General features: G+C 37.5%; 1 protein-coding gene and 1 non-coding gene across 2 annotated transcripts; one reads left to right on the top strand and one right to left on the bottom strand.

Moving 5' to 3' along the window:
• Window positions 1-11,316: 11,316 nt before the first annotated feature.
• LOC148583677 (uncharacterized) lies at window positions 11,317-47,964 on the bottom strand. The gene is made up of 6 exons (XM_088510753.1): window positions 47,499-47,964; window positions 29,977-30,093; window positions 29,378-29,892; window positions 21,899-22,177; window positions 21,492-21,638; window positions 11,317-11,571 (listed from the first exon to the last, which is right to left on the bottom strand). The coding sequence occupies exons 1-6, from the start codon at window positions 47,962-47,964 to the stop codon at window positions 11,317-11,319; spliced, it is 1,779 nt and encodes a 592-aa protein (XP_088366879.1).
• An 8,642-nt stretch (window positions 47,965-56,606) lies between these two features.
• Window positions 56,607-56,713, top strand: LOC132191197 (small nucleolar RNA R71). The gene has a single exon (XR_009441225.1). It is a non-coding gene; the product is annotated as a small nucleolar RNA R71 (small nucleolar RNA).
• The last annotated feature ends 15,199 nt before the right edge of the window (window positions 56,714-71,912 follow it).

The raw sequence follows: 71,912 nt of genomic DNA, 5'->3' as shown, positions 1-71,912 counted from the left end.
ATCATAATGCTGGCAGCCGGTCCAAGCTACCTCCACGGCTCTGGTTTGTGGACTCCATCTTGCACCGCAATGTCTTTCCCTTAGGGCACAAAACTCAGAGGCAGGATCAATTTCTTCAAACACTCTACGCCTTCCATAAAGATGCTTGGTACTCCAATCCCAATATCATCTGGAACCAAATTCACAAATTTTGGAATGGAGTACACATTGGAGGAGTTGAGTCTACTCACTCATGGGGATTGCCTTTCCTATACTTAATCACCTACATTCTCTGGAAGAAAGGCATCAAGGGCACCACAACTGATGAGCCAGTCAGTACTACCCCCATCTTTGGCATTCGCCAATGGAACAAGAACTGCTCCCATATGCCCCAGGCACCTCCAGCACCAGTAACTGGTGGGGAAGAGAGCGAGGCCGAGCCAATGGCAAAAGATGAACCGGCAGCGGAGCCGGCAGCAGCGGAGGCAGAGGTCCCAATCATTTTTCGTGCAGCACAGTACCACTCACTTAGTGAAGAAATGGCGGGCCTTCGGAGAGAGTTTGCTGACCAAAGAAGAGAGGCTCGGGAGGATAAATTCTTGATGGACAAAAGATTAGCTGCTTTAGAAGAATTGATGTAGTCCATTCTCAAACGTTTGCGACCAACATCTGGAGCATCATCTTTTGGGCAGCATTGAACAACGACCACCGTCTGGTTGAAGACGTTAAACTTAGCGCTCATGGGAGTTACCCCATAGTTTATCTTTTTATTTTTATTTTGTTTAGTGTGTTTTAAGTTAATCTTTTTATCTATCTTTAGTTTTGTTTCTTTTTACTTGTTTTTTGTGTTTTCTTATTTTGCAGGGACAAGTGTACTTCAATCCAAGTTTGGGGGTATGCTTTGAGCCATGCTTTCCAAGACTATGTCGTCCATCTCCCTGGTACACTCTTTCCTTAATTTAGACACATTGGGGACAATGTGTCATTTAAGTTTGGGGTTATGGGCACACATGTTGTTTACACACACTTTGTCCCAATTTTATGTTATTTGTTTTGTGTGTTTGTTTGTTTATTTAAAAAAAAAAAAAAATTGTGGCTTGAATTCATCAGTAAGCTTAAAATTTTGAACACATGATCTGATGAGTGAATTTGTTAGTTTGGTTACTTGTTTACGACAGTTGAAGAATCACATGTTTGATCTGATCACATAAGCATATTAGTACATAATTTGTGAGGTATGACATGCGGTCTGATTTGTGTGTTTCTGTATCTTAGATGAAATTGGATGATTTATTAGATGGACACTTTGGCATATATATGTTAAGAAAAAAAAAAAATTGATCATTGATAGGCTTTTCACTGAGTAACTAGATCTCTTGCCTCAAAGCATTGAGTGTTCATGTCAAAATGTGAAAACTTTGGATTTGATCAATGTCAAGGTTAGTTTGGTTTTGTAGCCTTTTTGACTCGAGTTAGTAGGTTCTTAGGGGTGTCTATACACCTAATGCCCTAAAACCATCTGGTTTGGGAGTCATTGACTTAATACTCGCTACATGGGTCAATTAAAAAGCATAAGGGAATCAAACATTGCACAACTTGACCAAAAAAAAAAAAAAAAATAATAATAATAATAATAAATATGCCATGGTTGTTCATTCTACTAGGGATTTCAGTAAATTTTGAGATATGGAGACATTACACATTGGAAAGATTTGGAAGCCTCATAATTTTATGCTAATTCACCTTACACTCTTTTCAAACTTGTGATGTTTTAGCATGTCCTTTGTAGGTAATTACATTTTGAGATTCCAATTCATTGTGAAGATGGAGTTCATCTTTTTAAGCTTGCTAGTGAATGAAAATCATGATCTTGAAGTGATGCTTTAATTTTTGGGATAACATGAACTGTGCATAATGTTTGTGGGTAACATATATGGAAAACCCTCACGAGACTTCACTCGTCCTCTAGGGAATTCCTAGTGGTTTAAAAGGCTTGTTGCATATGCTAAATGCAATTGTACATCCCACGAAAGATGGATTTATCTTTTTGTTATTTGTTCTTCATTTTTGTTTTTAGTTTTGCATTGCTAAAGGACTAGCAATATGTAAGTTTGGGGGTGTGTTAAGTGTTAAAATATTCATATTTTTAGCCCTTAACTTACATGTTTTAATCCTTTAGTTTTAGTTAATTAGGCCATTTTAGTTCTTTTATGTGTTTTCTTTGATTTTGTAGGTCATTGGAAGAAAAAGAAGCAATCTAAGAAGTTTTGGACTTAAAAAGAGCAATTTTGGATTTTGGAAGGCTCTGGTAGAGCGATCGATCGCAGGGGAGCTGCGATTGAGTGCACTACAGGCGAGGATGGAAACTTGCAAGGCAACCACGATCGAGAGCAAGCACAAGGAGGATCGATCGCAGACCTGTGATCGATCGCACACGGGCTACGATTGAGGGCACCCGTGCGTGATGGCCAAGACAGCCGCCAACCTTAATAAGGAAAGAGCAATTTCTAGGGTTTTGTAGCTTAGTGTGAACTAGGGCTCAAACCCTATGATTTTTAGGGTTTCTAGAGTATTCCTAAAGGCCTATAAATTGACCCTTAAGCCCCTAGAATAAACGCACTTTGCAAGGAGAAGAATTGGAGCTCTTCAAGTTCAAGTTTTGGGTTTATTCTTTTCCTTTTTTTATTTTATTTTATGAAGATGTGTAACATCAAACTTATGTGTAACTAATTTATTTAGTAGGGCTAGATTGAAGCCCTAGTTATGTTTAGTTGATATTCAATATTGGTGCCCTTGTAATGATCTTGTTGTGATATCTAAATTGATTAATGCCTGTTTTCATGAATTCCTCATATGTGTGTGCCTGATCAACATGTGCATGTGGTACGGACTAGTTAGTTAAATCAATTTGGATGACCGAGTCCTGGGTTTAACATAAGTAACAAAAGAAATCCACACCGGGTTCTTGGGTTAATCAACATGGGGAACATGGAGTAGACACCCATGTCCTAGGCCTCATGTGTTTGTCGATTTTCACAGTTTTATGCTTTCTTGATAAACAACTTAGTAGACACCCATGCTAAATCCTTTAAGAAAGAAAAGAATTAGAGTAGACACCCATACCTAATTCATTGCTTAGGGAAATCCATAGCTTGAGGAGTAGACACCAATGCCCTTAGGTTGACAAACATTAGATATTCATAACATGATCAAAACATTGGCATATTGATATATTAGCTAAATATAATTTGTTGTAGATATCAAAGCCGTACCTTTTTATCATTATCAACTCAAAATCAATCTTTGTTTTATTTTACTTTTGGAATTAATTTTAAGAAAAATTTAGCAATCCTCGTGGGAATGACCCCGTATTTGCACACTATGCTACTGTGTTAACCTCGTGCACTTGCAAGTTAAACATCCAATTATTTGCCTATTAATTTAGGTAGGTAATTGTGACAACATGAACACATGATCTGATGGCCAAAGTTCTAAGTCTTGTAACTTACTTTTGGCATTTGAGAATTCACTTGTTTCGATTTGAATTGCCATAAGCACATTAGCATATAATTTGTGAGCTATGACATGTGAACCTGATTATGTATGTTTTCAATGTCTTGGGTGAAGGTGGGTGACTTGTTTGGATGGATACATTTTAATGTCTTGGGTGAGGTATGACATGTAAAACAAAAAAATTAATCATTTTAAACTTTTCACTGAGTAACTGGACGTCTTGCCTCATTAATCACTGAGTGTTCACGTCAAAATGAGAGAATTTTGATTTGGTTAATGTCGTGGCTAGTTTGGTTTCGTAACCTTTTTGACTAAAGTTAGTAAGCCAGTAGGGGTGTTCTTACACCTAATGCCCTAAAACCATCTAGTTTGGGAAGCATTGGCCTAACACTCATTACAAGGGTCAATTAGAAAGCTTAAGGGAACTAAGCATTGCATAGATGACAAAAAAGAATAAAGAGAGAATGATCTTAATGTTATGCCATAGTATTTAGTCCGATGGGAATCCCAGTGAACTTTGAGGTATTGAGTCATAGCACAATAGAAATAATTTGAAGCTTCATAATTATGTGTTGGTTCACTTTACACACATATGAAACTATGATGCCTTAGCCTGACATTGTAAGTGGTTAGACTTTGGAATTCCAATTCATTCTGAAGATGGAGTTTATTCTTTTAAGCTTGCTATTGAATGAAAATCATTGTTTTTAGTGATACTTTAATCTTATGGAGGACATGAACTTTGTATAATGTTTGTGGGTAACATTTTTGTTAAACCCTCATAAGATTTCACTCATCGTACTAGGGATGCCTCGGGGTTTGAAAGGCTTGTTGCATACGCTAAATGCAATTGTGTTTCCGACGATAGAGGAGGTAGAGTAGTTGTTGTTTTTTGTTCTTTTCATTTTAACTTTCGTATTCCTAAGAGACTAGCAATATGTAAGTTTTTCAATTTTACTTTTGTTCTTTTCATTCAAGCCCCTTAATTCACATATGTCAAGCTTATAGTTTTGTTATCAGTTGATATTTTGTGTTGTTTTGTGTGTTCTTGCATTTTTAGGATTTTAAAGAAAAGTAAGCATTTTCGGCAAGTTCCACACTTAAAAGCTATTTTCGGGAAAAGCTGGGATCGAGCGCAAGCTAGACTAGGCTCGAGTGCATCAGCGCTTGAACGCACAAGCACCTAAGCTCGAGCCCAGTCAGGCGCTCGAGCACCCAAACCAGTAGGATCGATCGTAGTAATGTGATCGAGCGCAACTTCTGCGATCGGGCGCAGTCGTGCGTTGGCCAGCAGAGAACACAGTTTGACATGGTTTCGCACAGTTTCAAAGTCTAGAATCCAATTCCAACTAAATTTTTGAGTTTTTAGGCTGCACAAGAACGTCTAGGGTTGTTCCAAACCCTATAAATAGACCCTCAATTCATCCAAAGAAGGAAGGGAAGAGAGAGAAGCAAACTCAAGCTTTGGGAGAAGATCTGGAGGCTAGAAGGGTTTATCAGTTTTTCTTTTTATGAGGATGATTCTCATGCAAATTATGTGCAACTAACACTTTAGTTAGCGCTTGATTGAAGCCCTAATCATGTCTTTTTAGGATTTCAATATTGGCGCCATTGCCACAATTATATTTTGGATACTTAACTTGATTATTTCCTATATTATTTAATTCCTCACATGAATGTGCTTGATCATCACATGCTTGTTGTATCGATGTGTTATTTAAGTCAATTTGGATGACCGAGTCCTGGGCTAAATAAAGTGACAGCAGCGCTTGGGCGCTGCGTGTTTAGGCTTAGGCGAGGGTGCGCTCGAGCTTGTCCCTAATGTGCTCGAGCATTGATAAGTGCTAAAATATTCATATTTTCAGCCCTTATCTTACATGTTTTAATCCTTTGGTTGTAGTTAATTAGGCCATTTTAATTCCTTTTTGTGTTTTTGATGTTTTTACAGGCTTTTGGAAGAAAGTGAAGTAAAACTGGGTGATTTAGGCTCAAAAAGAGAAGATGGAAAAATTGGAGCTCCCTGGTACTGCGATCAATCGCAGGGTACCTGCGATCGAGCGCAATACCAGAGAAGATGCTGCACAAGCCAGGCCAAGAGCGATCGAGCGCAGGCCAAAAGAAGGATCGATCGCAGACCTGCGATCGAGTGCACACGGGCTGCGATTGAGCGCACCCGTGCGTAGGAGGCATTCCAAGTGGCGGCTATAATGTCCCTATTTCCATATTAGGGTTTTTTAAACTCCAAATTGTAATAGGATTGAAACCCTATGAAAACCCTAGGTTTACTACTTTTCCAAGGACTTCTAAAGCCTATAAATAGACTCAAGCCTTTAGAATAAGCAGGCTTGAAGAAGGGAGAAGAATAGGAGCTCTCAAGTCAAGTCTCGGGTTTATTCTTTCCTTTCTTTTCTTTTATTTTATGAAGATGTTTAACATCAACTCTAGGTGTAGCTAATTTACTTAGTAGGGCTAGATTGAAGCCCTAGTTTTGTTAAATTAATATTTCAATATTGGCGCCTTGTGATGATCATGTGGTGCTATTTAACTTGATTAATACCTGCTTGCATGAATTCCTCATATGTGTATGCTTGATCAATATGTGCATGTGGTATGAACTTGTTAGTTAGATCAATTTGGATGACCGAGTCCTGGGTTTAACTTAAGTAACAAAAGAATCCACACCGCGAATCTTGGGTTAATCAACATGGGGACCCGGGAGTATACACCCATGCCCTAGGCCCTGTGTGTTTGTCGATTTCCATAGAACATATGCTTTTCTAAAGAATAACTTAGTATATACCATGCTAAATCCTTTAGGAAAGAAAAGAGTTAGAGTATACACCCATGCCTAACCCATTGCTTAGGAAAATCAATAGCTTAAGGAGTATACACCCATGCTCTTAGGTTGGCAAACATTAAATATGCATAACTTGATCAAAGCATTGGCATATTGAAATACTAGTTTAATATAATTAGTGGTGGATATCAAAGCCCTACCCTTTGTTATCATCACTTAAACAATCAATCTTTATTTTGCTTTTGCTTAAGGAATCTATTTTTAAACATAAATTCAGCAATCCTCGTGGGAATGATCCTGTACTTGCACTCTATACTACCATGTTGACCTTGTGCACTTGCAGGTAAAACGTACAATTATTTACCTATTAATTTAGGTAGATTTTTGCACAACAAGTTTTTGGCCCTGCTGCTGGGGATTGCAGCGAATTTTGTTTAAATTTATCTTCCTTTAGTTTTGTTATTTTCAATTTTAAAAAAATCAAAAAAAAGAATTTCTTGTTTCCCTTCACTTTTCTGTTTTCTGTTGCAGGTTGTGGATTGGCATTCTGTGATTGGGATCAATCGTTTGCCAAGTGCGATCGAGCGCACTGCGATCGAACACACCAACCTGCGATCGAGCGCAGTTCCAGAGAGCATCCAGACCAGGTAGTGCTGAAGCTGCCAAGTTCATGCAAGGTCATCGATCTCAAGCCTCAACCGTTTCTCCCCTCGATCCTGAAATTGAGCGGACAATTCGACAACGACCTAGAGACAAAGAAGGAGAAGAAGAAGTTGAAATGGAAGACTTGCAAGAAAATCCAATCGGGCCAAGACCCCTAGAAGCAAATCCACCACGAGTGAGAAGACCAATGAAGCAAGCATACGTGCCAACAAACCTCCAACAACCCTCATGCATAGCATATCAACCAGAGGTGGATGGCAGTTATTATATCTCTCCCCAAATCCTCAATGCATTGACCCACTTTAGAGGCACAGTTACTGAGGATCCCAACTTCCATCTTAAGAAATTCTTTGACTTATGCAAGTTGCAGAATGTTCAAGGCCTAACTCAAGAGAGACTCAGGTTAGTTCTCTTTCCTTTTTCCTTGAAAGATAATGCTAAACTATGGTACAATTCCTTGCTTGCAGAGTCCATTCATACTTGGGAAGAATTGACCACCAAATTTCTGAAGAGGTTTTTCCCAGCCCAGAAGACAAGGCAACTTAAAAGGAACTTCAAATGTTCCAACAACGAGACGGAGATTTGTTCTTTGAAGCATGGGATCACTTCAATTCCTTACTTCTAAAGTGTCCACATCACAACATCCCTCAAGATGAGCAGGTACAAATTTTCTATGAAGGATTAGATGATACTAACAAAGGGATGGTTGATTCAGCTTGCGGAGGAACACTTATGGAAAGGAGTAGTGAGGAAGCTGTGGAAATTTTTGAGACATTAAGTGAGCACTCACAGCAATTTTGTTCAAGAGGAAGGAGAGAAGTCAAGAGCAAGGGCATGTATGAGGTGAATCTCAGTGGAGGATCAACTAATCAGTTGGCTGCAGTAGAAAAGAAATTGGATATGCTTGTCAAGGCCAGGATTGTTCAGAAAATTTCACCTCTACAACAAGACACACAATTCCAGGTATGTGCTATTTGTTCCCATTTAGATCATACCACTGAGAAGTGTCCTTTTGCAGAACAAGAAGAGGTGAACTTTGTGGGACAAAACAATTATCCCCACAAGAACAACCCATACTCCAATACTTACAATCCAGGATGGCGTAACCATCCCAATTTCTCCTGGAGTAATAATCAAGGACAACAGAAAGGGCCCCAACAAGCAAGTCAACCAGCTCAAGAGCCAAAGATGAACCAACTAGAGAATATGATACATAACTTGGTGACTTCACAACAACAATTCATGGCTGATCAAAAACATGTCAATACAAAGACTGAGCAAGCCATACAAAAGCTAGAAGTGCAAATGGGTTAGATGGCAAAGGAGCTAGTGAGAGGAAGTAGGGGGAATTCCCAGCTCAAATAGTACCTAACCCAAGCAATCACCAGCAGCTGAAGGCAGTCATAGTTCAAAGAGGTCCCACTCCTACAAGAGCACTTGAGCCTAATTCTGAAGAGCTCAAGTGCAGCTCTTCACACTAGGAGTCCTACAGTCACCAGTAGGTGCGTTGAGCAGGCAAGAACCTCAAGCGCATCTACTCACAATAGTGGTACTAATGCCACTAAGAGGACGGTAACATTTTCTATCTCATCTTTTCATCTCACTTTCTTTCCTTCACACATGTCTTGATTATCCCTGATGTTTTAACCTTTTACTTTTCTTTTGTTAAAAAAAAAAAAAAAAATTTAAATTCTGACATTTTGGTACTACGATCGATCGCAGGGTCCCTGCGATCGAGTGCAGTTACCGAAAAGGGCCTGATACTTTTTGTTAGTGCAATCGAACGCATCCTAGGTGCGATCGAACGCATTGATAAGCTTTTCACTAAGTAACTGGACCTCTTGCCTCAAAGCATTGAGTGTTCACGTCAAAAGGTGGAAAATTTTGATTTGATTAATGTCATGGTTAGTTTGGTTTTGTAGCCGTTTTGACTCGAGTTAGTAAGTCCTAGGGGTGTCTCTACACCTAATGCCCTAAAACCATTTGGTTTGGGAGTCATTGACTTAACACTCGTTACATGGGTCAATTAGAAAGCTTAAGGGAACCAAACATTGCACAACCTGACTAAAAAAAAATAAAAAAAAAAGAGAGAAGAGGAAAGAAGATGAAAAAGAAATATGCCATTGTTGTTCATTCTAATTGGTATTTCAGTGAACTTTGAGAGATGGAGACATTGCACATTGGAATGATTTGGAAGCCTCATAATTTTGTGCTAATGCACTTTACACTGTTTTCAAACTTATGATGTTTTAGCATGTCCTTTGTAAGTAATTGCACTTTGAAATTTCAATTCATTATAAGGATAGAGTTTATCTTTTTAAGCTTGCTAATGAATGAAAATCATGATCTTGAAGTGATACTTTAATTTTTGGGATAACATGAACTGGGCATGATGTTTGTGTGTAACATTCCTGGAAAACCCTCACAAGACTTCACTCATTCTCTAGGGAATTCTTAGGGGTTTAAAAGGCTTGTTGCATATGCTAAATGCAATCATACATCCCACGAAAGATGGATTTATCTTTTTGTTTTGTTTGTTTTTAGTTTTGTATTGCTAAGGGACTAGCACTATATAAGTTTGGGGGTGTGTTAAGTGTTAAAATATTCATATTTTAGCCCTTAAACTTATATCTGTAAATTCCTTAAGAATGTTAATTTATGCTATTTTAGTTCCTTTATGTGTTTTCCATGATTTTATAGGCTTTTGGATGAAAATGAAGTAAATCTGGAAGATTTTAGCTCAAAGAGAGAAATTGGAAAAAGTTGGAGCCCTTGACAGTGCGATCGATCGCAGGGAACCTGCGATCGAGCACGCTACCAGAGAAGACAAGCAGTGAATCGGCCATGTGTGATTGAGCGCACAACAGAAGAGGCTCGATCGTAGAAGTGAGCTCGAGCGCACACGGGTTGCGATCGATCGCACCCGTGCACAGGAAACACATCAAGAGTGCGGCCAGACTGCTAGTATTTCCATATTAGGGTTTTCCAACTCCCACTTGTAATAGGAGTAAAACCCTACGAATTTCCTAAGTTTGCTAGTGTAACAAGTACTTCTAAAGCCTATAAATAGACCTCTTAGGCTCTAGGAATAGGTGTGGAGAAAAGAGGCACAAGCTTTGGAAAGGAACTGAAGGCTAAATCATGAGGACTTCGGGTTTTCTTCTCTTCCACCTTTTATCTTTATTATGCAGTTTATATTTTATTTAGAGCTACATTGAAGCCCTAGTCATGTCTTTTTAAGATTACAATATTGGCGCCTTTGCTACAATTATATTTTGGTATATTTAACTTGATTAATTCCTGTTATCTTGTATTTCTCATATGTGTGTGCCTGATCAACATATGCATGTGGTATGGACTAGTTAGTTAAATCAATTTGGATGACCAAGTCTTGAGTTTAACAAGAGTAACAAAAGATATCCACGCCAGATTCTTGGGTTAATCAACATGGGGAACCGGGAGTATACACCCATGCCCTAGGCCTCATGTGTTCGTTGATTTCCATAGATTTATGCTTTCTAAAAGAACAAGTTAGTATACACTAATGCTAAATCCTTTAAGAAAGAAAAGAGTTAGAGTATACAACCATGGCTAACTCGTTGCTTAGGGAGATTAATAGCTTAAGGAGTATACACCCATGCCCTTAGGTTGGCAAACATTAATTATACCGGTATAATTGGCGCATTGGTATATTGTTATCTTAATTAGTATGATTAGTGGTGGATATCAAAACCCTAATTCTTTTTAATTTTAGTTTATCTTTTATTTTATTTCTTTATTTTAATTCAATAGTGACAATTGAGTTTTATCTGTTAATTAAATAAGAAATTACTTCTAAACATAATTTACCTGGAATGATCTCGTATTTGCTTGCTATACTATCGTTTGATCTTGTGCACTTGTGAGTTAAAACGTACAAAATATTATCTATTACTTTAGGTAGTATTTAGCACAACAGCTACAAGTTCATCTACTTCCACAGGCTCTTCCTCAAGCTCTTCTGCCTCGGCTACTGGTGCCTGAGGTACCCTTGGCATGTGTGAACAACTTTGATTCCATTGTCTTATGCCAAACCGTAGGGTCTTGGTGACGGGTCCATCTACTGAGGTGCCCTTCATGCCCTTTTTCCGAAGTATGTGAGTGAGTAAATATGGAAAGGCTAACCCCCATGAGTTGGTATTCTCAGCTCCCCCTAAATGCACCCTACTTCAGAACATTTGAATCTGGCTCCAGATGATCGTAGGAATGGAACACCAAAAGGCTTTTTGAAAGGCGTAAAGTGTTTGGAGGAATAGATCTCGCCTTTGAGATTTGTGTCCCAAGGGGAATACATTGCGATGCAAAATAGAGTCCACAAGCCAGAGTCATGGTGGCATCTTGGCTCTGCTGCCAACATTGTTATACTTGTCCGCAAATTTCCCCTCACACATGTCCGCGATGATTTCTGCAACGTAGAACCTACGAGCTTGTGCCTCAAACAATGCTTCTTTTGGAGAGTGCTCATCATTGCATTTTAGAGCAGTGGCAATGTCAGCTGAAGTCACCTCAATATCCTTGCCTTGCAATTTTAAGGACTTGACACCCGGCCCGTTGCAGTCGAAAGAGAGATGCTCACAGAACTAAGTGATCAATTTCTTGAAGGCAGTGGAGGTGACAGGCTTGAACAGTCTCTTCAAACCACGTCATTTGAATTCTTCAACCACCTAGCTAGTAGATTCAAGGTGTTGGAAGTCTTCTCGAATTGCAAATGTCATCTCAAAAAGAAGCTCCCTCTACTCAAAAGTGCATTGGGAGGAGGTGGCTTGAGTTTCAGTGAACCGAGAGGACGAAGCTCAAGCTTTAGGCATTGTGCAGCTTGGCTCCAGAATTTCGTCGAACACTTGATGTGCAGTATCACAAGCTAGAATTGGAAAACCATTGCAAAAATGGCCCAACCCCCTGCAAATTTAGATAAAACCAACCACAGACGCAATTCGTGAGTGGAGAAACAGCCACAAATTGCTTTACCAACAAAAATTTGGGGAAAAGTGGGAGTGGGTAAGAATGGGTTAGAATGGAGATGGGTGATGGGGTAATGGGTTGTGAGTGATGTGTGATAGAGAGTGGCATCCAGAGGGTGAACGACGACATGGAGGTTCAGCGGTGGCAAGAAAAGGCCGGTGGAGGTGAGCTTGTAGTGTGCAGTGAGTGAAAAGGGGGCTAGGGAGAGTTCTCGGCATAGGGGAAAACATGAGAGGGGAATGGGGGAGATGTGACCTAAAAATAGGTCACGTGACTCTCTGCCCAATTGCGCTCGATCGCACTCCATTGTGCGATCGATCGCTCTCGTTTAGAGTGTGTGTGTATGTAGGTGATGCGGCGCGCGCACAGGGGTGCACGGTGGGAATGCGCTCGAGCGCACATCTAAGTGCGCTCATTCGTAGGAACAGAATGACCCTGCATGAAAAGAAAAAATCAGATCCGTAATTAAAATAGTTTATGTGCTGCTGTCCGGATGTGTGATCAATCGCACTGGCTAGTGTGCTCGAGCGCCCATTCCTGGGCACTCGAGCGCACCTTCGTAGACAGCACAGAAGTTGCGGAAACCAAAAAACGGAAAACTAAATTAAAAACAAAAATAAACTAAGGGAAAAAAAGTTCCAAACAAAATCAAACAATTCCCGGCAACGGCGCCAAAAACTTGTTGTGCCGAATACTACCTAAATTAATAGATAATAATCGGTACATTTTAACTAGCAAGTGCACAAGATCAAACGATAGTAAGTGCGGCAACTACAAGATCATTCCCACGAGGATTATTGATTTTGCTTACATCATTACCCTCAAGTTTTTTTTTAAAAATTTCCGTCCAATTTAACGGAAAAATTAAACGAAAGGTTTAAATTGCCAATTTTTGAAATTTCAGGGGGTAGATTGCCAATTTTTGAACTTTGGAGTTAAAATTGAAAATCCTCTGAAACTTCAGGGGGGTAAACTGCATTTTTCCTTAAATTAAATATCAAGATTGTCATGAAATTGATATAATGAAAAGAGATAAATATAAATGAAAGTGTTTGGGGTTTCGACATCCACCACTAATCAGACTAATTAAGATAACAATATGCCAATGCGCCAATCATACCGGTATATTTAATGTTTGTCAAAAAAATCAGACTTCAATCTCATTGTCAAATTAGGAAGCAATCCAAGTACATAATGGAGTAGGATTCGTCCATATTTGTGTTCTTATATTGTGGGATGATTTTGGCATAGCAAACGTCCGAATTAGGAAAATATTAGATTACTGTGATTTGTAGTATTTTGAGTTAGTTTTTCAATGCTGCTAGAATAAATTCAATCCAATACTTGAGAAGTTATGGTCAAAATACTAAGATATGTGCATAATCCAAATTTGAATCCAATCTAATTTTGACTCCAATTAGAGAAATTCTGATTTAATCATTTCCTTGATTTGATTAAACTTAACCATATCATATAGGTCATCTAACTTAATTAATGCTCACTTTGCATCCACAATTCATAGTGCATTTGAGCTAAATATGTTGTCATTCAAACTAATAAAAATAATATTTAAGGATAAATGCAAAATTGGTTCTTGTGGTTAGCCTAAATTACAAATCACTCCTTCTTGTATAAAAAATAATATATAGGTCCTTGTAGTTTGCCTAAATTACAAATCACTCCTTGTAGTATAAAAAATAATTCGATCGCACTGCTGCAAAACAAGACTGCTAGTACGAAAACCAGAAAACAAAAATCTAAATTAAAACAAAATTTAACAATTTAAAGGAAAATAGAAAACAAATTTAAAATTACAACAAAATAAAATTAAAACAAGGCAGAATTAACTAAGGGAAAACAAATTCTAAATAAAATCAAACAATCCTTGGCAACGGCGCCAAAAACTTGTTGTGCCAAATACCCACCTAAATTAATAGGCGAATGTTCGATATGTTTTACTCGCAAATGCACGAGATCAAAATGTGAGTATAGAGTGCAAGTACGAGATCATTCTCACGAGGATTGTTGTTTTTATTTAGAATTGATTTTCCCAAATTAAATTGCTAAATTGTCATAGATTTGCAATGTTGAAAATAGATAAAGATAATGAAAAAGTTAGGGTTTTGATATCCACCACAAATCATACTAATTAAGATAATATTAAGCCAACGTTCCAATCATATGGAATACTTAATGCTTGTCAACCTAAGAGTATGGTATCAACACCTTAAACTATTGATCTCCCTAAGCAATGAATTAGGTATTATATCTACTCTAATTCATGTCTTCCCTAACGGATTTAGCATGGTATCTACCAAGTTCTTTTACAATGAAACATAATTCTATGGAGATCGACAAACAAATGAGTCCTAGGGTGAGGTTCTTTTGTCACTTTATTAAGTCAAAGATTCAGTCATCTAAATTGACTTAATTAACAATTCCATACCATAAAATATGAGGAATTCAATCACATAGACATAATCAATTAAATTAAATCACAATGATTGAAACAACGGTGTTGTGCCAAATACTACCTAAATTAATAGATAATATTTAGTACGTTTTAACACTCAAGTACATAAGATTAAAACAATAGTATAGTGCAGCAAGTACGAGGTCGAACCCACGGAGATTGGGATTTTGTTTTAGAATTAATTAAAAATATCAAATTGTCACAGATTTGATATTAAGAAAAATAAAAAGATATAAAGATAAAGTAAAGGTAAAGGCAGGACTTTAATATCCACCACTAATTATGTTCAATTAATATAACAATATGCCAATGGTCCAATCATATTATGAATACCTAATGTTTGCCAACCTAAGGGCATGGGTGGATACTCCTTAAGCTATTGATTTCCCTAAGCAACGAGTTAGGCATGGGTGTATACTCTAATTCTTTTCTTTCCTAAAGGATTTGGCATGGTATATACTAAGTTGTTCTTTAGAAAAGCATATGTTCTATGGAAATCGACAAACACATGAGGCCTAGGGCATGGGTGTATACTCCCGGTTTCCCATGTTGACTAACCCAAGAACCGCAGTGTGGATTCTTTTGTTACTTATGTTAAACCCATGACTCGGTCATCCAAATTGATTTAACTAACTAGTCCATACCACATGCATATAATGGCTAGTCAAATACATATAAGGAATTCATGAAAACAAGAATTAATCAAGTTAAATATCACAACATGATCACCACAAAGGCACCAATATTGAAATATTAAATAAACATCATTAGGACTTCAATCTAGCCCTCCTTAAGAGTTAGTTACACATAATGAAAATAAAACTAAAAAGAAAAGAGAAAGAAAGAACCGAAAACCGCTCCTAGAAGTAGCCTCCAATCCTCTCCCCAAAGTTGTCTCTTCCAAGGATGTTCCAAGGATGTTTATTCTTAAAGTTTAGAGGTCTATTTATAGGCTTTAGAAGTCCTTGACAAACTAGTAGACCTAGGAATTTTGTAGGGTTTTAGTCCTATTACAATTAGGAGTTGGAAAAACCTAATATGGAAGGAAAGGGAGTCTATTCGTAGCTTCTTGAATTCTCCAGCGCATAGGTGCGATCGATCGCAACCCGTGTGCGATCGATCACAAGTCACCTGCGATCGATCACACTACTAGAAACTCCAACTTTTCCAAAATTCTCTCTTTGAGCCCAAATCTTCAAGATTTACATCATTTTCTTCCAAAGCCTACAAAAGTATGAAAAACACAAAAATGAATTAAAATGACCTAATTAACCAAAACCAAAGGATTAAAACACGCAAGTTAAGAGCTAAAAATATGAATATTTTAGCACTTATCACACCCCCAAACTTACATATTGCTAGTCCCTTAGCAATACAAAACAAAAAACAAAAATGAAAAACAGAGAACAAAAAGATAAATCCATCTTTTGTGGGATGTACGATTGCATTTAGCATATGCAACAAGCCTTTTAAACCCCTAGGAATTCCCTAGAAGACGAGTGAAGTCTCGTGAGGGTTTTCCAAAAATGTTACCCACAAACATCATGCACAGTTCATGTTATTCCAAAAATTTAAGCATCACTTCAAGATCATGATTTTCATTCTTTAGCAAGTTTAAAAAGATGAACTCCATCTTCACAATGAATTGGAATCTCAAAGTTCAATTACTTACAAAGGACATGCTAAAACATCACAAGTTTGAAAATAGGGTAAAGTGAACTAGCACATAAATATGAAGCTTCCAATTGTTTCTAATGTGCAATGTCTCAATATCTCAAAGTTCACTGAAATCCTTATTAGAATGAACAACAATGGCATTTTTTTTTTCCTTGTCAAGTTGTGCAATGTTTGGTTCTCTTAAGCTTTCTAATTGACCCATGTAACGAGTGTTAAGTCAATGACTCCCAAACCAGGTGGTTTTAGGGCATTAGGTGTAGAGACACCCTTAAGGACCTACTAACTCGAGTAAAAAATGCTACAAAACCAAACTAACCTTGACCTTAATCATATCCAAATTTTTCACCTTTTGACGTGAACACTCAATGCTTTGAGGCAAGAGGTCCAGTTACTTAATGAAAAGCCTATCAATGATCATTTATTTATTCCTTTTTTTTTTTTTTTTTTTTCTTTCTTTGTTTTTTTTTGTTTTTTGTTTTTTTGTTTTTTTTTTTTTTCACATATATGTATGTCAAGGTATCCATCTAATAAATCATCTAGTTTCACTTAAGACATAGAAACACACACATTAAAGTTTCATGTCATACCCCACAAATTATGTGCTAATGTGCTTGTGCAAGATCAAATCAAACATGTGAATTCTCAACGGTCCTAAGCAAATAACCAAACTGAAAAACTCAATTATTAGATCATGTGTTCAAAATTTTAAGCTCACCAATGAAATCAAATCATAATTTTTAAGATCAACCAAAATTTTAGGACAAACATGAACATGCATTTTTTTTTTTTCACAAATAAAAATAAAATAAAACTGGGACAAAGTGTGTAAAGTGTCGCCCATACCCCCAAACTTAAATTACACATTGTCCCCAATGTGTGTATAATATGGAAAGAATTTACCCGGAGATGGACGAACTGGTTGAAATAGCATGGCTCATTCCATACCGCCAAACTTGAATGGAAGCATACTTGTCCTTGCAAAATAAGAAAACACACAAACAACTAAAGATAAATAAAAAGATTAACTTAAAACACACTAATCAAAACAAAATAAAAAGATAACTATGGGATGCTGCCCAAGTGCGCTCGATCGCACGCATGGTACACTCGATCGCACTTGCGCAAGGCCGTGCATGTGTGGGTGATGTGTGCTCGATCGCACCTAAGGTGCGTTCGATCGCACTAACAGAATGTACAACAGCCAAAAATCGGTTACTGCGCTCGATCGTACTCAGGGTGCGCTCGATTGCAGTAAGATAATGCAATGCAACCACAAGTGGAGACCTGCGCTCGATCGCACGCAGGTTGCAATCGATCGCAGTAACAGAATGTAAAAACATGACAAAAGACTTGAAACACTAAAACACCAAAGTAAAATAAAACACAAAGGAAAACAAAAACAAAATATAAATAAAACAAAATAAAACAAACAACAAAATAAAAAGGATATGCTATGGGGTGCCTCCCATGAGCGCTAAGTTTAACGTTTTCAGCCAGACTGTGGCACTTTAAACTTGAAGCACCAATCTTTTCTTCTCTTGCACCAAAGGGAATGCATCTTTTCTGTTGCAAGGTGCTTCTAAATGTCTATAGATCGGGGAGGACCACTTTGAGTTTTCTCCAACAGTTTCTCATCTGGGAGGGAATCATGAACTGGATAATACTCAGGGAATTCATCTATCTTGATGTCCTCAATTTGCTCATCACATAGCTCCAACAGACTTCTCGCTTGGGTTCTTAGTAATTCGGGAATAGAAGCTGATGTTAAAGAAGTTTGACTGCTCTCTTCCTTTTTCCGATATAGCTCCTCTAGAACCTCAGTTTGCTCATCTTCTTCTTCTACTTTGTTGTTTTCAGGAGTGGAATCCAATAAGGCCTCAGCTTGCTCACGTATCATGTCAAGGTCCAGATCAAATTCATATTGAGCAAAGTGCTCTTCCATTGGATCCTCCAGACTCGGCTCACTAAACATCTTAGCTTTCTTGAAGAACTTGTCGAGATCCAAGTCAAACTCAAATTGATTGAAACGCTCATTTAATGGATCCTCAAGACTTGGCTCTTTAGAAGTCTCAGCATGCTCAAGTAGCTTGTCCAGGTCTAGGTCACCTTCAAATTCATCAAAGCACTCTCCCATAGGATCCTCAAGACTTGGCTCACAAAAACTCACCTCAACAATTTCTTCATTCCTAGGTGTGGTGCTTGTTTGCTCATGATAGTAAGTGCACTCATCCTCCATGTAGTACTCATTAGGATTGGCCACCAACTGACTTTGACACTCTTCTTCTTCTTCTTCTAATTTTTGCTTGAGGTGGGCCTCCGTCCATTCAATTGATTGCTCTCTTTCCTCCATGTAGCTAAGATGAGCTGCCGTATGTTTTGCCAAGTCAGCACATTGTTTTTCTAAGGCAGCAACTGCTTCTTCTAAGGCAGCCCTTTTTGGAGGAGGTGGTTCTTCTTGATATTGTTGAGGTGGAGAGGAATATGAATAGTCATATATGGGAGATGGTTCCTCTTCATGAGCTATTATCTTGAAAATGGATTGCCTCAGACTGGGACTAAGACATGAATATGATTGACCATAGAACTGTGGAGATGGCTTCTCTTCATGATGTTGTGGTGCTTGAATTCCAGGAGCTTGTATCATATCTTCCAGTCTATTCAGCCTTGACTCTTGCTCCTGATTTGTAGATAAATGCCAAGGACACATTTTAGTAGAACGATCAAAATCAGAACATATGACACATACCTGGAATTGGGTGGCTGGCTGATTGGAAGAGATGTTTTGAGTAGTCATGGTGTTTACAAGCATAAGGAATGCCTCCTGCATGGCTGCCAGCTGGTCTTGTAGTGGTGGATCTGATTGAGAGCAATATGAATGATTTCTAGGAAGTTGAGCTTGCCATGAAAGATTGGACTGTTGGCTCCATGTTGGGTTACAGGAATCAAAATAGTTATCGTTCCCCGGTCTAGAGAACGATGTGTTCTTATGCCCGTTAATTTTGTTAGAAATTTGTCTCATTATAAGACATTCCCTAACATGGTGATAAGGGTCATGGCAATAAGAACATGGTTCATGGGGTGTCGGAATACCGCCCCACATGTGTGAAGGTAAAAATAACAAAAGATTAAAATAAAAAGCGAAAAGAAAAACAAAATTAAAAATAAAACTTCCGAAGATGCAGATTCAACTGACCTTGCATAAGACAAAAGAGAAAAAATTAGATCTACAATTATCGCAGTACTGTGCTGCTCTCTGGATGTGCGATCGATCTCACAGTGAGGTGCGCTCGATCGCCCTGGTTGGGCGATCGATCACACCTCCAAAGGCACATAAACTACGGAAAAGACTATAAAAACAGAAAAATTTAAAACAAAAATAAACTAAGGAAAATAATTCCAAACAAAATCAAACAATCCCTAACAACGGCCCCAAAAACTTGTTGTGCAAAATACTACCTAAATTAATAGATAATATTTAGTACGTTTTAACTCGCAAGTGCACAAGATCAAAACAATAGTATAGTGCAGCAAGTACGAGGTCGAACCCACAGAGATTGTCATTTTGTTTTAGAATTAATTAAAAATATCAAATTGTCACAGATTTGATATTAAGAAAAATAAAAAGATATAAAGATAAAGTAAAGGTAAAGGTAGGGCTTTGATATCCACCACTAATTATACTCAATTAATATAACAATATGCCAATGATCCAATCATATTATGAATACCTAATGTTTGCCAACCTAAGGGCATGTGTGTATACTCCTTAAGCTATTGATTTCCCTAAGCAACGAGTTAGGTATAGGTGTATACGCTAACTCTTTTCTTTCCTAAAGGATTTAGCATGGTATATACTAAGTTGTTCTTTAGAAAAGCATATGTTCTATGGAAATCGACAAACACATGAGGCTTAGGGCATGGGTGTATACTCCCGGTTACCCATGTTGATTAAGCCAAGAACTGCAGTGTGGATTCTTTTGTTACTTATGTTAAACCCAGGACTCGGTCATCCAAATTGATTTAACTAACTAGTCCATACCACATGCATATAATGGCCAGTCACATACAAATGAGGAATTCATGAAAACAGGAATTAATCAAGTTAAATATCACAACATGATCATCACAAAGGCGCCAATATTGAAATATTAAATAAACATAATTAGGACTTCAATCTAGCTCTCCTTAAGAGTTAGTTACACATAATGAAACTAAAACTAAAAAGAAAAGGGAAAGAAAGAACCGAAAACCGCTATTAGAAGTAGCCTCCAATCCTCTCCCCAAAGTTGTCTCTTCCAAGGATGTTCCAAGGATGTTTATTCTTGAAGTTTAGAGGTCTATTTATAGGCTTTAGAAGTCCTTCACAAACTAGTAAACTTAGGAATTTCATAGGGTTTTAATCCTATTACAATTGGGAGTTGGAAAACCCTAAAATGGATGGAAAGGAAGCCTGTCCGTAGCTTCTTGAATTCTCCAGGGCATAGGTGTGATCGATCGCAACCCGTGTGCGATCGATCACAAGTCACCTGCGATCGATCACACTACCAGAAACTCAACTTTTCCAAAATTCTCTTTTTGAGCCCAAATCTTCCAGATTTACTTCATTTTCTTCCAAAAGCCTACAAAAGTATGAAAAACAAAAAAAGGAATTAAAATGACCTAATTAACCAAAACCAAAGGATTAAAACATGCAAGTTAAGGGCTAAAAATATGAATATTTTAGCACTTATCAAACGTCACTAATATTAAATTAAAAAGACATGATTAGGGCTTCAATCTAGCCCTAACAATAAGTTTAGTTGCCCATAATGAAACTAAAACTAAAATAAAAGGGAAAGAAGAAACCAGGGCTCACTTCTTTAAGTTGCCTCCAAATTCTCCTATCTAGAATTGTCTATTTTCTAAGAGGCCTAGAGGTCTATTTAGAGGCTTTTGAAAGACCTAGAAACCCTAGAATAAAATTGGAGAACAAAGCCCTAGTCCAATTAGGGTTTGGAAAACCTAATAAAATCGGAGAACAAAACCCTACTCCAATTAGGGTTTGGAAAACCTAATTTTAAGTGGAAAAGTTCCGCATCTGGGTCGCCCGAATGCGCTCGATCACCGTGCCTTACGCTCGATTGTTCCTCTGTTGCACTAGAGCACATCAGGTATGGTGCGCTCAATCCGAACTGCAACTTTTCCCAAATTTAGTCCTTTATGCTCAAAACTTCTAGAAATGCTTCATTTTCCTTCAACCACCTAAAAACAAACAAAAACACAAAAAAGAAGTAAAACAACATAAAATAGCACAACTAAAAGATTAACACACATAAATTAAGGGGTTAAAATATGTATATTTTAGCACTTATCATGCGCTTTTCAATTTTTGCTCCCTTGGCTAAGTACCGCTCCAATGCCAATCTTCGATGCGTCACAATGCAACTTGAAAGGTAGGTCAAAATCTGGGTGAACTAGTAATGGAGCTGTGGTTAATTTGCTCTTGATCAACTCGAAGGCGGTAGTTGCTGCTTCACTCCATGAGAATTTTCCCGCCTTCATACACTCCGTAATCGGCACCATGATAGTGCTAAAATTATGAATAAAGCGCCGATAAAAAGATACTAAGCCATGAAAACTTTGTACCTTGTGTAGCGTAGTGGGAAGAGGCCAATCTCAAACTGCCACTATCTTGGACTCATCCACTACTAATCCATCTTTGGACACCACATATTCACGGAAAAGAGCTAAATTAGTTATGAAGGAACACTTGGCAGGTGCCGCATAAAATTCTCCTAACGCAACATGTGTAGTACCTCCCGTACGTGTTGAATGTGCGATTCCTGGTTGGGACTATAGATAAGTATATCGTCGAAATAGATGACTACAAACTTCCCGATGAATGGCCGAAATGCTTGACTCATAACTCGCATTAAAGTGCTAGGCGCATTAGACAGCCCAAATAGTATCACCAGCCACTCGTAATGCCCCTCTCGCGTTTTGAAAGTGGTCTTCCATTCATCACCAATCTGCACCCGAATCTGGTGGTACCCACTCTTCAACTCCAGCTTTGTGAAAACCCTTGCCCCACTAAACTGATCCAATAAATCATCCAACCTACGTATAGGAAATCTATACCTCATTGCGATCTTGTGGATGGCTCGGTTGTTGTTGTGCAAATATCTACCTAAATTAATAGGCAAATAATTATACGTTTAACTCACAAGTGCACAAGATTAATATAGTAGTATAGGGTGCAAGTACGAGATCATTCCCACAAGGATTGCTAAATTTTGCTTAAAATAAATTCCGTAAGTAAAACAAAACAAAGATTGATTTTGAGTTGATAATACTAAAAGGTAGGGCATTGATATCCTCCACTAATCATATTTTAATAATATAACAATATGCCAGTGATCCAATCATATTATGAATACTTAATGTTTGCCAGCCGAAGGGTATGAGTGTCTACTCCTTAAGCTACTGATTTCCTTAAGCAGTGAATTAGGCATGGGTGTCTACTCTAATTCTTTTCTTTCTTAAAGGATTTAGTATGGGTGTCTACTAAGTTGTTCTTTAAGAAATCATAAATCTATGAAAATCGGCAAACACATGAGGCCTAAGGCATGAGTGTCTACTCCCAGTTCCCTATGTTGATTAACCCAAGAACCAGGTGTGGATTTCTTTTGTTACTCTTATTAAACCTAGGACTTGATCATCCAAATTGATTTAATTAACTAATTCATACCACATGCATATGTTGATCAGACTAACACATATGAGGAATTCAAGAAAACATGAATTAATCAAGTTAGGCAACATAATATGATTATCATAAAGGCGCAAATATTGAAATATTAAATAAATATAATTAGGGCTTCAATCTAGCCCTACTAAGTAAGTTAGTTACACATGAGTTTGATGTTAAACATCTTCATAAAATAAAATAGAAAGAAAAAGGATAAACCCGAAACTTGAACTTGAAGAGCTCCAATTCTTCTCCTTGGAAATTTTGTGTTTATTCTAAAGGTTTAAGGGTCTATTTATAGCCTTAGGAACACTCTAAAAACCCTAAAAATCGTAGGGTTTGAGCCATAGTTCACACAAGGCTTCAAAACCCTAAAAGAAAACACTTTCTAGAATAGGGCTGGGGCTGACTTGCTCTTCATGCACGGGTGTGCTCGATCGCATCCCATGTGCGCTCGATAGCAGGACTGTGATCAACCTCTGGTGTTGGGTGCTCGATCACAGGTGCGATTGAGGCTGCTGCTTGTGCGCACGGGCGCACGCCGTGTGCTCATCTGGCCATTCCGCTTGTAGTGCACTCGATCGTAGGTCCCCTGCGATTGATCGCACTGCTAGAGCCTCCAGCTTTTCCCAAATTTGCTCTTTAAGCCCGATACTTCCAGAATTGCTTCATTTCTTCCAAAAGCCTGCAAAAACATAGAAAACACATAAAAGAACTAAAATGACATAAACTAACAAAACTAAGGAATTAACAAATATAAGTTAAGGGCTAAAATATGAATATTTTGGCACTTAACAAACCCCCAAACTTACATATTACTAGTCCCTTAGCAATACGAAACTAAAAACTAAATGAAAAAACATAAAACTAAATGATAAATCCATCTTTCGTGGGATGTACGATTGCATTTAGCATATGCAACAAGCCTTTTAAACCCCTAGGAATTCCTTAGAGGACGAGTGAAGTCTCTTGAGGGTTTTCCAAGAATGTTACCCACAAACATCATGCACAAGTTCATGTTATCCAAAATTAAGGTATCACTAAAAATCATGGTTTTCATTCATTGACAAGTTTAAAAAGACAAATTCCATCTTCACAATGAATTGGAATTCTAAAGTTTAATCACTTACAAAAGACATGCTACGGCATGACAAGTTCGAAATAGTGTAAAGGGAACTAGCATATAAATATGAAGCTTCCAATTATTTTCAATGTGCAATGTCTCAATATCTCAAAGTTCACTGAAATTCCTATTAGAATGAACAACAATGGCATATTTTTCTTTTCTTTTTTTTTTTTTCCTTTTTTTTTTTTTTTCTTTTTCTTCTTCTTCAGGTTGTGCAATGTTTGGTTCCCTTAAGCTTTCTAATTGACCCATGTAGCGAGTGTTGAGTCAATGATTCCCAAACCAAACAGTTTATAGGCATTAGGTATAAAACACTCCTAAGGACTTACTAACTCGAGTCAAAAAGGCTACGAAACTAAACTAACCATGACGTTAACCAAATCAAAATTCTTCACATTTTGACGTGAAACTCAATGCTTTGAGGCAAGAGTCAGATTAGGAAAAACATCAAAATGGATGGGACCATTAAACAGAGAAGATTGTATCATACCAAGAATGCTATGCTGGAAATTAACTAATCGAACAGCATGAAGGCATAACAAAACAGAGGCATTAATACCCAATCTAGTTAATGGTTTAATAGCAACTTGGATAGAACCAATATGCAAAAATTTAAAACCTTTAGTGAGGGAATCATTAAGGAATTTTTTATTGAACAATTGGTACCTTTCATTATTATTGGCAATGGCAAATGTTTGTTCGATGGTTTTAACGAAGTAATATATATATATATATATATATATATATATATATATATATATATATATATATTTTATTGTTATTTTTACATATATTTATATATATGCCAAAGTATGCATCTAATAAATCATCTAGTTTTACCCAAGACATAGAAACACACAGATCAGACTTTCATGTCATACCTCGTAAATTATGTGCAAATGTACTTGTGTAAGATTAGATCAAACATGTGAATTCTCAACTACCTAAAGGAAGTAACCAAACTGAAAAATTTTATCATCAGATGATGTGTTCAAAATTTTAAGCTCACCAATGAAATTAAATCACAATTTTTAAGATCAACCAAAATTTTAAAACAACATGAACATGCATATATATATATATATATATAAACAATCAAAAATAAAAACAAAATGAAACTAGGACAAAGTGTGTGTCAAGTGTTCCCACACCCCCAAACTTAATTTACACATTGTCCCCAATGTATCTATAACATGGAAAGAATTTACCCGGGATATGGATGAAACTGTCTGGAATAGCATAGCTCATAGCAAACCCCCAAACTTGAACTGAAGCACACTTGTCCCTGCAAAACAAAACACTCAAACAAATAAAAAGGAAACAAAAAGAACTGAAGATAAACATAAAAATAAACGAAAAACAAATAGAAAAATAACAGGATAAACTATGGGGTGCCTCCCATGAGCGCTAAGTTTAACGTCTTCAACCAGACTGTGGTTCTGCTTCAGTATTATTGTTCTACATATTGAACAGATTGGAGTGCCAGATCTTGTGGTGCCAAATCTTCAATTCTTGGTGCAATGTTCATTTCAATATATGGCTTCACTCTGTGTCCATTCACCTTGAATGACTAGTTTTTCTTTGGGCTATGAACCTTCAAAGCTCCACGGGGGAACACTTGGGTGACTATACAGGGACCAAACCATCTTGACTTAAGCTTACCAGGGAAAAGTCTCAATCTTGAATTATATACCAACATCTTCTGCCCCACATAAAACTCCTTCCTGACCACTTGCTTGTCATGGTTTGCCTTGGTTCTTTCCTTGTAGAGCTTGGCGTTTTCATAAGCATCACGCCTCAATTCCACTAATTCATTTAGTTATAGTTTCCTTTTGTCACCAGCTTGTTTCATGTCAAAGTTGAACTTCTTAATGGCCTAATATGCTCGGTGCTCCAACTCCACTGGTAGATGACATGCTTTCCCAAAGACCAACCGATATGGGGACATACCGATAGGCGTCTTGTATGCAGTCCTATATGCCCATAGTGCATCATTTTAGCGCAGAGACCAATCCTTCATGCTAGGATTCACTGTCCTTTCTAGGATGCTTTTGATCTCTCTGTTGCTTATCTCCACTTGACCACTCGTTTGAGGATGGTATGGAGTGCCAACCTTATGTGTGATCCCATACTTCTTTATCAAAGAAGCAAAGAAATAATTGTTGAAGTGGCTACCTCCATCACTAATTATTGCCCTTGGCATCCCAAACCTAGCAAAGATGCTATCCTGCAAAAACTTCACAACCACTTTGTGATCATTAGTTTTTGAGGGGACAACCTCGACCCATTTAGACACATAATCCACACCCACAAGAATATATAAATAACCACATAAGTTAGGAAATGGACCAATGAAGTCAATACCCCATACATCGAAGAGCTCTACCACTTGAATATTTTGCAATGGCATCTGATTTCTGGATGAGATGTTACCTGTCTTCTGGCATCTATCACAAGAGTTGCAAAACAAAAAGGCATTCTTAAATACATTAGGCCAATAGAAACCAGATTGTAATACCATAAGAACTGTTCTCTTGGCCCCAAAGTGTTCTCCACAAGCAAACTGATGGCAATGCTACAATATGCTCAAGTGCTCCTCCTCTGAGACACACCTTTTAACGATTTGATCAGGGCAGAATTTGAACAAATAAGGGTAATCCCAATGGTAATGTCTAGATGTAGACATCAACCTCTTCCTTTAATGACTAGACATACTTGGAGGAAAAACCTTGGCAGTTATATAATTAATAGTATCTGCATACCATGGAAGTTAGACCTCAACTACAAACAACTGCTCATTTGGAAAAGTCTCATTCAATGGAAGCTCATCTCCTTCTTCTTCATGAAGTAGCCTGGATAGGTGATCTACCACCACATTCTCACTGCCCTTCTTATCTCTAATCTCAAGGTCAAACTCTTGCAGTAATAATTGTTGTTCCAAATATTACTTAAATTAATAGATAATATTTAGTACGTTTTAACTCGCAAGTGCACAAGATCAAAACAATAGTATAGTGCATCAAGTACGAGATTGATCCCCCGAGGATTGTGATTTTTTTTTTTGAATTAATTAAAATATCAAATTGTCACAGATTTGATATTAAGAAAAATAAAAAGATATAAAGATAAAGTAAAGGTAAAGGCAGGGCTTTGATATCCACCACTAATTATATTAAGCTAATATATCAATATGCCAATGTTTTGATCAAGTTATGTCTATCTAATGTTTGTCAACCTAAGGGCATGGGTGTATACTCCTTAAACTATAGATTTCCCTAAACAACGAGTTTGGCGTGGGTGTATACTCTAACTCTCTTCTTTCCTAAAGGATTTAGCTTGGTATATACTAAGTTGTTCTTTAGAAAAGCATATGTTCTATGGAAATCGACAAACACATGAGGCCTAGGGTATGGGTGTATACTCCTGGTTCCCCATGTTGATTCACCCAAGAATCCAGTGTGGATATCTTTTGTTACTTATGTTAAACCCAAGACTCGGTCATCCAAATTGATTTAACTAACTAGTCCATATCACATGCACATGTTGATCAGGCACACACATATAAGAAATTCATGAAACTAGGTATTAATCAAGTTAGATATCATAACAAGATCATCACAAAGGCGCCAATATTGAATATTAACAAAACATAACTAGGGCTTCAATCTAACGCTACTAATTAAATTAGTTACACATAAAGTTGATGTTAAACATCTTCATTGAATAAAAGAAAAGAAATGAAAAGAATAAACCCGAAACTCGAACTTGAAGAGTTCCTATTCTTCTCCTTACAAAAGCATACCGATTCTAGAGGCTTAAGGAACTATTTATAGGCTTTAGATGTCCTTGACAAACTAGTAAACCTAGGAATTTCGTAGGGTTTCAAAACCTATTACAATTGGGAGTTGGAAAACCCTAATATGGAAAGAAAGACACTCTGGCCGCCACTTGATATGTCTCCTACGCACGGGTGCGATCGATCGCAACTCGTGTGCGCTCGATCGCAAGTCTGCGATCGAGCCTCTTTTGTTTTGCGCTTGCACGCTGATTGCCTACTTTGTGCTATGTCTTCTCTGGTATTGCGCTCGATCGCAGGGAACCTGTGATCGATCGCAGTGTCAAGGGCTCCCATTTTTTCCATCTTCTCTCTTTGAGCCCAAGTCTTCCAGACTTTCTTCATTTTCTTCCAAAAGCCTACAAAAGTGTGGAAAACACAAAAATGAATTAAAATGACCTAATTAACTAAAACCAAAGGATTAATACATGTAAGTTAAGGGCTTAAAATATGAATATTTTAGCACTTAACAATAATACCCATCTGATCAATCTAGGCTTTGCATCTTTCTTAGCAAACAACTTTCTCAAAGTAGCATGATCAGTGAATACAATAACCTTAGAACCAATCAGGTATGATCTAAACTTTTCCAAAGCAAATTTGACAGCTAATAATTCTTTCTCAGTAGTAGAATAATTTAGCTGAGCATCATTCCATGTTCTAGAAGCATAATAAATAGCATAAGGTACCTTATTGATTCTTTGACCTAAGACAGCTCCCAAGGCAAAGTCACTGGCATCACACATGAGCTCAAATGGTAGATTCCAATCAAGTGCCATCATTATTGGTGCAGATGTGAGCAGCTTTTTTAGTGTGTTGAATGCAGTCATGCATTCTTCTGTCCATTCAAACTTGGCATCCTTGGCTAGTAATGCACAGAGGTGTCTAGAGATCTTGGAGAAATCCTTAATGAACAATCTATAGAACTCGGCATGTCCAAGAATACTTCTCACCCCCTTTACTGTCATAGGAGGAGGAAGTTTGGAGATGATGTTAATCTTTGCCTTATCTACCTCAATGCCCTTGCTGGAAATAGAATGACCCAACACAATGCCTTGTTGAACCATGAAGTGGCATTTTTCCCAATTGAGCACTAAGTTGCATTTTTCACATCTCTTGAGGACACTCTTCAAATGATCGAGGCATTCATCAAAATTAGAACCAAAAACACTAAAATCATCCATAAATACCTCAATGAATTTCTCCACCATATCTTAGAAAATGCTTATCATGCATCTTTGAAATGTGGCTGGTGCATTACATAATCCAAATGGCATCCTTCTGTAGGCGAATGTGCGAAAAGAACATGTGAAGGTGGTCTTCTCTTGGTCCTCTGGTGCTATTGCAATCTGGTTGTAGCCACTATACCCATCCAAGAAGTAGTAGAATCTTTGGCCAGCTAATCTCTCTAGCATTTGATCAATGAAGGGTAGGGGGAAATGGTCTTTTCTTGTCACCTTGTTCAGCTTTCTATAGTCAATGCATACCCTCCAACTAGTGGTTATTCTTGTAGGTATCAGCTCATCATCTTCATTCTTCACCACTGTGATCCCACTCTTCTTTGGAACTACTTGAACTGGACTTACCCATTTACTATCTGAGATGGGGTAGACAATGCCAACATCCAACAATTTCAATACCTCTGCCTTGACTACCTGCTTCATGTGTGGGTTGAGTCTTCTTTGTGCATCCCTAGTTGGCTTTGCTTCATCTTTAAGGAGGATTTGATGCATGCACTCGGCTAGACTTATTCCCTTGATGTCATCAATGGTCCATCCCAAAGTAGTTCTATGCTCTCTAAGAACTCTCAACAACTTCTCTTCTTCCCCAAAACTCAGATTTGTAGCAACTATGATTGGTAGTGTAAGGTCTTTCCTAAGTAGGCATATGACAAGAGTAGTATTAGTAGGCACAAGAGTCTCAAAGGGAGGGGTGTTCTTACCTGGATGCTTTGAAGAGGCCTTAAGAAGGTGTACAGCTTCAATGATGTCATCAGTAACATCCTTATATTTTGGCTCAATGTCTAGCCTTGTGAAACTATGGGTGAGGGTGGCCTCCAACGAGTCAATGTGATGGGCCTGAAAAATTTTCTCAACAATGCCTTGGACCACACGGACATTAAAGCATTGTAAATCATCTTAAGGTAATTTTAATGCATCAAATATTTTGAACTCTATCTTCTCACCATTCACCATCATACTCACAATACCCTTCTTCACACATATTTTAGTATCAGTAGTTCTCATAAAGGGTCTTCCTAAGATGATAGGCAATGGCAATGGCATAGGTGATTCTTCCATATCTAATACAATGAAATCAGTAGGTAAAATAAATTCACCTACCTTTACCAAGACATCCTGAAGTATACCTCTTGGTCTTTTGATGCTTCTGTCTGCCAGTTGCACAGTGATCGATGTTGGTTGAAGCTTCCTCAAACCCAGCTTCTCATACACAGTGTAGGGCAGCAAGTTAACCCCTGCTCCTAGATCCAGTAGTGCCTTTCCAAAAAGATGGTCTTCTATCCTGCAAGGAATGGTAAAACTACCTGGATCTTTTAGCTTTGGTGGTAGTTTTCTTAATAGCACCGCACTTACCTCCTCTGTTAAAGCCACTATCTCATGCTCCTGAAACTTCCTTTTATGAGTGCAACAATCCTTTAAAAATTTAGAATTTGAGGGAATTTGTTTAATTGCATCTAATAAAGGAATGTTAATCTCTACTTTTCTCAAAGTCTCCAAAAAGTCTAGAAGCTGTTTTTCTTTCTTTGGCTTTACTAACCTTTGAGGGAAGGGTGGTGCATTCACCTTCTCCATTTTACTTACCTTGGATGTTGAGGCTTCATTTGGAGATGCTTGTGCAGGCTCATCTGCTCCTATGATCTTACCATTTCTGAGAGTTGTTATAGCTTTCAGCTGTTGGTGACCTCCTGGATTAGGTATTGTTTGGGCTGACAATTCACCCTGCTTTCTTTCACTAAGCTCCTTAGCCATTTGCCCCATCTATGCTTCTAGTCTTTGAATGGCTTGATCGGTTTTTTGAAATGCTTGATTGCGAAGTCACCAGGGTGCGTACCATACTCTCCTGGTCATTCAGCTTTGACTCTTGAATTGGTTGGCTTGCTTGTTGGGGGTTCCTCTGCTGCCCCTGAGGGTTTAGAGCATTCTGATTATTACTCCATGAGAAATTAGGGTGGTTTTACCACCCTAGATTGTAGGTGTTGGAGTAAGGATTGCTCTTGGGAGGATAATTGTTCTGTCCCACATAGTTGCTTGCTCCTAATCTGCAAATGAATACAAAGAGCAAATCTTAGTAGTGTGATCAAAACGAGAACATATGGCACATACCTAGAGTTGGGCAGCTGGTTGAATGGGAGAGACATTCTAAGTAGTCATGGAGTTTACAATCATATTTAATGTCTTCTGCATGGCAGCCATCTGATTTTGCACTCCGCTATTTACTTCATACAAGCCCTAGCCCTTTACTCCTTGCCTCCCTCTGGATGAGAATTGTTGGGAGTGTTCACTCAATGTCTCAAAGATTTCTATGGCTTCCTAATTGCTTTTTTCCATCAGCACACCTCCACAAGCTGTATCAACAATACCCTTGTTAATATCATTTATCCTTTCATACAAAATTTGTACCTGATTGTTGTGCCAAATACTACCTAAATTAATAGATAATATATAGTACGTTTTACTCGCAAATGCACAAGATCAAACGATAGTATAGTACAGGAAGTACAAGATCGATCCCACGAAGATTGTTGATTTTGTTTTAGAAGTAATTAAAATAGCAAAAATTTTCACGAGATTGATATTGATACTAAGGAAAAGAAATAAAGATAAAGATAAGGTAAATGTAGGGCTTTGATATCCACTACTAATCATACTTAGATAATATAACAATATGCCAATGATCCAATCATATTATGAATACTTAATGTTTGCCAACCTAAGGGTATGGGTGTCTACTCCTTAAGCTATAGATTTCCCTAAGCAATGAATTAGGCATGGGTGTCTAATCTAATTCTTTTCTTTCTTAAAGGATTTAGCATGGGTGTCTACTAAGTTGTTCTTTAAGAAAGCATAAATCTGTGGAAATCGACAAACACATGAGGCCTAGGGCATGGGTGTCTACTCCTGGTTCCCCATGTTGATTAACCCAAGAACCCGGTGTGAATTTCTTTTGTTACTCTTATTAAACCCAGGACTCGATCATCTAAATTGATTTAATTAACTAATTCATACCACATGCATATAATGGCAATACATATGAGGAATTCAAGAAAACAGGAATTAATCAAATTAAGCAACACAATATGATTATCACAAAGGCGCCAATATTGAAATATTAAATAAACATAATTATGGCTTCAACCTAGCTCTCCTTAAGAGTTAGTTACACATAATTAAAATAAAACTAAAAGGGAAAGGGAAAGAAAGAACCGAAAACCACTCCTAGAAGTAGCCTCCAATTCCTCTCTCCAAAGTTGTGTCTATTCAAGGATGCTTATTCTAAAGGTTTAGAGGTCTTATTTTAGTAGGAATACTCTAGAAAACCTAGAAATCATAGCAAAATCGTAGGGTTTAGTCCTAGTGAAACTAGGACTAGAAAAACCGTAATATGAAAAGCAATATAGGTCTGGCCGCAGCTTTTGGAATTCTCCAGCGCTCGATCACAGCCCGTGTGCACTCCATCGCACCTCTGCGATCGATCGTATGTCTTCTGCACTCGATTGCAATGCGATCAGGTCTTCTCTTGTGTGCACGAGTGCACGCCTTGCACTCAGTTGTCTAGACCTCTTTGGAAGTGCACTCGATCGCAGGTCTCCTGTGATCAATCGCACTACCAGAATGCTTTTGCTTGTTTCAAGTCTTCTAGCATTTTTCCAATTTTATCCTTTAAGCCCGATACTTCCAGGAATGCTTTCTTTTCTTCCAAAAACCTATAAAACAAAGAAAATACAAAAATGAAGTAAAATAGCACAAACTAACATTAAGGAATTAACACATATAGGTTTAAGGGCTAAAATATGAATAGTTTGGCACTTAACACACCCTCAAACTTACATATTGCTAGTCTCTTAGCAATACGAAACTAAAAACAAAATAGAAAAACAGAAAACAAAAAGATAAATCCAACTTTCGTGGGATGTACGATTGCATTTAGCATATGCAACAAGCCTTTTAAACCCCTAGGAATTCCCTAAAGGATGAGTGAAGTCTCGTGAGGGTTTTCCAGGAATGTTACCCACAAACATCATGCACAAATTCATGTTATCCAAAACTCAAGTGTCACTCAAAACCATAATTTTCATTCATTAGCAAGCTTAAAAAAAATAAACTCCATCTTCACAATGAATTAGAATTTTAAAGTCTAATTACTTATAAAAGACAAGCTAAGGCATCACATGTTCGAAATAGTGTAAAGTGAACTAGCATATAAATATGAAGCTTCCAATTATTTCAATATGCATTGCCTCAATATCTCAAAAATCACTGAAATCTCCATTAGAATGAATAACTATGGCATAACTCTTTTTTTTTTTCTTTTTTTTTTTTATTCTCTTTTTGGTCATGCTGTGCAATGTTTGGTTCCCTTAAGCTTTCTAAGTGACCCATCTAGCGAGTGTTGGGCTAATGACTCCCAAACCAGGTGATTTTAGGGCATTAGGTGTAAAACACCCATAAGGACTTACTAACTCGAGTAAAAAAGGCTATAAAACCAAACTAACCATGACATTAACCAAATCAAAATTCTTCACCTTTTGACGTGAACACTCAATGCTTTGAAGCAAGAGGTCCAGTTACTTGGTGAAAAGCTTATCAATGATTTTTTTTTCTTTTTTCCTATTTATCACAAATATATATATGCCAAAGTATCCATCTAATAAGTCATCCAGTTTCACCCAAGACCTAGAAACACACACATTAGACTTTCATGTCATACCCTACAAATTATGTGCTAATGTGCTTGTGTAAGATCAAATCAAACATGTGAATTCTCAATTGCCTCAAGCAAGTAACCAAATTGAAAAATTCTATCATCTGATCATGTGTTCAAAATTTTAAGCTCACCAATGATAATCAAATCACAATTTTTAAGATCAACAAAAATTTTCAGACAAACATGACCATGCATATATTTTTTTCTTTTTTCTTTTTAATGGACAAGGTGTGTGTAAAGTGTCTTCCATACCCCCAAACTTAATTTACACATTGTCCCCAATGTGTGTATAACATGGAAAGATCTTACCTGGGAGATGGACGAAACTGTCTGGAATAGCATGGCTCATAGCATACCCTCAAACTTGAATCGAAGCACACTTGTCCCTGGAAAACAAAATACTAAATAACAACCGGAAAAAAAAAAGAACTAAAAATAAAAATAAAAATAATATAAAAACAAATAAACAAGGAAATAAAATGGATATGTTGTGGTCCCATGAGCGCTAAGTTTAACGTTTTCAGTCAGACTGTGGCACTTTAAACTTTAAGCACCAATCTTTCCTTCTCTTGCACCAAAGGGAATGAATCTTTTTTGTTGCAAGGTGATTCCAAATGTCTATAGATCGGGGAGGACCAACTTGAGTTTTTCCAAATAGTTTCTCATCCGGTGGGGAATCATGAACTGGAATAAAGTAGGAAGAAAAGTCAGGGAGCTTTTCTATCTTGATGTCCTCAATTTGTTCATGTGGTAGCTCTAACAGACTTCTTTCCTGGCCTCTTGGTGTTTCAGGAATAAGAGCTAATGTTGAAAAAATCTCAGTGCTCTCTTCTTTTTCCTAATGTGGCTCTTGTGGAACTTCGGTTTACTCCTCCTTCCCCTCTTTCACTTGATTTTCAACCATTTCTTCATTATTCAATGTGACAGCTTGCTCATGATAGTAGGTGCACTCTTCCTCCATGTAGTGCTCATTAGGATTGGCCACCAACTGACCTTGATACTCTTCTTCTTTGAGGATATCTGATATTTGCTTGAGATGAGCCTCCATCCTTTCAAATGATTGCATGCAGGAGTTCTTTCCTCCATTTGGCTAAGAGAAGCTGATATTATTTCTTCTAAGCTAGCATGCGCTTCTTCTAAGGCAGGACTCACTTCTTCTAAGGCAAACCTTTCTGGAGGAGGTGGTTCTTCTTGGTATTGTTGAGGCCAATCGATTGGAGATAGCTCCTCTTCATGATAATGTTGAGACCAATTGATGGGAGATGGCTCCTCTTCATGAGCTTCTATCTTGAAAATGGATTGCCGCTGACTAAGGCTATGACAGGAATATGAATGATCATAGAACTGTGGAGATGGCTCCTCCTCATGATAGCAAATACTTTCTTCCTCCATATAGTGGTAACAGACTAACTTTGGGGCTCTTCCTTTTTGCGAAAATCTGTTCTTTGTGTACAATGGGCCTCCGTCCTTTTAACTGATTTAAAATGAGAGTTCTTCATCTTCTCAATTGCTGAACTGATCATAGCTAATGTATTTTTAGAAAACTCAAGAGGAGGTGGTTCAACCTGATATTGCTGTTGTGGAGCTGATTGAGAGGAATATGCATGATCATAGAATTGCTGATATGATTGATGTTGCAGTCCATAAGATTGTGGAGCATGAATTCTAGGAGCTTGAGCTTGCCATGAGAGATTGGACAGTTGGTTCCATGGTGGGTTATAAGAATCAAAATAGCGGTCGTTCCCTGGTCCAGAGAACGGTGTGTTCTTATACCTAAAAATTTTGTTAGAAATTTGTATCATTGTAGGACATTCTCTAACATGGTGATAAGAGTCATGGCATAATGAACATGGTCCATGGGGTGTCAGAACGCCTCCCCACATGTATAAAATTAAAAATAAAATAACAAAAAGTTAAAATAAAAAGGAAAATAAAAACAAAATTTAAAAATAAAACTTACTAATATGCAGACTCGAATTACCCTGCATGAAACAAAAGAAAAAAAAATCAGATTTATAATTAGTACAGTAACTGTGCTGCTGTTCGAATGTGCGATCGATCGCACCATGAGAGGTGCTCGATCACACTGGTGCGCTCGATCGCCCAGGATGAGCGCTCGAGTGCACCTCCGGAGGCAGAACAGTAACTACGGAAAAACTTTAGAAAAACATAAATAAACTTTCGGAAAAAAAAAATCCAAACAAAATCAAACAATCCCCTGCAACAGCACCAAAAACATGTTATGCCAAATACTACCTAAATTAATAGATAATATTTAGTACGTTTTACTGTCAAGTGCACAAGATCAAAGGATAGTATAATGCAGCAAGTACGAGAATGATCTCACGGAGATTGTTGATTTTGTTTTAGAAGTAATTAAATTACCAAAAATTGTCATGAGATTGATATTGATACTAAGGAAAAGAAATAAAGATAAAGATAAGGTAAATGTAGGGCTTTGATATCCACCACTAATCTTACTTAGATAATATAACTAATAACAATAGGCCAATGATCCAATCATATTATGAATACTTAATGTTTGCCAACCTAAGGGTATGGGTGTCTACTCCTTAAGCTATGGATTTCCCTAAGCAACGAATTAGGCATGGGTGTCGACTCTAATTCTTTTCTTTCTTAAATGATTTAGCATGAGTGTCTAGTAAGTTGTTATTTAAGAAAGCATAAATATGTGGAAATCGACAAACATATGAGGCCTAGGGCATGGGTGTCTACTCTTGGTTCACCATGTTGATTAACCCCAGAATCCGGTGTGGATTTCTTTTGTTCCTCTTATTAAACCCAGGACTCGATCATCCAAATTGATTTAATTAACTAATCCATATGTTACGTGCGAAAATATTCATATTTTTAGCCCTTAACTTACATGCTTTAATCCTTTAGTTTTGATTAATTTATGCTATTTTAGTTCTTTTATGTATTTTCCATGCTTTTCCATGCTTTTGGAAGAAAGAAAGTAAAGCTGGAAGATTTGGGCTCAAAGAGAGAATTTTGGAAAGGTGGAGTTTCTGGTAGTGTGATCGATCGCTGGAGACTTGCGATTGAGCACACACGGGTTGCGATCGATCGCACCCGTGCACTGGAGAATTCTAAAAGCTGTGGAGAGACTCCCTTTCCTTCCATATTAAGGTTTTCCAAGTCCTACTTGTAATAGGACTAAAACCCTACGAAATTTTTAGGTTTACTAGTGTAACAAGGACTTCTAAAGCCTTATAAATAGACCTCTAAACCTTGAGAATAATTAAGCTGGAAAAGAACACACTTTCCAAGGAGAAGAATTGGAGCTCTTCAAGTTCAAGTTTCGGGTTTATTCTTTTCCTTTCTTTTCTTTTATTTATGAAGATGTTTAACATCAAACTTATGTGTAACTAATTTATTTAGTAGGGTTAGATTGAAGCCCTAGTTATGTTTAGTTAATATTCAATATTGGCGCCTTTGTGATGATCATGTTGTGGTATTTAACTTGATTAATTCCTGTTTTCATGAATTCCTCATATGTGTGTGCTTGATCAACATATGCATGTGGTATGGACTAGTTAGTTAAACCAATTTGGATGACAGAGTCCTGAGTTTAATAAAAGTAACAAAAGAAATCCACACCGAGTTCTTGGGTTAATCAACATGGGGAACCGGGAGCAGACACACATGCCCTAGGCTTCATGTGTTTGTCGATTTCCACAGAATATATGCTTTCTTAAAGAACAACTTAGTAAACACCCATGCTAAATCCTTTAAGAAAGAAAAGAGTTAGAGTATACACTAATGCCTAACTTGTTGCTTAGGGAAATCTATAGCTTAAGGAGTATACACTTATGCCCTTAGGTTGACAAACATTAGATATACGTAACATAATCAAAACATTGGCATATTGATATATTATCTAAATATAATTAGTGGTGGATATCAAAGCCCTACCTTTTTATTATCATCAAATCAAAATTCAATCTTTGTTGTGTTTTACTTTTGGAATTTATTTTAGACAAAAGTTAGCAATCCTCATGGGAATGACCCCGTACTTGCACCCTGTACTACTATGTTGACCTTGTGCACTTGCGGGTAAAACATACAATTATTTGTCTATTAATTTAGGTAGATATTTGTAACAGCACCATACCACATGCATATAATGGCCAATCACATACATATGAGGAATTCAAGAAAATAGAATTAATCAAGTTAAGCAACACAATATGATTATCATAAATGCGCCAAGATTGAAATATTAAACAAACATAGTTATGGCTTCAATCTAGCCCTCCTTAAGAGTTAGTCACACATAATTAAAATAAAACTAAAAAGAAAAGGGAAAGAAAGAACCGAAAACCACTCCTAGAAGTAGCTTCCAATTCCTCTCCCCAAAATTGTGTCTATTCAAGGATGCTTATTCTAAAGGTTTATAGATCTTATTTATAGGCTTAAGAATACTCTAGAAAACCTAGAAACCTGAGTAAAATCATAGGTTTTAGTCCTAGTGCAACTAGGACTAGAAAAACCCTAATATGGAAAGCAATATAGGTCTGGCCGCAGCTTCTGGAATTCTCCAGCGCACGGATGTGCTCGATTGCACTTCTGCAATCGATCGTATGTCTTCTGCGATCGAGTCTTCTCTTATGAGCACGAGCACACGCCTTGCACTCGCTCGTCTAGAAATCTCTAGAAGTGCACTCGATTGGGGGTGTCCTATGATCGATTGCACTACCAGAATGCTTTTGCTTGTTTCAAGTCTTCTAGCTTTTTCCCAATTTTATCCTTTAAGCCCGATACTTCCAGGAATGCTTTCTTTTCTTCCAAAAACCTATAAAACAAAGAAAATACAAAAATGAAGTAAAATAGCACAAACTAACAACACTAAGGAATTAACACATATAAGTTTAAGGGCTAAAATATGAATATTTTGGCACTTAACACTGATCATCTTGAGGTATGTTGTGATGTGGACACTTAAGAAGCAGCGCATTGAAGTGGTCCCATGCTTCAAAGAAAAGATCTCCATCTCTTTGTTGGAACGATTGCAGCTCCCTTCTAAGCTACCTTGTCCTTTGAGCTGGGAAAAACATCTTCAGGAACTTACTAGTCAACCCTTCCCAAGTATGAATGGATTCTGCAGGCAAGGAATTATACCACAACTTAGCATTGTCTTTCAAGGAAAAAGGGAATAGGACTAACCTGAGTCTCTCCGGAGTTAGGCCTTGAATGTGCTAAAGCTTGCAAAGATCAAAAAACTCCTTGAGGTGCAAGTTTGGATCCTCAGTAGCTGTGCCTCTAAAGTGAGTCAAAACATTGAGTATTGCGGGAATATATAGTAATTGCCTCGCACTTCCGGTTGACAGGCGATGCATGATGGCTGGTTGAGGTTTTTCGAGATGAAAGACTATTTCATGGGCCTTCGCACTGGTGGCGGGTTTTCTACCAGATTTTCCATTGTTTCCTTAACTTCTTCTTCTTCTTCTATGTCCGAGTTGTCTATAGGCCTTTGTCGAATGGTCCACTCAATTTTTGGATCAAGTGGAAAGATGACTGAGGCTTGAGATCGACAACCTTTCATAAGAAGATTTGCCTCTGCAGTCATAGCAGCTTCAGTGCTGCTGTTCAGATAATCCTTGGAACTATGCTCAATCGCAGGTTAGTGCGCTCGATCGCACTCAGTCTCTGCTCAATTGCAGTAATAGCATGCAGGCACCACAAAGTTGAAATAGAACATTAACAGAGAAATAAAAAGAAACGGAAAAATATTTTTGATATTGATAAAAACAAAATTAAAATAACCAAACTAAACAAAAATAATTCTAAACAAAATTTGCCGCAATCCCCGGCAACGGCACCATAAACTTGTTGTGCAAATATCTACCTAAATTAATAGGAAAATAGTTGTACATTTAACTCGCAAGTGCACAAAATCACTATAGTAGTATAGGGTGCAAGTACGAGATCATTCCTATGAGGATTGCTAAATTTTGCTTAAAATAAATTCCGTAAGTAAAATAAAACAATGATCGATTTTGAGTTGATAATAATAAAAGGTAGGGCATTGATATCCGCCACTAATCCTATTTAAATAATATAATAATATGCCAATGATCCAATCATATTATAAATACTTAATGTTTGCCAGCCTAAGGGTATGGGTGTCTACTCCTTAAGCTATTGATTTCGCTAAGCAACGAATTAGGCATGGGTGTCTACTCTAATTCTTTTCTTTCTTAAAGGATTTAGCATGGGTGTCTACTAAGTTCTTCTTTCAGAAAGCATAAATCTGTGAAAATTGACAAACACATGAGGCCTAGGGCATGGGTGTCTACTCCATGTTCCCCATGTTGGTTAACCCAAGAACCCGGTGTGGATTTCTTTTGTTACTCTTATTAAGCCCAGGACTCGATCATCCAAATTGATTTAATTAACTAATCTGTACCACATGCATATGTTGATTAGACAAACACATATGAGGAATTCAAGAAAACAGGAACTAATCAAGTTAAGCAACACATTATGATTATCACAAAAGCGCCAATATTGAAATATTAAATAAACATAATTAGGGCTTCAATCTATCCCTACTAAGTAATTTAGTTTCACATGAGTTTGATGTTAAACATCTTCATAAAATAAAATAGAAAGGAAAAGAATAAAGCCGAAACTTGAACTTAAAGAGCTCCAATTCTTCTCATTGGAAATTCTCTGTTTATTCTAAAGGTTTAAGCGTCTATTTATAGGCCTTAGGAACACTCTACAAACCCTAAAAATTGTAGGGTTTGAGCCATAGTTCACACAAGGCTTCAAAACCCTAAAAGAAAACACTTTCCAGAATAGGGCTGCGATTGACTTGCTCTTCACATATGGGTGTGCTCGATCGTATCCCATGTGCACTCGATCGTAGGATTGCGATCGATCTCTGGTGTTGGGCACTGCATCGAGGCTGCTGCTTGTGCACAAGAGCGCATGCCTTGCGCTCATCTGGCCATTCTGCTTGTAGTGTGCTTGATCGCGGGTCCCCTATGATCGTTCGCACTACCAGAGCCTCCAACTTTTCCCAAATTTGCTCTTTAAGCCCGATACTTCCAGAATCGCTTCCTTTTCTTCCAAAAGCCTACAAAAACCTAGAAAACACATAAAAGAACTAAAATGACATAAACTAACAAACCTAAGGAATTAACAAATATAAGTTAGGAGATAAAATATGAATATTTTGGCACTTAACAGCTGTCCACACACATCCTCCATGTGCCATCCTTCTTGGGCGTAAGCAAGGCTGGAACTGCACACAGGCTTAAACTCTCCCGGATATGCCCCTTAGCTAATAACTCCTCTACTTGTCTCTGCAACTCTTCGTGCTCCTTTGGGCTCATGCGGTAGTGTGATTGGTTGAGGAGGTTGGTGATGAGTGCCAAATATTGTATATTTGGGCCCCTTAACTTTTGTTTGTTAAGCTCTTAGTTGTGTTAATTTTTTATGTTTTTGGTTAGTTTTGGTGTTTTAGTGATTTGCAGGTTGTTAAGAGAGAAATGCGGCTTTAAGGTGATATTTGCAACTCATTCCATTAATTTTGGGGCTTAAGACACTTCATAGAGCATTGGCAGCAAATTGGGATCGAGCGATGATTTGCACCCAATGAGTCCCACTAAAAAGGCTATATCCAGAGTTGTATAGCTCGGAGTGAAGCGATCTTGGTGTCATTGGAAAGCTAACTCAAAGATTTACAAAGTCATCTTTCACAAGAGTAGGCTGATTCCGACTGGAAGTGCACTCGAGCGCATCTTTAGTGCGATCGAGTGCACTCACGCCCTGTGCAGTAGGAAACTTGTTGCATGAGTGCGATTGAGCGCACCTAGAGTGTGATCAAGCGCACTCGGCCTACCTGGCAGTGCTGAAACCCTAAAATTGGCTTATAAATATCATTCTTTTCAATTGTAAACGTACAGAGACGCGCTGGGGGCATCGTACTTTGTCAAAATTCGTGTTTTCTGGGTTTTTGGAGCTTTGAACTCCAGTTCCATTGTAAGTTTTATTTTTCTCATGATGTCAATTCAATTGTTTATTGTTTTTGTTATCATGAGAGGCTAAAACCTTCAACTAAGGTTGAAGATGAAGCCTCGTCATTGATAAACATACATGTTCTTGTCGTTTTATATATACAATGAGACTATTTTATGAAAGTGTTGTTCAAAAGCCAATCCAACAGTTTGATTAAGTCTAATTGATTAGATGTTGGAATTATACTCATGTTTAATTTAATATTCATTGTGTTTCGTCTGGGGGTACATCGAATGATTGGATTGAGACTAATATCCATTGTGATCTACCGATACAGTGGATGATTTGATCTCAATTAAATATTCGTTGTGATTCTTTTAACGGATGGATTCATCGAATGATTTAATTTGCATGTTTAGAACTTTTAAACAATGTATTTGGATTGACTATTGTATGCATAAAATGCAAGACATGTTGTTTGATTTGGCGAGGGGGATTCGGAAACCTTAGTAATTTGCCATTACTTGTTTTCAAATTGTTTAGTTTAGTTTATGCTTTTTGTACGACAAAAATATGCAACTTGGAACTAGGTTAAGATAAAATTGGTTTAAACTAGAAAATTTATTTTTGCAAACACGACTCTCTATGGATTCGACGTTGCTCTTGCACACACACTTTACTGCACACGACTCGTGCGCTTGCGAGTACAATTAAATTTGTACATCAAATTTTGACGCCGTTGCCGGGGAGTTGTTTGTTTTTGTGAAAATTGATTTTTATTTAAATTGATTTTATTTTTCTACTAGTTTAGGTAGATTTTTGTTTCATTTTCTTTTTACAATTTTTGTTTATTTTTATTTTTATCTGTTTATGTTTTGTTTCATCTAGCCATTAAAAAAAAAAAAAAAAGAGTTTGGTTTCTATTTTCATTTTTTTTTCTGCGGTTCTGCGGAATCTACTCCCTGCTAGTCTGCTCGATTGCACCCCGCTCGTGCTCGGGTGTACTAGAGCACAAGGCAGCAGATGAAGTGCGCCTGCACTCGATCCTCCCCAGCTGCGCTCAAGCGCACAGCAAACATATGCTCGAACGCACAAGCGCAGCAGCAGAACACATGCCGAACCTGCTCACACTTGCGCTCGAGCGCATCTCTGTAGACTGCACCAAAAGGAGCCAACACCTTGAATTTTGCCAAACTTATGTTTGGTCCGTTTTGTGAGTTTTTGTTTTAAATTTTTGGTATTTTTGTTTATGTTATTTTCAAAAAAAAAAAAAAACAAACAAATTTGGTTAATGTTTCATGTGGAAGTGTGTTTTGTTTAAAGAGTGAGGATAAGCATGAATTTTCCTTTAGGTAATTTTAATGCTACCCCTAGTTGTAGGACACCCGCTCCTACCAACTATCCTCACCATTTTCACCCACATGGACCATGTTCATACTGCTCTAACCCTTATCATAGTTCAGGTAATTGTCCATCCTGGGGACAATTTTCCAATTTTTCACATGAGCAGATGCACACCAACTTCCCCAGTCCGAGGTCTGAATCAAATTTCAATTGCTACACCCCAAACTGGAGCCACTATTCTAATTTCTTGTGGCAAGCTAATGCTATGAAAAATTATGCTCCCCAATTTGATGAACTGCACCATCCTGAATATCCACAGTGCAACAACCAATCCTCTACCCCTTCACCCTGCAATTATCCTCCACAAGATTTATCATTGGAAAACACCCTCAAAGCATTCATATAGTATAATTGCCAAACCTTGCAAGAGCTTAAAAAGGCCACCATGGTCAACTCCCAAGCCATAAATGAAGTGAAGAATGCAGCCATGGCCTACACTCAAGCAATTGAAAAGTTGAAAGGACAGCTTGGTCATTTAGTTGCCGAACTCACCATAATAGAGGAAGAAGAGCTTCAAAGTCAGTTGATGGCTGAAAGGAACTACATGATTGATGAGGATGATTCCAACAATCCTTATCATGAGCATGTCCAAGCCACCACCCCAATTGGGAGAGAGAAAATTATTGAGGAGACTGTTGATGAGCCAAGTCTAGAGGACCCATTAGGAAAGTGCTTTGCTCAATTTGGATGTGATCTAGACCTTGACAAGTTACTTGAGCAAGCTGATGCTTTATTGGGCTCAACTCCCAAGATGCGAACTGGGAATGGGGAAACCACTGAGATATCATTCCCTAACTCACCCTCATTAGCAGCTAAGCCTTTCATTGTGGGTAACCATGAGGAGAAAGAAAAAGAAGAGCAAGTTGAGCAAATTGATCCCCTACCAACTCTAAGTCTGTCCAATGACAAGAAACTGAGTACTGAAGCTCATTCCTTCGTCACAATCCCTCTTGAGACATTCCATGAACCCCAAGCTCCACTTATTCAATGTCTCAAAGAGCCATTTTATGCCAAGACTCTCAAGGATCTTTGCAAACAAGCAAGCAAACCTAAGAACCATCGTCCCAAGAAGATCCTTCGGAACAAGCAAGTTGGCTACATAAGATGGCGAAACATCCTTCCAGAGGGATATCAAATTCTTAAGAAGAAAGGGTGGAAGGGATTGGTTGAACATCTAAATGATTGGGGAAAGCACTGTAAAATTTCTTCCCCATTTTAATTTCTGCACATTTTCTTTCTTTCTTATTTTTATTTTATTTTGTGTCATTTTCTTTTTGTTTCTATCAGCAATTAATCTTTTGATATTTGTTTCTATGAGGAAATATTGCTGTTAGATTTTTGACAGGTGTTTTGGTGTTCAAGTTTGGGGGACGCCCTGGCCTTTGCACACTCGAGTTTCCTCATCCCAGTGTATTGTATCTCTTGCCACATTAGGGACAATGTGTAATTTAAGTTTGGGAGAGTGGAAAACACATTGTCTTTTTATTTGTTTGTGTCTTTTTGTTTGTTTTTATCTGTTTGTTTTGTTAAAAAAAAAAAAAAATTGTGCTATATTGTTGAATGGGCATCAGTTACATCATAACTGTGGTTTGCATGTCATTAGTGTGTTTAACTTTTTGAACACTACATGTCATTAGAAATCTGAGTCATTTGACTCATTTGGTGGATTAGAGAGACTTCACATGTCTGAGTTGAATCACAAGCACACTAGCATAAAGTTTGTGAGGTATGAGATTTGGATTGATTAGGTGTGCCTTGCAATTTGTAGGATGAAGTGTTGATGAAACCTTGGCTTGAGGATAGATAAAAAATAAAAAAATAAAAAAATAAAAAAAAAGTGTCATCATCAGTTTGAGCTTTTCATTGAGTAACTGGACCTCATGCCTCACTAAGCATTGAGTGTTCGCGTAAAAAGATGAGAAATTTAATTTGGTTGATTGTATGGCTAGTTTGGCTTCGTAGCCTTTTTTACTTGAGTAATTAAGCCTTAGGGATGTTTTACATCTAGTGCCCTAAAACCATTTGCTTTGGGAGTCACTGGCCCAACACTCGTTATATAGGTCAATTAGAAAGCTTAAGGGAGCTGAACATTGCACAGCCTACACAAAAAATAAAATAAAATATATATATATATATATATAAATGCATGTCTTGATCTAAGCCTTCAGTGTTTTCATCTGTGTGAATTCCTATGAATTTTGAGGTACACCAAACTTTGAAAAAAATTGAAGCCTTTTAACTTTATGTTAGTCTCACTTTGCACCTATTGAAGCTTGTGTTGTCTTAAATTTTCACCTTTGAGTTGAATGATTTGTGGTTGGCTTGATGATTTGATTGTGGTGTTCACTTTGTTAAACCTGCTCATGATGTGAGAACCATGTGTTTGTGTCAAAATTGTGTTTGTCAATGACATAGCACTGACAATGTTTGTGGGTATCATTCCTGTTAAACCCTCACAAGACTTCACTCGTCCACTAGGGATGCCTAGGGGTTTAAAAAGCTTGTTGCATATGCTAAATGCAATCATCTCTCCCACGACAGTGGACTTATGTTTCTTGTTTTCATTTTGTTTTGCTAAAGGACTAGCAAAATGTAAGTTTAGGGGTATTTGATGAGTGCCAAATATTGTATATTTGGGCCCTTAACTTATGTTTGTTAAGCTCTTAGCTGTGTTAATTTTTGATGTTTTTGGTTAGTTTTGGTGTTTTAGTGATTTGCAGGTTGTTAAGAGAGAAATGTGGCTTTAAGGTGACATTTGCAACTCATTCCATTAATTATGTGGCTTAAAACACTTCATGGAGCATTGGTAGCAAATTGGAATCGAGCGATGATTCGCACCCGATGAGTCCCATTAAAAAGGCCATATCTAGAGTTTTATAGCTCGGATTGAAGTGACCTTGGTGTCATTGGAAAGCTAACTCAAATATTTACAAAGTCATGTTTCACAAGAGTAGGCTAATTCTGACTGGAAGTGTGCTCGAGTTCATGTTTAGTGTGATCGAGCGCACTCGCGCCCTGTGCAGCAGGAAACTTGTTGCACGAGTGCGATTGAGTGCACCTAGTAGACCTGGCAGTGCTGAAACCCTAAAATTGGCTTATAAATATCATTTTTTTTCCATTGTAAACGTACGGAGATGCGCCGAGGGCGTCGTACTTTGTCAAAATTCGTGTTTTCTGGGTTTTTGGAGCTTTGAACTCCAGTTTCATTGTAAGTTTTATTTTTCTCATGATGTCAATTCAATTGTTTTTTGTTTTTGTTATCATGAGAGGCTAAAACTTTCAACTAAGGTTGAAGATGAAGCCTCATCATTGATAAACATACATGTTCTTGTCGTTTTATATATACAATGAGACTATTTTTATGAAAGTGTTGTTCAAAAGCCAATCCAACAGTTTGATTAAGTTTAATTGATTAGATGTTGGAATTATACTCATGTTTAATTTAATATTCATTGTGTTTTGTGTGGGGGTACATCGAATAATTGGATTGAGACTAATATCCATTGTGATCTACCGATACAGTGGATGATTTGATCTCAATTAAATATTCGTTGTGATTCTTTTAACGGATGGATTCATGGAATGATTTAATTTGCATGTTTACGACTTTTGAACAATGTATTTGGATTGACTATTGTATGCATAAAATGCAAGACATGTTGTTTGATTTGGCGAGGGGGATTCGGAAACCTTAGTAATTTGCCATTACTTGTTTTCAAATTGTTTAGTTTAGTTTATGGTTTTTGCATGACAAAAATACTCAACTTGGAACTAGGTTAAGATAAAATTGGTTTAAACTAGAAATTTATTTTTGCAAATACGGCTCCCTATGGATTCGACCTCGCACTTGCACACACACTTTACTGCACACGACTCGTGCGCTTGCGAGTACAATTAAATTTGTACATCAGTTGGACCCGGGCACCAAGTCGATTTGGTGTTGAATGTTGCGAAGAGGCGTCTGCTCTTTGAGTGTTTGCGTCAAGAACACATCATGAAACTCCTCCAACAACCCCGTAACTAATTCCAACACCACCTTCGTGGTAGTGCTCTCCTTCCCATATAGTAAGTGCACACAATCAGAGTCTAGCATCTCCTTGATGAACTCTCGTTTGCCAAGAGAGTTTGACCCACCCCTTTTGAAGGCTTAGGTCCGTCTCCCAAACTTGGTAGGAGTCTTAGCTTCACATTATCAACCAAGAAGCTATAGGCGTTCTTCCTTCCATCAGGGTGAGCACTTTGGTCATATTGCCATGGCCTTCCCAACAATAGGTGACAGGCATCCATGGCCACCACAACACACCATGTTTGGTCTTTATACTTGGACCCAATTGAAAAAGACACAAGACAACGTTTGGATACTGTTACCTTGCTTCCCTTCTATGCACTCCAAGTGGTATGGTGTAGGGTGTTTCTTCATCTCTTCGGCCAGCTTCTGGACCGTTTCTTCCGCCACTACGTTTTTGCAACTTCCTCCATCAATAACTAGCTTGCATACCTTGCCCCCAATGGTGCAAATTGAGTGGAAAATATTGTGGTGCTGCCCATCATCACCCTCCACTTTCTGGGGAGTAAAACACACCCTCCTCACCATCAAGAGGAGTCCGTCATCCCCGGTAACAAATTCTTCCTTGACATCTCCGTAGTTGTCTAAAGTTGCTTCTTGCTGCTCTCTGTCACCTTGTTCATCGAAGGTGTCTCCCAAGTCAATAAGAAGACTCTTAGCATACTTTTCCCCCTTACGGCAATCCGCCATCCGGTGGCCCGGCTCGCCATATCGAAAGCATTTGGGCCCATTAGTAGTTGCCGATCGAGTAAGGGGTCCTGTTGTCATTGGAGCTCAGATTGGATTTAGGGGTTGAGAGGTGCTTCACGGCATGAATGGTCCACTTGACCGGTTCATGCTTCCTCCGGTTCCACGGCCAAAGAAGCCCATAGATCCCCATGATGCATTTTTTTCAAGCAATAACGCCCATTGATGAGCCTCCAACACATTAACGGGATCAAAGAGGTTTAAAGAATCTTGAATCTACTGTTGTAAACCTCCAATGTATCGAGACACTATTTGATCATTGGATTCAGCCAAATCAACACGTGTCAAATATTTGTAGAATTCTTCCGTGTAGTCATCCACAGACTTCAAACCTTGGCTTAAATTCTACAACCGTTGATACATGATTCGGGTATAGTTGTAAGGTAAAAAGGCCAGTCGCAGGTGTTTCAACAGTTTCTCCCAACTGTTGATTTTTCCTTTGCCCTGCTGCACTCTGGATTGCTTCAATTGCTACCACCATGTAGAAGCTCGTCCCGCGAATTTAGTTGCAACCAAAGAAACTCGACGATCCTCGAGTACCCCCTTGAAATCGAGAATCTCCCCAATTGTTGCCACCCAATCCAAAAATTCTTCAGGTTGCAAGCCCCCTTGAAATTCTGGAATATTGAGTTTGAAACTAGATTCCCACTGATTGGCCTGAGCTTGTACAAGGGGTTGACACCCGTGCACTAAAGGGTTCCCGAATCCATCCTCATCATTTTGGTCGTCTTCCTCCTTCAAAATAGGCAGTGAGGGTATATGACGACGTCTTCTACGACCACCCACGTCGGCCAATTGTTTGGTGAGGGCCTCGATTTGATCCCTCAAATTCGCAAATTGTGCCTCTGAGTGTCGTTAATAAGCCGCCGCTTGTTCTTCACGAGTTGTGGCCTCACGATTATACATGTCTTCCACGTATGCAAAGCAGTTGCCCCTTCCCCTTCTGACTGAAGCCATGGGAAGAAACTTGGGCTCTGATAGCAACTGATAGCATAGGATCCTGATAGGCAAGAAAACACAGCAAGTAGAAGGGATAAATATTCCTAAGATCCTGAGTCCATCAACAAATTTAAGAAATCTTCTCAAAACTATAGAGTTTATCTATGGTTTGAAGGAAAATAATGAAAAAACTCACATCTGAGTATTCTTATTGAAGAAAACCAAATAATAAACATAAACTATGTTCTTAGGGTTCTAAAACATGTATTTATAGACCCCAAACACCTAAAGCAAAAGGAAATACGACGTAGGGTCGAATTTGTAAAGCTACATAGGGTGTCCGGATAGGACATACCCTGTGTCCGGACACGTAAATAAAACACGCGTAAAAAGCAAAATAACATAGTGGTGTCCAGAGAGGCTAGAAGGTCTGTCCGAACAGGAGTTCACAAGACTCCTAAATAGCAACCCTGTCTAGACAGCTAAAGGCCCTGTTCAGACACGGTTTACGGAAACTCTCCCATCGCAGCCCTGTCCGGACACGTGGCCTCCCTATTCGGACACCAATTCCAGAAACTCGAATTTACTCCTCATGTCTGGACACAGCTATCAAGTCTGGACATTGCGATCGTGTTTTGACTTCTTAGGGTCCCTGCACGCTCATATCACTCCACGTCTTCATCATGAAGTCCCAAGCACTCCGATCTACATCACCCCCAAACTTGCAAGAACACTTGTCCCTAAAAATTAACAGAAGAAAGGAAAACTAAAAATATACTAAAACAAAACAAAGGAAAACTAAAATTGTAAAAATAGCTTAGAAACTAAAAAAAAAAAAAAAAAGGAACAGAAAATGAAACAAAAATTAAAACAAAACAGAAAATTTTAATGGATATGGCTTTTTAGTGCATGAAGTGACCTTAGTACCATTGATCAGGACAGATGCGCTCGAGCTCCTTCTGCTTGTGGCTTGAGCGCTTTTGGTAGTAACTTCAGTGCTACTATTCTGGGGCTAGGCCTGGGTATCGGTCAAAACGGTCCGGTTAAGGACCTTATCGGTTATTAACCGATAACTTTCGGTTAAACGGTTTATTAACCGATATCAAACCAATAAGAATTTTAACCGATAATTTTGGTTAAAACGGTACACGGTTAAACGGTCCGGTTAAACCGGTTAACCGATTTAACCGAAAGCTTTATATTGATTTATTTTGTTGGGGCAAAAACCAAAAATGATAACTTATTAAAAATGAGTTGTTTTAGGGCCCAAATACTTTTTGTTGGGACCAAAATATTTGTTTTTTGGGCTAAAAATTGAAGCTTTGTTATATTGATCCACTTCAACTTCTTTTTTTTTTTAAATATTATAAAATACATTTTTCCAAAGCAAATGGACTAATTAACATAATGAATGTTAATTAGACTAGCAAAACTAGTTAATGAAAAATGTTTTTACCAAAGGCAAAGAAATCCCATCAAATGCCATCACTTAAAAAAAAATCAAACATTCAAACCTACCCAAACCCAAATTAAAATAAAATTCAATAATGAATAATAAACAAACTATTAACTAATTAAAGTCACTTAGCAAAAGAAAAATAAGTCATGGGCAACACCATTACACAAATATAAAAGCAAGAAAACATAAAGATTGTGATCAATATGGAAAAACATCAACATCAACACGGTTACACAATAATTTCCTTGAGCCACCTCAAACATAGATTATCTTCAATTCCTTGAATTTGCTTCCTTCAATAATCCAACAAATCAAAACATAAATAAAGTGAATCGCTATTAGTAATTAATATTAAAGAATAAGAAATAAATATCAAATAAGAAAAAAATAAGATGCAAAAAACTTACCAAATACTTTAAACAAAACATTACCCCGCAAAGTTCATCCATTGGACCATTAAGCCTTAATTCGCGTCAAATGTGAGGGAATTAGACAAAATTTCTACCACAATGAAATTGTTAAAGGATTAGTAAAAATAATTTAATCAAATAATTAGAATAATAAATAAATTTGAAGTTAACAAATATTACCCGACTCAAGCTTGTAGCTTTCTTCATCTTCAACATCAGGCAAGAGTGACTCAACGTACTGAAAATTGGGAGAAGATCTCAACCAATTTTGACAACAAATAAGAGCTTCCACTGTTTTCGGAGCCAAAGAACTCCGAAAAGGATCTATGATGCGACCTCCGGTGCTAAAGGCCGACTCAGAAGCAACAGAAGTAAGTGGAATTGCCAGGACATCTCGTGCTATCTCGGCGAGAACCGGAAACGTTACCTTATTTACCCTCCACCACATTAAAATATCAAAGTTGTCACTTGGAGTCTCCACCTCTTCTGTATAATATTGCTCTATCTCTGTCCGACACATCATCACATTTTTGGACGCCCGAAATGAATGGTAAATAGCTAAAGCATCTTTCTTATTAGTACCCACACACACACCTTCGGAACTTGTGCAACTACGCTCTTCATTTCCAAACCTAGCCCCACTTTCATTCTTAGCATATTCCTCATATAACCGGCTCAAGACATTCTTTAATTTGATAACAATTTCCTTTGCTTTTTCTAGACCCACATTCGTTTGGAACCAAAATTCCAAGACATTTATCTTGTAACGTGGATCAAGCACCGAAGCAACAAACAACAAGGGATTAATAGCCAAAAAATTTCCCCAATACTTATCATATTTCTCTTTCATTTGCATTGCCATGGTACTCAATGAATAATCATTACTTCCACAATACTCATCCAAACAATGATAAACATTTTGAAGAATACCAAAAAACAAGTTAGAAGTTGAGTACGAGGAACCCGACATTTGAATTGTTTCGTCATAAAACACACGCAAGAATTTAACAATGTGTCGAATCTTATTCCAATCATCTTCATTTGGAGCCCCCAACACATCCCTCCCTCCACAATCATCATTCAAATAATGTACAAAATTCGAATCTTCATCTAACATAAGATTAAATGCCCTTTCATACTTTTGTGCCGCCTCCAACATGGTATAAGTAGAGTTCCATCTAGTGGAAACATCAAGAGTCAAGGAAGACCGACACCCAAGATTCTTTCTTTCTACACAAGACTTAAAGAGGGCTAATCTTTGGGGGGATCCCTTCACATATTTCACCATATTTCGGACCCTTTCAATTGAATCATGTGCACCCTTCATACCCTCCTTCACAATTAAATTTAGAATATGGGCACAACACCTCACATGAACAAACTCATGGCGACAAATAACATCATTATTGAACATATTTCTTTTACCAAACTCACTAATTGCTTTATCATTAGCACTTGCATTGTCAAGTGTTATCGCCAACACACGAGTAATCCCCCATTCCACCAAACATTGCTCTATTTCCTTAGTAATTGTTATTGCCTTGTGATCCGACACTTGGCGAAATGCCAATATTCTTTTTTGATATTTCCAAGTAGAGTCAATGAAATGTCCTGTTACAACCATGTAATTCATATTCTGAATTGAAGTCCAAGTGTCAGTTGTCAAACAAACCCTTTGACCAACCATCATCAACTTCTTTTTGATTATTTCTTTTTTGGTCATAAACAACTTAACACAATCCTTCATCACTGTATAGCGAGAAGGAAGCTCAAAACGAGGCTCAAGAACCTTAAACATTTTCCTAACACCCATCTTCTCCACAATTGAAAAGGGAAATTCATCAACAATGATCATTTCACAAAGAGTCTCCCTAATAAGTTTTTCAGAATACTTCCCAACAATTAGGTTATTACCAATACTACCATCACTCTGACTCTGCCCAGCCATAAAGGTGAATTTAGATTGAGAGCCATCTGTTTTTGCTTTTAAGCTCTTATACTTTTGGCATTTTTTGAAATGGTACAACATGCTAGAGGTGCCATTATTTGTCCCATGACATTTATACTGAGCCCCACAATAGTTACAACTTGCAATAGGAGCCTCTTCAGAACTATTTGCATCTTTAGTAAAATGGTCCCATACTGAAGATCTTTTTGTTCTTAATCTTTTTTTACAAGGGATTGGGGGTCGTCGACCACGAGTACGACCATGAGATGCTCCCCTAGAACTCCTAGAACCCCTAGAACCAGAACATCTAATCCCTTGGGCATCCAACTCATCGAATTCATCAATATCATCAAAGGTCTCTTCATCAAAGTCTAAGTCTTCATCAAAAATTTCTTCATCATCTATGCCTATGGGACAAGAAGAAGTAGCTGATGTTGGAGGTCGAGGTGCAGCCATATGAACTTCTGAAGTAAAAAAGCAATGATTGATTTTAATTAGCTAATGTGACAATGTTTGACCTATGGGCTATGACTAAAACTCAAACTCAAACTACAACTAGACAACCTATAACATTCTATCTCTACCAAACATTCAATCATAGGTATTATAACCTCAATTTCATAATAGAACAAACAATTTGAATAACCTACAACTGGACTGAAAATCCCACAATTCATGCATACTTAAAACCCCAACCTCAAACTTTATTCAATTAACAAGAATTCAAGAGAAAAAATATAATCAGCCAGGCTAGAGTAGAGACATCAAAATTCAATTGAATTTCAGCTCATGACAATAAAAGAAAGAAAGAAATAAAATTAAAAAAAAAAAAAAAAAGAAACAATTTTCATTTTTCACAACATGGGTTCCGCTTAATTCCAGAGAAAACACAATGAAAGTTAACAAAATTGGAAAATGACAACCAAAACAGGTAAGAAAGTGAAAGTGCTTACCGTGAGAGAAGCTGAGAAGGTGAGTCTGAGTGTGTAGAAAGCGAGAGCTGCGGCCTGCGAGACCACGACTCCACGAGGACCACGAGAGACCGAGAGAGCTGCGAGACCACGACTCCACGAGAGACCAAGAGAGCTGCGGACCACGAGAGACCGAGAGAGCTGCGACTGCGAGATCAAGACTCCACGAGAGACCGAGAGGCGAGAGAGCTGCGAGAGGACTCCACGAGAGACCGAGAGAGTAGAGACTGAGAGGTTGAGGGCCCAAGAGAGCTGCGGACCACGAGAGACCGAGAGAGCTGCTTCAGGAACTTCAAGACTCCACGAGAGACCGAGAGGCGAGAGAGCTGCGAGAGGACTCCACGAGAGACCGAGAGAGCAGGGGCTTAGGGTTCGACTGTGGTGGGGTGATTCGGGTGAAATTGGGTGATAGTATTAGTATACACTGATTCATCATACAGCTCTAAACGGCGCCGTTTTTGGGTGAAAATGGGTGATAGATACAGCTCTCTAAACGGCGCCGTTTTTGGGACTAATAATTCTTATCGGTTAAACCGGTTAAACCGGTTAACCGATAAGCAAAACTTAACCGGACCGGACCGGACCGGACCGGATTCCGGTATAATTTTTTTAACCGATAACGATATCGGCATATCGGCTACGGTTTATATCGGTTCGGTCGAACCGGTATACGGCCGGTTAAACGGTAACGGTTAATTTGCCCACCCCTATCTGGGGCGTTTAGTTGCCCGTGACCTCTTGGATTAGGTATTATTTGGGATGAAATTCACCCATCTTTCTTTTGCTTAGCTCCTTGGCCATCTGTCGCACATGTGCTTCAAGTCTTTGAATAGCTTGACTTGTATTGGCCTCCAATTTTTTAATAGTTTGACTGGTCTGTGCATAGGTTTGTTGTTGCGCAGCTAAAAATTGGAGTATAGTACCTTCAAGGTTATTCTTTTTCAACTCCAGATTTGGTTGGACTGCTTATGGTGGAGCCTGATAGTTATTTCCCGGCTCGAAATTCCTTTATTGTCCTTGAGGGTTCAGAACATTTTGATTGTTACTCCATGAGAGATTGAGGTGGTTGTCCCACCCTGCATTGTAACTGTTGGAGTATGGATTGTTCTTCAAATGGTAGTTTTTTTGTCCCACAATTGATCTATAAATGGAGAAATGGGACAAGTCTCAGTGGTGTGATTAGAATGGGAACATATGGTACATACCTCGATTCGTGCAATTTGTTGAACATGGGAAATGTTGTGAGAGGTCATGGCTTTTACAAGAATATTGATAAGTGCTAGATATTGCATATTTGAACCCCATAATTTACATTGGTTAATCCTTTAGCTGTGTCTTATTCTAATGTTTTGTGTTAGTTTTGTCTTTTTAGTGTTTCGTGCGTTGTTGAAGGAAAACTGCATCTTTAAAGGGAAAAATGCATAGTTTGGAAGGAAGTACACTTTGAGAACTTCTAGATGATGTGGTTAAGTTTAACCAAATCAAGGAAAGGATTAAATCAGAATTTCTCTAATTGAAGTCAATCGAATTGGATTCAAATTTGGATTCTGCACATGTCTTAGTATTTTAACCATAACTTTTTGCCCAAGTATCGAATTGACGTGCAACTAGAGGCGCTGGAAAGCTAGCTCAAAATGCTATAAATTATTATGAAATAGGATTTTCCTAATTCAGACGTTTACTATCCCAAATTGTCCCGCAATAAAAGAATGTAAATCTGGACGAATCCTATTCCAATTTCTAGTAGGATTGCTTCCTAATTTGACTAGGAGATTGAAGCACAATTTTTCTGGGATTCCTATGGCTTGTAAGGCTGTTTCCTCCTTATTAATAGACCCCAAAAGCTTCAAAAAAAGAGAGGAGGAGATTCTGAAGGCTGGAGATCAAAGAACGAATTTCTCCCTTTTAGATTAGTTTTTCTTTAGGTTTTGGTTTAGATTTTATTTTCATAGTCATGTAGAGCTAAATTCTCAACTAACGTTGAGGATGAAGCCTCACCAATGAAGAACAACATTACTTTCATGTAAGTCTTTATTGTCCAATTTTATTGGGTTTAATATTTGAATTGTTTTACTTCTTTTCAATATGTGAAATGATTCTTGGATATCTTTTGTGATTCAATGATATATTTGATGATTTGAGATAATTTAACATAATTGATTGTTTGGTTTTATTTACCTAAAAAATTGGATATTCCTTGTGATTTGTTCTACGGATACATTCGGTGTTTTGATTGAAATTGGATACCTCTTGTGATTTATGGATACATCTAATGATTTGATTGAAATTGGATTCCTTTTGTGATTTATGCAATGAATGGATACACGGGATGGTTTTGATTAACTTTTTGAAGCATAGTAAAACATACATAGGATTTTATTTGTGAGAACTTAGGATTAATATTGATGAACATGGGGTATGTTGTTATGATTCAGTGAGTGTGGATTCTCAAACCTTAGTACTTTCTTTTGTTTTATTTTATCTTATTTAGTTTATGTTCATGTTTTAATTTTCAAAACCCAAAATCAAACCTTTTTTGGAACTAGGTTAGGATTAAATTAGTTTGGATTTAATTTGTTCTTCACAAACACAATTCCCTGTGGGTTCGACCCCGCACATGCAACCTTTTTACTGCAAACAATTTGTGCACTTGCGAGTATATTAAAATTTTCAAAACACATATCCAGCTTTCTTTCCAAGGTAGCCATCTGAGTTTGAACTCCACCAGTTGTGCTCGCTTCATATATGCCTGTCCATTGAGTCCTTGTCTCCCTATGGATGTGAATTTTTAGGAGTTCTCACTTAAAGTCTCAAAGAATTCTATGGCTTCCTCACTATTTTTCTCCATTAACACTCCGCCACATGTTGAATCTACAGGACTTTTGTTAGGATCATTTAAGCCTTTGTAAAAAGCTTGTACCTGATCATCTTGAGATAGATTGTGGTGTGGGCATTTGAAAAGTAGCTCGTTAAAGTGCTCCCATGCTTCCAGGAAAAGGTCTCCATCTTTTTGTTGGAAGCTCTAAATCTCCCTCCTCGATTTCCTTCTCTTTTGGGTTGGAAATAACTTTTTTAAGAACTTTGTGGCCAACTCCTCCCAATTGTCAATAAAACCTATAGCCAAAGAATTTAACCATAGCTTTGCATTATCTTTTAAGGAAAAAAGAAAGAGAATTAACTTGATTCCTTCTGCGGTTAAGCCATGGATAATCTGTGTTTTGCATATATGGGTCCTCTGTAGGTGTGCCTCTATAGTGTGGAACCATATTGAGTAGATGCGGAGATAAATTGTAATTGCTTTGCACAATGGGCTGGAAATCAATGCATGATGGCTGGTTGAGGTTTTGGGAATGAAGGAACTTTTCATAGGTCTTCGCACCAGTGGTGGATTCTCAACATGTTCTTCTTCCATCTTTTTCTCAACTTTGAATTCTTCTTTTACTTCGGAGTTGTCACTTTCCCTTTGTTGAATGGTTCGTTCAATTTCTGGAGCCTATGGAATAATGGCTAAATTCTGAGATTGACGATCCTGCATGAAAAAGAAAACAAACAGTTTATGAAATTGCAGTAGCTTCAGTGCTGCTGTCGGGATGTGCACTCGATCGCACTGGCTTGTGCTCTCGATCGCAGTGGTGTGCTCGATCCCTCTGGATTGGGCGCTCGATCACACTGCTACAGAGCCGAAACATAACAAAAATCATAGCAGCTTTAGTGCTGTTGTTTGAATGTGCACTCGATCGCACTACTGCATAACAGAAACTGAACGAAAACCAAAAAGCATGAACACATTAGGATTAAAAAAAAAAAACAATTAAAATTTAAACAGAATTAGCTAAAAACTTAAGGAAAAACTTCTAAACAAAATTCAACACAATCCCCGGCAACGGGGCCAAAAACTTGTTGTGCAAATATCCACCTAAATAATAGACGAATAAATGTACGTTTTACTCGCTAGTGCACAAGATCAAAATGATAGTATAGAAAGCAAGTATAAGATCATTTCCATGAGGATTGCTATAAATTATGCTTAAAAGAATTGCCTAAATAAATAACTAAATAAAACAAGATAAAATATTGAGTTGAAATAATAAGAATGAAAGGGTAGGGTTTTGATATCCACTGCTAATCATACTCGAATAAAATAAACAATATGCCAATGCTACAACCATATCAAGATACCCAATGTTTGCCAACCTAAGAGAATGGTATCTACTCCTTAAGCTATTTATCTCCATAAGCAACAGATCAAGCATGATATCTACTCTAATTCTTTTCTCTCTCAAAGGATTTAACATGGTATCTACTAAGTTGTCTTCAAGAAAGCATAAATCTATGGAGATCGGTGATAAGTGCCGAATGTTGCACATTCAAGCCCCTTAACTTGCATATGTTAATTCCTTAGTGTTGTTATTTGTTTGATTTTGTTTTGTTTTTGTGTTTCAGGGCTTTAAATGGAAGATGCAAGAATTCCATTGAAAATTGGGACAAAAGCACATTTTGGGGAGCATCTTGAAGGCCTAGGATCGAGCACATAGCATCTTGTGCGCTCGAGCACCCCAACACCTATGCTTGAGCATACCGGTGCTCGAGCACATATCAGCCTAAGCTCGAGCGCACATGCGCTCAAGCGCACGTCCCTTGGGCTTGAGCGCACACGGCTTCTAGAATGCGCTAACAATCCTTTCACAGCTTGGATTAGGTTTTCAATCTCCCACTTGAACTAGGAGACTAACCTATGTTTTTTCTAGGGTTTCTAAGGTTTTTAGGGTTCTCATAATCCCTATAAATAGGCCTTTAAACATAGAAGAAAGAAGAACCACTGCCTAGAGCAAAAATTCTGCAAATAGTTCTTGAATGCTTAGCGGAGTTATGAGCGGCTAAATCCTATCCGAGCACAATGGTTCGATTGTATTTTAATTTATAGATTTTCAGTTTATGCATGTTGATTGTATAACTATGAGAATTGCTACTATTTGATATTGTTCTTGATGTTTAAATGCAATTGTTCTTAAATTCCAAAATTAATATTAGTAAAATTATTATCTTGTCTTAGAAAGTATTTTACTTTTATTGAACTCAAATCATTCTTATTTTCTTGATTATGGGGATGATGATTATACAATGGTTTTTATTGACATATGATCTAGAGGGTTAGATAGGCCATACCTAGGAAAGACAGGTTGTGCCGCATTTTAGTGTTTAGGTGGATGATCCGTGCCATCCAAAAGATGGGTTATACTTGATTATATGTATCCTATTAAAAAATTAGATAATGCATACCTACGGAAGATGGGTTGTACTGCATCTTAATGGTTAGGTAGATGATCCGTGCCAACCAAAGATGGGTTATACTTATTATTTAATAAGGTATTTTCTAGTTTATTTATAATATGCATAGAATGAATCTCTTGATTAAGTATGATTAACCATTGTTGTGTGGATAGAGGTGTGTGACAAATACTACCTAAATTAATAGATAATTTTTGCTATGTTTTAACTCGCAAGTGCATAGGATCAAAATAGTAGTATATGGTGCAAGTACAGATCGTTCCTACGGGGATTTTTTATTTTGCTTAGAATTTATTAAAATATCAACTTTGCCCGGAAATTGATACTATGAAAAAGGAATAAAGATAAATGAAAATGTAAGGCTTTGATATCCACCACTAATCATGCTCAATAATATCACAATATGCCAATGTTCCAATCATATTATGAATACCTAATGTTCGCCAACCTAAGGGTATGGGTATCTACTCCTTAAGCTATTGATCTACCTAAGCAACAAATTAGGCGTGGGTGTCTATTCTAATTCTTTTCTTTCTTAGAGGATTTAGCATGGGTGTCTACTATGTTATTCTTTAAGAAAGCATAAATCTGTGAAAATCGACAAACACATGGAACTTAGGGCATGAGTGTCTACTCCCAGTTTTCTATGTTGATTAACCCAAGAACCCATGAGGAATTCTTTTGTTACTCTATTAGGCCCAGGACTTGATCATCCAAATTGACTTAAATAATTTATCCATACCACATGCATATAATAGCCAGTCACACATTTATGAGGAATTCAATAAAACAGGAATTAATCAAGTTAAGCATCACAATATGATTATCACAAAGGTGGCAATATTGAAATATTAAATAAACATAATTAGGGCTTCAATCTGGTCCTACTAAAGTAATTAGTTACACATAATTAAAATAAAACTAAAAAGTAAAGGGAAAAAAAAAAAAAAAAAACGACTCCTTGAAGTAGCCTCCAATTCCTCTCCCCAAGAATTGTGTCTCCTAAATTGTGTATTAAATTGTGAGGCTTAGAGTTCTATTTATAGGGCTTAAGAGAGTCCTAGAAGCCCTAGTAATCCTAGGAAATTCGGAGTCCAGCCTCCTAGTCCAATTAGGAAGTGATCCTAGTACGAATCGAAATAGGATTCGTCCAGATTTGTGTTCTTTTATTTCGGGATGCTTTTGGCATAGCAGAAGTCCGATTTAGGAAAATTATATTTCACAATGATTTGTAAAAGTTTGAGTTAGCTTTCCAATGCCACTGGCATCACCTCAATCGGATACTTGAGCTGAAAGTCATGGTCAAAATACCAAGATATGTGCAGAATCCAAATTTGAATCCAATCCGATTTTGACTCCAATTAGAGAAATTCCGATTTAATCATTTCCTTTATTTGATTAAACTTAACCACATCATATAGGTCCTCTATTATGATTGGTTAAACTTAACTATATCTTCTAGCTCTTCCCAATTTGCCCTTTAAGCTTGGAACTTTTCCAAAAACGCTTTCTTTTCTTCCATGACTTACAAAAATACAGAAAACACAAAAAGAAAATAAAATAGCACAACATAACAAGACTAAGAAATTAACAAGTGTGAATTAAGGGCTAAAATATGAATATTTTGCCACTTAACAATGATGTCTCAATTGTCCATTTTTGAGTGATTTGATTCTGGATTTCCTTTTGATTGTGATGATGGTGCTTGTTGTTTTAAGTTTGCTCATGAATAAGAACCATGGTTTGTATGAAATGTCATTCTTGTTAACAACATAACGCTTCAATGTTTGAGTGTATCATTCCTATTAAACCCTCACGAGACTTCACTCGTCCACTAGTCTAGTGACCCAAATAATTAACTAAGCATAGGTAACTAAGTTAGAAGATTAATTTGGACTTTGGGTCACTAGCATTAGCCAGAAGGGCATTTTGGGGAAATTGGACTTCTGGACTGAACATACGCTAGGGTTGGCGAACGTACGCTCTTGTCTTTTAGTGTGGACGTAGGCTATGGTTGGCGAACGTACGCTCTTGTCTTTTAGTGTAGACATATGCGGGGGACCACCAGACATACGCTGACAAATAGTACGCCGTACTCTGTGAATAGTACACTGACGTACGCTCAATAGTACGAGGAACTCCACTACTTTTTGGATTGACCGATGGTTAATACTCGTACGTACGAAGCAGCCTTTGGACCGTTAGTGAAAAGTACATGAAAGTACGCCCCTAGGTGTTGTGCAAAAATATACATAAATTAATTGGTAAATAATTGTACGTTTTACCTGCAAGTGTACAAGGGCAATAGAGTAATATATGGTGCAAGTACAGGATCATTCCCACGAGGATTGCTGAATTTATATTTAAAAATAAATTCCTTAAGCAAAAGTAAACTAAGATTGATTATTGATGAGATGATAATAAAGGGTAGGGCTTTGATATCCACCACTAATTATGCTCAATTAATATAACAATATGCCAATGCTTTGATCAAGTTATGCACATTTAATATTTGCCAACCTAAGGGTTAAACTCTAACGCCTTAAGCTATTGACTTCCCTAAGCAACGAATTAGCCACTTGGTCCATGCTCTAATTCTTTTATTTCCTAAAGGATTTAGTATATCTATACGAAGTTGTTCTTTAGAAAAGAATATGTTCTATGAAAATCGACAAACACACAAGGCCTAGGGCATGGACACATACTCCTAGTTCCCTATGTTGATTAACCCAAGAATCGCGGTCTGGATTCTTTTGTTACTTAAGTTAAACCCAGGACTCGGCCATCCAAATTAATCTAACTAACAAGTCCATACCACACGCACATGTTGATCAGGCATACACATATGAGGAATTCATGCAAGCAAGTATTAATCAAGTTAAATAGCACAACATGATCATCACAAGGCGCCAATATTGAAATGTTAATTTAACATAACTAGGGCTTCAATCTAGCCCTACTAAATAAATTAGCTACACATAGAGTTGATGTTAAACATCTTCATAAAATAAAAGAAAAAAAAAGAAAAAATAAACCCGAGATTTGACTTGAGAGCTCCTATTCTTCTCCCTTCTCCAAGCCTCCCTATTCTAAAGGCTTAGGAGTCTATTTATAGGCTTTAGAAGTCCTTGGAAAAGTAGTAAACCCTAGGGTTTTCGCAGGGTTTCAGTCCTATTACAATTTAGAGTTTGAAAAACCCTAATATGGAAATAGGGACATTGTAGCCGCCACTTGGAATGCCTCCTGGGCATGGGTGCGCTCGATCGCACGTCTGCGATCGATGCCTCTTTTGCCTGCGCTCGATCGCTCCTGGCCTGTCTCGTGCAGCATCTCCTCTGGTATTGCGCTTGATCGCAGGTACCCTGCGATTGATCGTAGTACCAGGTAGCTCCAATTTTCCCATATTCTCTTTTTGAGCCCAAATCACCCAGTTTTACTTCACTTTCTTCCAAAAGCCTATAAAAACATCAAAAACACAAAAAGGAAGTAAAATGACCTAATTAACCAAAACCAAAAGATTAAAACATGTAAGATAAGGGCTGAAAATATGAATATTTTAGCGCTTATCACTAGGACCGGACGTACGCTCCTTTTGTCACCTATAAATACCCCCTCACATCCTCACCATTTCACAGCCATTCTGCCCCTAAACCCTCTGGAGACCTTGTGTGAGTGTCTTTTGTGAGTTGTGAGTGTTCTTGGAGGAGAATGAGAGATTTCTTGGAGGTTTTGCTTCAAGTAGGTAATCTTCTAAGGTTAGCTAGTCGTTATGCTGTTTAAGTGTTTTTCCATAGTTAACTTAGTTGGTAGTTTGTAGCTTCTAGTTATGTCGTTGCCCTTAATCTTGATGGTTTAATAGTTTATCTTGATTTAGCGTTTAATTCTTGTTGGGAACATTTTCTTTTGCATGGAGGTGTTGTTTTGAGATAGGTAGTCTTAGAAGGCTTTTGGTAACCTTAGAAATTAGTTCGGGAGGATAGGAGGATGGTTGAACCAAATTAGGTTCTACATGAAACTCTCTGAGTAGACGTACGGCCTCAAGCCCGGACGTACAATCCGAAGTACTCAGCGGACGTATAGCCATGAGCCCAGACGTACAGTCCGAAGTATTTCAGCAGACGTACGGTCACAAGTGTTCCAGAGAATGCCACTTTGGCCAGTCATCTTATAGCCTCTGTTTTCATGTCATAGGTTTGTTTTTGTTGGATTTAGAACTAATGATAGGTCTTTTCTCAGTATTTAAGGTTATGGAGCCTCAAGGGAATTTTATGGAGGAGCCTTACAACTCAGGTGAGTGTAAACTCACATGGATGCTTGTTGTTACTTTTCCTGCATTGCGCGTCTATTTTATATATATCAAATATGCATATTTTGCAACCCTCATGAAATACATTTTGGAACTACTGTGAACTCTCTTTTGCAAAAACGTGTGTCGATTAATAGGATAACAATGAGGCTTGTAAAACTATGCATGTAAAAAATTGATAAGATTAATTGCATCGTATGACATGCTACACCGGTACATACGGGATAACGGCCTATGGGCTTACTATACAGGTTAAATTTATGGTCATGTGTGTGTGAGGGGGGGGGGGGGGGGCGCTTCGGATCCAATAGTTTCATGACCAAGACACAGCCTGTTAACTAGTACTTTTAAGTTATGTTGTAGACTTAGTGCTTTTATGCATGCTTGCATAGTGAGGTATAGTATAGATCCCTTGTAACAATCATGTGTATAGTGTGATTTTCGCTACTTTGATATTCCTTGGTAGATGCTCTGGTTGTAATGGTTAATGTTTATAGAATCTAATTGTTTTCATTGTTTAGCATCCTCTGTCTTTTTGAGGAGTAGAGGTCTCTGAGTCTTGTTTGGAGTGGAATAAGGCTGGGAGACAAACCATAGAGTTAATTATCAGTTAATTAATTTACAGGGCGTTACAACTAGGAATGCCTAGGGGTTTAAAGGGCTTATTGCATATGCTAAATACAATTGTTTTTCCCATGATAGAGGACTTATGTTTATTACTTTCATTCTATTTTTCATTTTGTTTTGCTAAAGGACTAGCAAAAGGTAAGTTTGGGGGTGTTTGATCTGTGTCAAATATTGCATATTTGGATCCCTTAATTTCATTTGTTAATCCTTTAGCTGTGTTATAATCTAATGTTCTAGGTTAGTTTTGTGTTTTTAGTGTTTTGTAGGTTGTTAAGGAAAAACTGCAGGTTTTATGTGAAAGTTGCATACTTTGGAGAAAAGCTACTCACGGACATGGGATCAAGAGAAAGTCTCTACGCTCCAGCGCATCTACGCTCAAGCCTAGCATAGGTGCGATTGAGTGCAGCCACGCCCAAGTCAAGCCCCAACGCGTAAGCCTGTTTGCGCGATAGGTGGAATCTGTTTGCTCGAGTGTGCTCGAGCGCAGAAAGTGTGCGGTCGGGCGCACTTGTCTAACTTGGCACCGTTTTTTACTCTAATTCCTTTGTAAACCCTAGTTTTTAAGCCTGTAAAGAGAAGAATATCATATTAGTTTAGGGAGGCTTCGAATTACGAAATTTCAAAGGAGAAAGAAGAGAGTTTTAAGGTTTCCTAGCTTTTGGATCTCAAATTTGTGATTTTATATTTGTGAGTACTCAATTTTTGTCATGAATTCCATTAATCTTGTTTTGTCTTTCAATACCATGAGAGAGGCTAAACCCTCAACTAAGGTTGAGGATGAATCATCACTTATGATTAGCAAAGTTGTTTCATGTATGTAATATTTTCCAATTTAATGATTTGTTTTCCATATTTTTTTACTTCAAATCAATTGTGTTGAATGATTCTTTGATATCTTTTGTAATTCAAGGATACATTTGATGATTTGAGATAATTCAATACAATTGATTGTTTGGTTTTCTTTGTTAAAAATTGGATTTCCCTTGTGATTTATTCTCTAGATACAATTGACATTTTGATAAATATTGGATATCTTCTTGTGATTTACGAATACAGTTGATGATTTAATTGATATTGGATTTCTTTTGTGATTTGGGTGATGAATGGATACATGGGATATTTTGATTAATTCTTTGAAGCAAAAGTAAAACATACCTAAGATTTATTTGTGAGAACTTTGGGAAGTATTATAGATCATGGAACTATGTTGAAATGAATTTGTGAGTGTAGATTCCGAAACCCTACTGCTTCGTCAATAGATTACTTTCACTTTAAGTCGTTCATGCTTTTGATTTTTTATTCACACAACAATCTCTCAAATTTTGGAAATAGACTAGGGTTTAATTGATTTCGATTTATATTTGCTTTCAAGAACACAATTCCCTGTGGGATCGACCTTGCACTTGCAAACCCTTTTTCTACAAACAATTCGTGCACTTGCGAGTATTAAAATTTTCACAACAGGCATGGAGGCTAGGGTTTTGACCTAGCTATCCATGCATAGTCCTAGTATGACTAGGACTTCTTGATAAGCGTCGAATGTTGCACATTCAAGCCCCTTTATTTGCATATGTTAATTCCTTAGCGTTGTTATTTGTTTGATTTTGTTTTGTTTTTATTGTTTTCAGGTTATAAATAAAGATGCAATTAATTTCATTGATTTTGGGCTTAAAAGTACACTTTGAGAAGACCTAGAAGATATGATTCAACTTAGCCAATCATAACAGAGGACCTATATGTTGTGGTTAAGTTTAATCAAGGAAAATTATATATAAACTCCTTAGGTCAACACGCTTTTATTAAAAACTTCCTAAGTGTTTTTTTTTTCGGAAATTGACTCCCTGGGTCAATCGAAACTACAATAAACTCCCTACCATCAAAAATTTTTAACAGTCGTTAGTGCTACTCAAAACTCCCCGTTTTACCTCATTAAAATATTAATTTTTTATTAATTTAATTTTAAAAATTAAATCTTTTAAAAAAAAAATGAAGGGTGGCCACGGGTGGTGGTGCCACCCCTGGCCACCCCCCGCAACCCCTATGGGGTGGTGTGCCCACCCCTGGGGTGGCTTGCGGCCACCCCCAGGTGGTTTTCGATGGCTCGCGGCCACCCATAACCACCCATGGGGTGGCCGCGAGCCACCCCCTTGGGGGTTTGGGGTGGCCCGCAAGCCACCCCAAACCACCTGGGGTGGCTTACTGCCACCCCATAGGGTTTGGGGAGGTGGCCAGGGGTGGCCTTCAATTTTTTTTTAATTTTAAGATTTAATTTTTTAAATTAAATTAATATTTTAATCAGATAAAACGGAGAGTTTTGAGTTGCCCTAACGGGTGTTAAAAAAATTGACAGTAGGGAGTTTATTGTAGTTTCCAATTGACCCAAGGACTAAATTTTCAAAAAACGAAACACCTAGGGAGTTTTTAATAAAAGTGCGTTGACCAAAAGGGTTTATATATAATTTCCCTTTAATCAAATAAAGAAAATAATTAATTCGGAATTTCTCAAATTAGAGTCAAAATCGGATTGGATTCAAATTTGAATTTTGCATATGTCTCAGTATTTTGGCCATAACTTTCAGCTCAAATATCCGATTGAGGTGATTCAAGCGGAATTAGAAAGAAAACTCAAATTACTACAAATCATTATGAAATAGCATTTTTCTAATTCGGAGCGTCGCAATGCCAAAATCGCCCTGCAAAATAGGAACGCAATTCTGGGGGAATCCTATTCCGATTTGGACTTAGGTTTTCTTTATCCTAATTGGACTTGGACTTAAATCTCCAAAATTTTTAGGATTACTAGGGCTGCTAGGAATCTCCTAAGCCCTATAAAATAGGCCTCTAAGCGTTGAGAAAAAGGACACACCACTTTCTAGAGTAAAAATTCGGTAAAATTGTCTATGGAGCTTAGAAGATCATGAGCGGTTAAACCTCTTCGTGGGGTCTTTGATGTAACTCTATGCAAGCACAATTGTTTAATTGTATTTAATTTCTAGATTTTCAATTTATGCATGTTGATTGTATAACTATGAGAATTGCTACCTTTTGATTTTGTTCTTAATTATTAAATGCGATTGTTCTTAAATTCCAAAATCACTATTTGTGAAATTCTTCTCTTATCTTAGAAAGTATTTTACTTTTATTGATCTCAAATCATTCTTGTTTTCTGTGATTATGAGAATGATGGTTGTACAATAAGTTTAATTGACATATGATTAATAAGATTTGATAGGCCATGCCTAGGGATGACGGATTGTACTACACCCTAGTTTAGTGTAATTTAGGTAGACAATCCGTGCCAGCCAAAGATAGGTTACACTTATTCATTGATTGTATGTATCTTGTTCGATAATTTGATAATTTATAACTAGGGAAGACGGGTCGTACCGCATCTTAGTGGTTAGGTTGACGATCCGTGCCAACCGAAGATAAATTATGCTTATTCTTTAGTAAGATAGTTTTTTGTTTATTTATAACATGCATAGAATGAATTTCTGGGATTAATTATGATTAGCCATTGTTGTGCGGATAGAAGTGAAGTCAATACCCTACACTCTCTCTTATTTTAAATCTCTTTTATTTCATGCACTTTAGTTTTAAAGAAAATCAAATCAATTCTCTTTTTAATTAAGTTAATTTTGATCTTTCGAATTGGATAACAAAACCCCTGCAGTCCTTGAGGTTCACACCCTCTCTATAGCCTTATCCTACAAAGATTCGTCCTATTGCGAGTGGTTATTTTTATAATTGATATTTTTTGTCACAAAAATGCCACATCAATTTTTGGCGCCGTTGCCGGTGACTGCTTAACGGTTTTATTGTCAAATTTTAAGGATTAATTTTAGTTTAGTAATCTAATTTCCTGTTTTCCGTTGCTAACTTTAATTATGTTTTTCTGTTTTATTTTTATTTTTACTTTTATTTTTGTTTAGAATTCTCAAACAGGTCTGTAGCTGCCCATCTTTGTGACTACGATCGAGCGTAGCTCGTGTGTGATCGAGCACACGTAAGCACTCCACCTTCTGCACTCGATCCCTCCACGCTTACGCTCGCACCCATCGACGGTAGTACACTCGAGCATACCCTGCCGTGCGATCGAGCGCTTTAGCAGCAATCAGCATCCAAATTTTCAGCGCACCTAAGGGCCGTTTGTGAGTTTTTATTTTTATTTTTTTGTTGTTATTTTATGTTAATTATATTAGTTTAGTTCATGTGGGGAGGCATTCCAACACCCCATGGACCATGTTCATATTGCTATAGTCCTTATCATCATGTTAGAGATTGTCCTACAGCAGGACAATTTTCTAATTATTCTCATGAGCATATGAACAGACTGTTCTCTAAACCGGGGAATGACCTTTATTCTGATCCCTATAACCCAGCATGGAGCAACCAGTCTAATCTCTCGTGGCAAGCTCAAGCTCCTGAAAATTAGGCTTCACAATTTCATGAACTGTACCATCAACCATATCCGCAGTTCAATGAAAAATCATATTCCCCTCAATATCAAGCAACTCCACTGCAGAAATACCAAACTGAACCACCTCCTCTGATGGGTCCTGACTGTCAAGAAAAAATGTCAACTTCTCAGGAAATTTTTTTAGAAAAGATGTCAAAACTTGTGAGCGAGGTGAGTCAGGCTGTTCAGGAGATGGTGAACTCTCAATCCATTGCCAAGATAGAAGCTCATGACGAGGAGCCATCACCCATCTATTGGCCTCCACAACAACAATACGAAGAGGAGCCTTCTTCAATCTACTCGCCTCCACAACAACAATACCAAGAGGAGCCACCTCCTCTCTCAGATGCTGACTTTCAAAATAAAGTGTTGAAGGCTATTAGCGAAATGAAGGAAGCTAATCAGATTATGGAGTCGCAACAGGAACTTTATACTCCTCAATTCTTCGTCGAGATAGACGCCAAGATGGAAGCTCATGTTGAACAAATCATCAACCACCTCAATAGGATGGAAGAAGAAGAGTTTCAAAGTCATCCGATGGCCAATCCTGATGGACACTACATGGAGGAAGAAAGTACTTCTTGTCATGAGCAAGTTATCACCACACTGAGGAGTGGAGAGGTGGTCGAAAACCACGTGGAAGAAAGGAAGGAGGAGCAAATTGAGGTCCCATAGGATCTACATCGGGAAAAAAGCAAGGAAGCAAGCACTGAGGCTTCTTCACCACCAACTCGTATTCCCAAGATGCCATATGAGCCCCAAGCCCCTGTTCCAGGTAATCTGAAATCTTCATTTTTAGGGACAGATGACACTATCCCGGTCATAATTTCTTATGACTTACCAAGAGGCTAGGAGGGTAGTCAGTTAGGGTAGTCAGTTATTTCTTATGACGAGCAAAAAGAGACCATCGAGGTAGAAAAACTCTCCAAGTATTCTCCCCATTTTATTCCAATTCATGATTCCTTTACGGATGAGAAATTGTTTGGGAATACTCAGAAGGCTCTACCTCGATATGCTGACATTTGGAATTACCTATTTGTGGGTAAAATTTATTCTCTTTGGTCAAAGAGAAGAAAAGATTGGTGCTTCAAATTTAAACTTAAGGGTCAGAGAACACTGCGTGCATCAAGGATGTGGATTCCGTTGACTTGGCGGATTCCATATATTTTGACTAGATGAGTCAGTTTCATAGGATCGAGTGCAGGTCCTGTGCGCTTGACTCCTCACTCCACCATGGTACATGATCTCCATCCAGGCTTATTTTATCCATTGTTGCTTCATTGTTTGATTATATTTTTACAACAATGTATGCACTTGATTGGTATTTGGTTGGAGTATCACTTTTTTTTAGGGACATGTGTATGCAAGTTTGGGGGTATGATATGCCCCCATCTGCTCATTTAGGTATTCCTATACTCTTGATCTTATTCTTTAGTTCCATACATACATTGAGGACAATGTATGGTTCAAGTTTGGGGGTATGGAAAAATAAAACATGGTCCATTTTTGTTGTTATGTCATTCTTAAGCATATGATTGAGCTTTGATTCTGGTTTAAATTTCATTGATAGGCTTAAAGTTATGAACACATGATCATATGACTTAAGAATTTTGAGTCTTGTTACTTACTTTTGGCAACATGAGATGCTTCTTGTTTCATGTTAAATCTATCTTGAGCACACTAGCACATGTCTGTGAGGTATGAATTTTGAGACCAATTATGTTTATTTTTAATATCTTGAATTCTGTTGGGTGACATATTGGGTAAATAACTTTGGCATGCTATAAAACAAAATATATAAATAAATAAACAAAAAAATAAAAAAATAAAAAAATAATAATAAAAAAAATCAAGTTTGAATTTTTCGCTGAGTAACCGGACCTCTTGCCTCATTAAGCAGTGAGTGTTCGCATCAAAAAGTAAAATTTTTGGGTTGATTAATAAAATGGCTAGCTTAGCTTCGTAGCCTTTTTGACTCGAGTTAGTAAGTCCTTAGGAGTGTCTTTAGAGACATTGGCCTAACACTCGATACATGGGTCAACTAGAAAGCTTAAGAGAGTTAAGTATTGCAAAGCCTACACAAAAAAAAATAAAATAAAATAAAATAAAATAAAATAAAATAAAAAAATTTTAAAAAAAAATTATGCCTTGGTTGTTTTATTTGATATGAAGTCCAATGAATTCTGAGATGTTGATTCATTCATATTGAAACTATTTTGAAGCTACATGATTATGTGTTAGTTCACTTTGCACTAATTGAAATTTGTGTATCTCAATCTGCCATTTGTAAGTGATTTGACTTGTAAATTCCTTGAAATTTTGAAGATGAAGTTTATAATTTTAAGTTTGCTAATGAATAAGAACCATTATTTTTGTGATGCTTTATCCTTTTGAATAATATAATGATGACAATGTTTGTGGGTATCATTCTTGGAAAACCCTCACGAGACTTCACTCGTCCTCTAGGAAATGCCTAGGGGTTTAAAAGACTTATTGCATAAGCTAAATACAATCGTACATCCTACGAAAGATGGACTTATCTTTTTGTTTTTCAGTTTATTTTTAGTTTTGTATTGTTAAGGGACTAACAATATGTAAGTTTGGGGGTATGAAAAGTGCCGAATGTTGCACATTCAAGCCCTTTTATTTGCATATGTTAATTCCTTAGCGTTGTTATTTGTTTGATTTTGTTTTGTTTTTATTGTTTTCAGGTTATAAATAAAGATGCAATTAATTCAATTGATTTTGGGCTTAAAAGCATACTTTGAGAAGACCTAGAAAATATGATTCAGCTTAGCCAATCATAACAGAGGACCTATATGTTGTGGTTAAGTTTAATCAAATAAAGAAAATGATTAATTCGGACTTTCTCAAATTGGAGTCAAAATCGGATTGGATTCAAATTTGGATTCTGCATATGTCTCGGTATTTTTGCCATAACTTTCAGCTCAAATATCCGATTAAAGTCATTCAAGTGGTATTGGAAAGCTAACTCAAATTTCTACAAATAATTGTGAAATAGCATTTTCCTAATTCGGAGCGCTACAATGCCAAAATTGCTCCGTAAGATAGGAACGCAATTTTGGGCGAATCCTATTCCGATTTGGACTTAGGTTTTCTTTATCCCAATTGGACTTGGACTTAAATCTCTGAAATTTTTAGGATTACTAGGGCTGCTAGGAATCTCCTAAGCCCTATAAATAGGCCTCTAAGCATTGAGAAAAATGGCACACCGCTTTCTAGAGTAAAAATTCAGTAAAATTGTTTGTGGAGCTTAGAAGATCATGAGCGGCTAAACCCCTTTGTGGGGTGTTGATGCAACCCTATCCAAACACAATTATTTGATTGTATTTAATTTCTAGGTTTTCAATTTATGCATGTTGATTGTATAACTATGAGAATTGCTACCTTTTGATTCTGTTCTTAATTATTAAATGCAATTGTTCTTAAATTTCAAAATTAATATTTGTGAAATTCTTCTCTTGTCTTAAAAAGTATTTTACTTTTATTGATCTCAAATCATTCTTGTTTTCTGTGATTATGAGAATGATGGTTATACAA

This window comes from Corylus avellana, chromosome 9 (genome assembly GCF_965113065.1).
Source record: "Corylus avellana chromosome 9, dhCorAvel1.hap1.2, whole genome shotgun sequence".
In the NCBI taxonomy this organism is placed as follows: domain Eukaryota; kingdom Viridiplantae; phylum Streptophyta; class Magnoliopsida; order Fagales; family Betulaceae; genus Corylus; species Corylus avellana.
This window is presented reverse-complemented; position numbering and strand designations above follow the sequence as displayed.

Bases quoted from the DNA above. Each gene is read 5' to 3' on its own strand.
- LOC148583677 (XM_088510753.1), bottom strand. From the start codon at position 47,964: ATGACAACAGGACCCCTTACTCGATCGGCAACTACTAATGGGCCCAAA. The intron at 30,094-47,498 runs GTAACAGTATCC...TCATTGTATTAG, and splicing joins GTGCATAGAAGGGAAGCAAG to ATATGGAAGAATCACCTATG. The intron at 22,178-29,377 runs GTAAGTCCAGTT...TTATTGGATCAG, and splicing joins CCATCTCAGATAGTAAATGG to TTTAGTGGGGCAAGGGTTTT.